This window comes from Amblyomma mixtum, chromosome 1 (genome assembly GCF_055824585.1).
Source record: "Amblyomma mixtum isolate Tamu chromosome 1, ASM5582458v1, whole genome shotgun sequence".
NCBI lineage: Eukaryota > Metazoa > Arthropoda > Arachnida > Ixodida > Ixodidae > Amblyomma > Amblyomma mixtum.
This window is the reverse complement of record NC_143012.1, coordinates 178,631,835-178,703,923: the sequence shown is the minus strand read 5'-3', so window position 1 is coordinate 178,703,923 and position 72,089 is coordinate 178,631,835. Positions and strand designations below refer to the sequence as shown.

The 72,089-nt window shown below is 48.3% G+C and overlaps 1 protein-coding gene across 2 annotated transcripts; it reads left to right on the top strand.

Annotated features, from left to right (window-relative positions):
• Positions 1-42,153: 42,153 nt before the first annotated feature.
• On the top strand, positions 42,154-71,032 carry LOC149370083 (monocarboxylate transporter 12-like). 2 transcript variants are annotated; one of them, XM_089559839.1, is made up of 5 exons: positions 42,154-47,179; positions 49,276-49,419; positions 57,988-58,309; positions 68,625-69,163; positions 69,680-71,032. In XM_089559839.1, exons 2-5 carry the CDS (start codon positions 49,278-49,280, stop codon positions 69,844-69,846), a joined length of 1,170 nt encoding a protein of 389 aa, XP_089415965.1. In that variant the 5' UTR covers positions 42,154-47,179; positions 49,276-49,277; the 3' UTR covers positions 69,847-71,032. The 2 variants fall into 2 exon arrangements, with proteins under 2 accessions (XP_089415965.1, XP_089415973.1); XM_089559847.1 differs by lacking the exon at positions 42,154-47,179 and having other exon boundaries at positions 49,099-49,419.
• The last annotated feature ends 1,057 nt before the right edge of the window (positions 71,033-72,089 follow it).

The window sequence follows — 72,089 nt, the reverse complement described above, 5'->3', positions numbered from 1 at the left end:
TAGCAATTCTTGCTCTGTCGTCGTCCCTTAGCACAGTTTCGACATGCCAACTTGCCACCGGTGCATCCCACAGTACGCTATGATCAAGTTCTGTGAAATTTACAGAAAGCAACAACGGGAGAGGAAGTAGGTTGTATAGGCATATCTAGTGCATGCTGTACAGATAGCTTCCTGCCTTATTATAGCCTGGCCCCTCTGTTTATAATCCTTCATCACCCAGCACCTATGGCCCTATTTGTGTTATTGGCATGTGCTGCAAATCACCAAACACATTTCATACTCTTGACCCTGCTTGATTGTTTTGGCCCATTAAGTTGTTTGATTCAAATCGGCCAGCTTTTAGAAGACATTTCTGCAATAGCCAACTTTTTCTTGTTCTTCACGACATGCACCGTGACTGCAACATCCCCCTATGATGCTTTTGTTCTTTGCTTTGAAAAAGCATGCATTTCCCCTATTTATGTGAGGCTGGTTTTCTCGTGCTTTAACTTGCATCCAATAGCTCTAAACTGGATCCAAGCTTAAACAGCCAGCCTTCGGCAAATTTCCCTTGCCAATTCTTATGTATCTTGCCTTTTCCTGCAATCTCGGACGTCCGCCAAGGCACTCCTTTGGGCCTCAGCTTTTCATTACTTGCATTATTACCGTCCCTTCAGTGTTTTGTCATATGCCTTCACTGACAGCCATATGGTGTGTGCCATATTGCAATCAATACCAGCATTTCAGTTGTTCAAAACAACAATTAGCATGCCCTGGATTGTCCTGTTTGCTAATGTTACTAAGAATGCAGTAATATTGTTTTTTATTGTCAGCATTACATTTTGCCAACTTATAAGGCCTTCCGATAAAGGTATATTCACTGTATACTGGTTAAAATACCTAATAATCCTCATACACCCACCCACAACCTAGGATATTTACACCATGACGTGTTGTTAGTATCACCGTCTTCCAAGTTACTTGCATTCAATTCCCCTGTGTGTCATCAACTTGGGTATTCTAATGGCACATGGCACAAATCTAACTTAACTAGAATCCTTGAATTAGTTCAGTCCTGAGCCGCTTGTTTTATTTTCTCAGGCCATTTTTGAAGGTCCAGTGTGACAGCACCAAAAGTGCATATTTGAATGTCTTCATCTTATGCAGGTTTTTTTTGCTCCTTACCAACACGTCCCCAACTAATCAGTCCCAACTTGTAGTCTCTCGTGCACTAGGTGCACTAACACTCTTGTGCCTCGTTTAGCTCATATGCCACTGAATTTCAAGATTCGTTTTTGTTCGTGCCACAGAAGGCTGTAACGGTCTTGCATCCCACAAGGCTGTGTATCTTACTGTCCTGCGAAGTGGTTACTACAGAAATCATGCTATAAATTACGAACTCACTGAGCTCCTACCTGGCACACCATTTTAAAGCTCGCTACTAAAGTAACGTCATTTAGGACCATTGAGGTGTGATAAATATGAAAACAAATAGATCTGATATAGTGCTCAGTCACTCGGTCACCTCGGCAAACCAGTACAATGCTCTCTTATGCATAACGTGTTCATTGAGAACTATCGGGGCAGATTTACACAATAGTAGCATTTGGGCTAACTTTGCGCAAGCTAGCTCTAGCTACCTACATTCGCTCACTGCAAAGCTAAACATGCATTAGTGCACCCACCTGTTGTTGACCGGGCTTCTCTTTGTGCTTGTCTGTTCTGCTCAGCTGAGCAACACACTGACTTCATGATGTGGCTCAGTGAGAATTCTACATCTGTATGCTTATGCATGTAACTTGTATATAGTCACATGTACTAAGGATAGTATTAACTGGGCAATTGGTTCAGCTTAAAAGCTCTCATCATCAGATTGCAGCAAAGAGATAGCAATAAAAGACAAAAGTCATCACTGCCTTTCTGTTTTTCTTCGTCATCCTTCGGCCTGACTTCAACTTGGTTTTTTTCCAACTTCCTTATGACTACTGATGGCTCAGTTAATTCGTTTCCTTGCAACCCAGACTGGCAGTGGAATAAGGATATTTTGCTAAGAAATTGGTAATTAGTAACTAGTACGACATCATTCTATATATAACAAGTGGTGCGGATATCGATTAACAAATACAGATTCTCTCTTTTGCTTGCTGCTTTGGGAATCATAGTTGCCCTTAAAATTTCTCATATTATTTTTTACTGATCAGAAAGGACGTACCTTCAAGATTGCTGTAGAGCTTTACTGGAGAACTTAAGCATCTATGGCCCACACATACTTCAATGGCTTATTTTTCAATTCATTCTGTCCTGAGACATCATAGCTCTTATTTCTGAAAATTAACTTTTTCGCATTCTGCTTGATATGATTGTGTTTGTTTGAGGTAACTGCAAAATATGAAGCAGTTCCCGTTCCCTTGACTATACAACGCATTCTATCCTAGTCTCCGCCAATATTTGCTATGTAAACTTTCCAAATCGGTTCTTGCATTTCCTTAACCTCTAGGCCAGTGTACTTACTCCCTTATCTAATTATGTATGGATTAATGAGGATGGCACATGTATACTTTTCTGAAATATGAAGCAACCACTTTGTTTTAAATTCATGGGACAGTTATGAATGCTTTGTGGTCGTACGCACAATACGCCACCTTGTTTCTGTGCATGTCAACATTGATTGGCTCTCAACAGAACTTTCCACACTTGTTTACTATGCTGCATACTGGTTTGCACAATGTTCACTGCAATGTCACCTCAGGAAGCACTGGTAAAAGGAAGCGGCCTGCCCACTGTCACTGCAGAACAAAAGCGTGCACTTTAGTACAGTGATGCGCACCATATCCGCTTTGAAGCCACTGAGCGGTATTTCTATTTCGATTTTCGTAATGGTGTGAAAAACATGACGAAAAAAAATCAGAAAAGAAATCAGTATTATTGCGTCGTCATTTTTCTGTGATATTGTAAACACCTGCAGTTAACACTGATCTTCCATATTAGTAAAGGTTGGGAACATTGTAATTTCCTCATGTATAGATGCATTCATATCTGATGGTAACATGCTAAAATATGCTGATTTTTTCATGCATGCATAATACACACATACACATACACCTTTTCTTTAATGAGAGACAGTGGCGTGTTTGATGTCATTTGACCACACATACTATGATGTGGATAGAGTTGAAGTGCGGCGGGAGTGAACAGGGACACAAGAAGAATGATATACAGGTGATGCTGGATTTCCCACAGCTGAAGAACCAAGCTGGGCAGAAATGATCTGGTTTGGTTTGGTTTATGGGGTTTAACGTCCCAAAGCGACTAAGGCTATGAGAGACGCCGTAGTGGAGGGCTCCGGAAATTTCGACCACCTGGGGTTCTTTAACGTGCTATGACAGAGCATTGTTAAAGGCTGTGAACAAGCAGTCCACATCAGCAGCAGCAGATGCCCTCTCTACAGATGCAACAACCAATCTTGTCAAGGTCACCTTGACGTCAGAAGCAGTAGCATGGACTAAGCCTCGGTACTATTCCCTTTTATCTAAGAGCACACAGAGGCATCTGCTCTACGTCACCTCTTGTGTAGGACAGTCCAGCATACACTGTTCGTGATATCGCTTTGGACAGTTGGCAGTATCAGTGAGGTGTTTGTTGCGGGTTGTCTCTTTTTGTTTCATGTTAACTATGCGTATCTATTCCTAGAACAAATATTTTTGTTTGCATTGAATTGGCATCTAAGCTCAGTCAACAACCAATGTTCAGTTTTGGTTTTTGGCTGTCAGAACATGTTATCACCGAACACAATAGTCAGATTCAATTTAAGTCTGCAGTGAAGCTCTGCCATCTGGACCGCCGCACAGAATTCTTCTGCGCCAAAAAAAGTAGTCCGCTGTCAAAACTTTTATTGTATACTACCATAAGAAGCTTATTACAAGAAAAAATGATAACTTCTAGAATTCTGATACCTGGATAGATTAATAAAGTCAAGCATCGAACAACTAATTTTGTTTACTGTTATTGGTTAGTGGAGTAATACAGGATGCCTCGGGCCATGACCGAGTGCTAACAACTGCTGTTTCTTTTAAGTTTTATCCTACTATACATGAGGTACGCGGTATGTGAACCAGAATCATAAAATTTCAGTCACAGCAATTTCATCTTGCTCAGATGTTTGATGTGTGTTCCACAAGGTCACCATCCTCAAATCCAGCAAACCATTGTCATGAAATGCACCATTATTTTTTTACTTGCAGTTATGTTGTAGGTAGGTAGCCAACGTCTGTGTTAAGGTACTCCACTCAGGATGTCGGTTTGCTTCTACAAACAATGGAAACTCACTAAAAGCATGTGTTTGATTTCACAGACGGTTACCAGTTGAAAATAATAACAGTCATATTCACCCGACATCACTGCTATCATTCAGCAGCACAGAGAACCCTATGCAACAATTTTGTGGCAACAAACGACAGAGTGCAGGAACCACTGTGTATACGCATGTATGGAGTGCATGCTGCACGTACTGTTTCTTACTTCAGAATGCTGGCCTTTGCCAGTTACCACCCAGCAGCTATTGCCCCATTTCCATCACTATGCAAGATCAATGCTCAAATGCATGTGCGGTAATTAGTATCCAACTGTACAGCACTGCATACAAGAATTCCCAGTAAGTGTCAGCAGTTCACCCATGATGGCTATCATTAATCCTGCTTTTCAATTATAACCTCAGGAATGCCTTCAGGTACTTTCCCTGGGCCTTTTCACACCTCTGTCCCATTATGGGGACAGTGCTTCTAATTAGCCCCCTCAGTTCATCCATCAATAACTGTTCCCTCTTGAGGCTATTCACTGGTACATGTTCCTCCATAATGTCATTTTCCACCTGTCTTAGTTGTTTTTTGGGCTTCTCCCAATAAATGCAGACTTCATAATCTCTTTTGTCAGTTAAATTGTTATCCTTTGTCATTGTATGACCGTCGCAGCATTCCTTTCTGAAAATTTGACATCCTTCATTTTAAATACCCCTAGTATGCGGTCTTGACATTGCGCGCATCCATCCCGGCATCCGTGGGATTGGTACGCGTTACAGATTCCGCAAATATGTGCTTCCGAATTCGCTCACGCGGATATGTACAGGTCACAGCCTGCCTTAATTTCGAGTGCTACCATACTGTACATGCGCCCGTTTCTTCGCCCTCCATCACGTGCCCCAGTAGTACGGAAGCTCTTTCGCAGCGGCTCAATGCGCGGGCACAGCGGGGAATCAAGGCATCAACCCACGAGACGATTCACTTTGAAACCGGTTCGCATCTCCGTGGTTCGCCGCGTGGCGTCACCTTTGCGTGTGCAAAGTTCTTCGTCCTGTTGCCGGCTGAACTTCGGCACGCCATGGCTATGCCGAAGTTCAGCCTAGGTGCCGGTCGCCGAGGAGCAAAAAAAGACCACGTTTTCGCGCCGTCTAGGTTGCCAACAGGAGCATGCTATTGGACAGACGGCAATCCCGGGCGCGCCAATCGGAACGCTTTAAACCATCCGCCTCGTCCGCCAGCTCCAAAATGATCGTACAACACCCATTCCGCCCCACGCCCGAGCGAAGGCCGAAAGCGAGCGGTTCGCTCGCTGGCGGATCCGCCCAAAAACGATCGTACAACGGCCTTTAGCATGCTCGGCTGCGGAACGGAAGGATGGTGGTTCGAATCCCATCGTGCACAAAGATTTCCTTTCTGGTCTCACTAGAAAAAGAGTGACTCCTCTGTTGACAACCTTCTGTCGACAACAATGAGGCATTAAAGGCTTTCGGCTTTAAAAGAAAGACTTCATACGGCGCACTCACAATGGCATCGTGCTGGATATGGAGGTCCTAGGAAAGGTGCGATGTGGCGATCATAGGATGGTAAAATCTTGAATTAGCCTTGACTTGAAGAGGGAACGAAAGAAAAACTAGTAGCGAGCAAGTCCATCAACGGGTTAGCGGTAAGAGGGAAACTAGGAAAATCAGCACCTAGCTGCAGGACAGATATATTCGCCTTTGAAACGGTTTCCAAGGGGCTAATTAGTTGTTAACAAGGTCAAGCATAATTGCGCTTTTGAAATGAGAGGAACAACACAGGAACGACGCAGACACCAGTGCGCAAACCGTCAATTGAAGTTCATTTCGGTGTGCACACATATACACTTTTACAAGTTCATGTCACAAGTTCATGTTCATGTTTACAGTTCACATTCATGTCGGCTCGCCTGTGTCGCTCACATGCGCGGTGCGACCGGCCCCGTATCACTTGGTGGGCTTCATAAACAACACTTGCCAATAAACTTTCTTTTTTCGTGCTCTGGCTATCATTCGGTTGTCACGCCCTTTCATGCTCGGATAATGGTGTAAGAAGTAAGTGGCTACTACGGTATAGCTTTGACCGCGGTGTGCTGCGAAGCATGGAACGGCTGAAGACACCGCAACATTGCGTCTGGCGCAGAACGAGAAAGTAAGAGGAATGAGAACTGTTCGACAAATTTCTGCGTGACTTAAAAAAGCAAGCCTCGCAATGTAACTTTGGCCCGTTGCATGACTTCATGCATGGTAAGGGACCAGATCGTCTTTGGTAGCAGCAGCTCTAGCTACACGACAAACTTCTCGTGAGAAGGGGTTGACGTTCCAAAAACGCAAGAAATAAGCTAAATTACAGTCAGTCGCACAACAGAATAACGTGCGGCAAAAAGCAGATGGCTGCGTGCATGCCGTTTCAAGGCGCACAAATGAGCGCAAGGTCGGCGGGGAACAGTTGCGGTGCAGAAGGTGCAACCACAAGTAGAGGCGGATGCAGCGCTCAGCATTGGGCAAAAAGTACTGTGTGTGCCACGGCTTTAACAACTTTCCTAAATCCTGGAGGTACTCCAAAGAAGTGACCGCAGTCGGCAGACTTCAAGAAAACAACTTTGACTGCCACAATGTCAGCACTAAATGTGGAACCACGAATAAGTGGACTCCAAAAGCTCACCAATGGTCAGGAAATCGCCTCAAAGATAGACATGGGGCTGCAAGCAAGCCTTTCACCGTTTTCTCTCTATCGAAAGCTGCCATCTGCTGACCACACCCGACGCGCACAGTACTCTGGACGCATAATGGTGGTGTCATAGCGTCGTTTGGTACAGTGCCTAAAGTGTGCTTGTTGGAAATACCAAGACTGTGGTGAAACGTTTCACTGTGAATAATGGTCACCAGCCAATACTGAGGCTTCAAGCCAGTGAAGCCTCAAGGCCGCTTAAGCGTACATGGATGTTGTGAACGTGGTTTGAAAATGTCATCCTCTGAAGTATTTCAGGCATACCTTCGAAGGACTTGGTTGCCAGCAGAAACCTGATCATACGGTCCTGGAACCTGGAGCGGTACCGATCATGCAGCGAGCTCGTCGTGTTCCTTTTTCGCAAGGAAACAGCAGTTTAAGGTTGGCAGCGAGGCGCTGGAAGTGGTAAGAGAATGCGTCTACTTAAGGCAGGTACCGACCGCAGATCCGCTTCACGAGAGTGAAATAACTTGAACAAGATTGGAGTGGAGTGCATTTCGCAGGTATTCACAGATTAGGAACGACAGTTTACCAATATCCCACAAAATAGAAATATGTAACAGCTGTATCTTACCGGTACTCACCTATTAGGTAGAAACATGGATGCTAATGGGCACGGTCAACTTCAATTTATGACAATGGAGCGAGCTATGGAAAGAAAAATTATAAGTGTAACGTTGAGAGACAGTCAGACAGCACAGTGGGTCATGGAACAAACGCGGGTTGTTGACATCCTAGCCGAAATCAAGTGGGCTTGGGCACGCTATGCAATGCGATGGCAAGATAACCAAGGATAACCTTCGAGAAAAAAGTTACAATTTAATCCAAAACATAGATTTCTCGTTTGCCTTTCAAACCTTAAGCAAGTGAAACGTTCTGTTTAAAAAATTATAAAATATAAAAATTTCTTAATAAAAATTTTTCAGAAATGTGCGCATTGTACCAAGAGTCATAAGTCTGCAGCGGGAGGTGCGATTCAAAACCAACTTGGCAGGTACGTGTAGACGACAATAATCTGTGCAACCAACCACCATAATTGCAATATCTCTGAGCTAAAGTGCTGATGAAGTTAACATCTGGCGGGATTTTTTCAGACAGCCACCCTTAACATAAAAAGTTAAAGGTAATTCTCAGTCATTCTGCTCCATTGCACACATTACGTTATAAAGAACAGCCAGCAGTTTCATGCCAAAATATTCATTTTAAGAGAGGTTATCACTGCTCGCGTAACTGAGATTCAAAAAAAATTTCTTACGAAAAATAGTTTTTAGGATTGGAACATTTAAATATGCAGGTAATAAAAGCTTCCAATACGTCTAAAAACTATCAGACTCACAGCTTTGGCCCTCCTTATATGCAGCAGTCTCTTTATCTCACCTGTTTCGAGTGCCCAGCTTACTGACGTGCAGCCTTACGCACGCGGTCGCAGTCACTGTTGAGGCACGCCTGCGTCCTGTGGCAGCCAAGTCCGATGCCTGCCTGCTTCAATACGTCCAAAATGCCTCTGTTTCCATCGTTGAACTGACAGACGGCATCATACAATCCTAATAAAATAATGGGCAGTGTCCTATGTACATCTTTCGGTACCCTTTGAAAGATGATTCCATTGAAGCTGTAGTAACGGAGGGATGCGATAGACGTTATCAACTACTCACCACACTCATTCTTTTTTCTGCAACACAACATCCGACATTTATTAGATGGAGGAGAAAGGCGGCACTCTCCATTACCGACAACGGCAAATAAAGTAATACCATACAAGGACTATGGTAACACTTACCCCGTCTTCCAGCCAACTGCACGACTTAGCCGGGACTTCCCCCTCTCCTTTCTCAGCGAACGACGAAGACTCTACTTTCCGTAGAAAGAATCCAATCCCCTCAAAGGTAGTGTTGCCAGAAAGTCCGGCGCATCCAGCGCCCACTTGTCTCAAGGTAAAGGGGCAATGCCCGTTGTGGTTACAAACCCCCGTTTCAATAGAAGCACTCAATAGCATTTTAGTGTTTCCGTGTAGGCAATTCTTGAGAAGTTCATCTGAACAGAGGTAACTGTACACGGTTTGCACCTTGCTCAGAATTTCGCTGGGAACTACTTCCTTGTGCTTTTTAGCTGCCTTTCTTCAGTGTTTTTGCTCGGTTGAAGCCATGTGAACTGCCAGCTTCTTGAGGAAAGAGACCCCGTGGAGCTACAATGAAATAAACTTACGAGTGTGGCTTGATTCATTGCTTTCAGGTTGCCAACATTGGCCTTAATGGAACTTCCACAGTAAATTTGTAGCCGATCAATCAGGGCATCTGCAAATTTTCCTTTGCATCCAAAACTGCGCTCTGTTTTCTTCAACTTCCTTAGGCGGCAACCGACACGCTTCTGCACATGCCCTATGCATTCAAGCACGTTGTCTTTACCATATACTTCCTTCACAACAGCGCGACCTTTGGAGTCACTGTGGCCATAAAACTCCACGTACTTGAGATGCCGCGCCGTTCCCAACCTCTCAAACATGCGTAAAACCGACCGCTTCCATAGCACCGGTAGCACTAGCATGGTTGGTGTGACACTTCGTGAGGTTTGCCTTCCATTCAAGGTATTCCACAGTTGAAGAATTCAGCTTACGTCTCATTTCGCAAGCTCATCTGCTGAAGAATCCTTTTACGTCGATTACTTCGCTGGTACCGACAGATATCAATGAGACACTCCCATTCAGTGACGAATGCCCGATCATCTACGATGTGCAGGCCTTCGACACTCGTTGCCCTCAATACCATTACAAACTTCATTAGCAGCGTTAGCATTAACCATAGATCTTCTCATATTTATGGCAATAATTTGCGTCGCTCGAGACAACTTTAACGACGTTTTCTGGTACGCAGAGTACCAAGAAGAAGTTGGCATGTTCATCACCTTTCAGAATCTGGCAGCACCTTTGTATCCTTTACGAAATTTTTGAAAAGCGCAATCAAGATGGACATTGTTTTCTGTTACGCGGCCGCTCTTTTTTGACGATTGGAATTTAGATTCAAACCCACACACACCTCAGGTAATGCCATACGTAAAGTAGACACCACGGCGAGTGCGCTCCTCGAGTTTCAGTGAAGTGCTCTTGCACTCTGTACAGGCCAAAGATGAAAACGTGGATGTGGCTTAACTCAGATGAGCCAGGATACACAGAGTGAAAGCTCTGTTAAGCATGGTTAGACACAGTTTAGCTTTGGTTCATCTTTTTATGTTCAAGACTTCAGCGAGAGCAAATCGGTTCAGCGAGAGGAAATCATGTGATCCACCACGTGTCACAAGTACAAAAGCGAGAGTCAAGAGCGGCGGTCGGCACAGTAGTGGACGCGACTGCCAAGTGCAAGAGCGAATCACGATACACATCATATGTCACAACTGGCGAGGAAGAGTTGGCGAGCAGCAGCCATCACAGCGGCGGACGTGACTGTCAAGCGCGCAGCTATGGCGTCGATGAAGAAGATCGAGCCACCTGGCGCGCGCGATTATGCCCATGCGTCGCGCCTCCCGTTAGAGGTAAAATCTAAGAGCCAGATGACCTTCAGGCTTAACATGGGAGGATTACAGCTTTCGCTCTAAAAATGGAGGAAAGTGCCTCAATGTCAATGATGCTGTTACCTTGAAAGGATGCCTCTTGAAGTCAATACCCAAAGTAATTGTGACATTTTCGAGGAAATTTAGAACCATCGTCTTATTATGTGTGTGTGTAGGGTACCGATCACTGTGCCGAGTGCTAAGAAGTGCTCAAAAGTTATTTACGGCACTTTCAAATGCACGTGAATCCAGTTAGGTTTTTCTCTACCACGGCAAAAGAGGTTGCGTTGACTTCCGCCTTTCTGAAAGCACCTCAAGACGCGTTAATCTATGCGACTTCAGTGTCGCGCCTATTTTAAATGTACCTGAAGGCTTTCTACTTGACCATCTCCTTTTATATTATTTGAATGGCATTCCTCTTGATTATGTCACATAATATAAGTACCTGGGTGTGCATATCAGACAAAACTTAACATAGCGTACCCAAACTTAATGCGTGATTAATAACGTTAATTGCAAGTTAGGATAATACGTCGTAAACTTGAATACGCAGCATCCATACGGGACCTAGGCATGAAAACCTTATAATCTTTCTCAAAATGATCCAAAATAATTCTGTTCGCTTCATTCTTTCCAGATACAACCGTGTCGCAAGTATCACAACCATGAAAGGGCACCTTTCCCGCCCATCCTAACAATCTCGCTAGAGAATCGGTCGCCAAACTTTATTCCGTAAGATATATCAACGCTGTATGATGATTTCATTTCGTCACCCGAATACATTACCCGTTGCGTTGATCATCGTCACAAGGTCACGATCGCAAAATGCCATATCAAGGCCTGTTTTCAGACACACCTTCCCCGCACTTGAGTCGAGTGGAACCGCCTTCCCCCCAATATTGTTGCCTTTGAAGATAACCTACGTTTTCGCGATGCACTAGCTAACATTGTACATGCTGGAGAAAGTTGAATTTGTGTTCTAATAACATTTATTATATTGTGTCTATTGCTTTCTTCCTAAAACATCTCTAATCTACTAGCCTCTGTAGTAGCTTGGCCCTTAGGGTACAATATATAAATTAAATAAATAATTGCTTGTATGGCTGTCGGACCAGGATTCCTTTACCTTTCACCTTTGTCCAATTTCTCACTGCAGGGTCTCCGGATGTTATACAATTATCTAACCTACATAACGAGGCGCTGGTTTCCTTTCCCAGCTTATCGAAATCAAGGGGAATAAATTGGCTTGGGAAGGGCATCTAATACGAAGGCAGGATAACCGGTGGTCGTTAAGGTAACAGACTGGATTATAAGAGAGGGCAAGCGTAGCGGGGGGCGGCAGAGAGATAGGTGGACGGATGAGATTAAGAAGGCTGCGAGGATAGGTTGGCCGCAGCTGGCACAGGACAGGGTTAAAAGACGGGAGAGGCCTTTGTACCGCAGTGGGCGTATTCGGGCTGATGATGGTGACGATTCATATCTCATTGACTGTAGAACGTTTTTGGAGAGCTCTATCACTCGCTCCCTATACCTCGCAAACAAGAATTGAACGCCATTAATTTTTTTGCGCCACTGACATGTTACGTGGCACTGGAAACTGCTACTGAAAATATTTTTGTAGTCAGTAAGATTTGCACGCATTTTTCTGTTTACATCCCGCTCTTTTACACTGTCTTATTTGTGCAAATCACCGAAGTGTGAGTTGTATGCCACGTGTCATGCACGTGTATGTATCCCACGTGTCAGAATCTCAATGCTCAGACGCTTTGTCTGTTTGTGCGTAAGCCAGATAATTTAATGAGGTCTGTTGTGTTACTGAAACCTTCATTTGTAATCTTTTGAAGCAAGTGTTTGCTTGAACGTTTTCTATGAGTACAAGCTCACTATTTGTATTCGCTCATTCTCCCGTGCCTTCCCTTCCTTCCTAATTGTGTGAGCGTCTGATTGTATGTTTTTTTTTATCTGCGCAGCTTATGCTTGCATTAATGGAAATTTCTGTCCTCCGTATGTGCTGAAACACAAGCCAAATTCACTCTGAAGTGTAGCATTATTTGCAGCACTCTTATGCCGTTTATGCACAGTAGGCAACTGGCTTATCACGCTCTTTACACGTACATTTTTAAACATGTGTTGTGCCTAATTCAGCAGCCTCTTGTTGCGCCACTATTCTGAGTCTCAGTTGTGTGTTGTGGTTATCAAATAATAAATGTTAATTTCTTTCAAAATTTGAACTTTTCCTTCCTTTTATGAGAGCAAACTCGGTGAACACAATAGACCGATTTCACAAGCAGTTGCGCTACGCCACCGCCGCCGCGATGCACTCTGGGAGTTGTGGTACTCCGGCCGGCGGCCGCATCGATGTGGTGCGTGGCGCACGCGCAAGAAGCAGTCCTGTTTGAGTCGCCACACGATGTCTCTCTGCATGAATGCTGGATTTCTGGGACAAGTGTGCTCACCCGAGGTGTGCCATGAGCTCCGACAACTGAGCGAAGCAGAGGGTCGCGGATGTTCCGTTTTCCAGACGAGAAAAAGGCATCTAGACATTGCGTAGAAGCTGTTCACGAGAGACAGCCGAAGAAGTTATGTTCAGTACATTTAGCAGTGATATTCCTGTTGACCAGTGGACATTGACAAATGGCAAATTTTCAAGTTCTGAAGCTGTATGAAATGACTTTTACGCGCCGCTCAGCTTTGAGGCAGTCCCTTAAATTGTTAAAAAGAAGGCCATCGGATTTACCTTCGTGCTGCGTCGTCAAGCCGTCCTTGCTGTGATTTCTGTCCGGTGTAAGGTTGTACGGGAACAAGTGTGCTCAGTTTTATTATTGTATTCAGGAATCCACGATGTAAGTTTGATGCGCGCATTCACTGCTGATATCTCGAGCTGTCTTACTAGCGATAGTGATTTCTCTATTTCACGGAATGAGAAAGCGAGGCTATAAAACCGAGGAAATGTGGAATAATTCCTAATGTTTTGTTGCACACTGGTCGCTGAGCATTCGTGGTATTCCAGTTTCAGCCACATGCCATTTATGCCGGGATACACCCACATTTTGCTCTTTGTTTTCGGGAAAAAAAAAAAAACGATGTAGTGTTTACCCATCAGTCAACGTCTTCAGACTTGTACTGTGAAAATAGCGAGAGTGAGTCGTACGGGAGACGCCCTGGCAGATTATTTTAACCTAAATCAAAAAGTAATTAGTGTAGCATAATCAAAAAACTATTGGCCACGAAGTTAAAAAAACCCAAACCCTAATTTGGCGTACTCAAAATCTCCCCGATTGCCTTCTCCTTTTCTCTTTTTGCACTGAACACAAGCATATTTCACAACTCCATTTAGAAAAACGGAATAGCTCGCTCGAACCGCTCACTTTTCCTGCTGGTGACCCGCCGAGCACGTCATGAATACATTTATGTGTTTACGTGAATTAAATAGAAACTATCGCATGGCCAGTTTTCAACAAGGGCTATGATGAAAAAATAAAGACAACAAACGCTGTGCGACACGTCTACAGCGAATGCCTAGATGAATACAGCGAATACTGAAACAGCAAAATGAGGTGGCAAGAAATGTCAACACTGTCTTGAGACGCTAAAAACCGCGTGCATCGCTATGCGTTGAAATATTCTGCTGTCAAAATTAACCGAAGTGGCGGTCAAGCGCGTTTTCATCGTCACCTGCAGCATTTTTAAAAACAAGGTTGGTTCGAGTAACAAGCGCAGCGTCGCCACCACGGTCACTCCACTTCACGCGGCAACTGACCACCCTCTCTGCGCTGCTGCTACCGCGATTACTATTGTACACCTCGAACTCCGTCGTAGTGCCTCTGTTTCCTTTATAGAGCTCAACACAATAAACGAAACGGCGGAAAGCTACTGTGGCCGTGTATAATGCCAATCAAGGCGCAAAGTATGTGGGCTGTCGTGCAGACGACGCCGCGAAGGACTACAATCAAGATGGCGGCTGGCTACTTCCGGTAAACGCGCGAATGCGCAGTAGGCTTTGTGAAATCGGTCTATTCTGTCGCAGCCCAGTGCTCTCTGCTCGAAAGCAGCTCCCAAACAGGGAGTCAGTCTACTAGAACTGTGCTTCTCGGGGATTGAGATGAATAGCTGGGCCTCTTGATATATCAACCCCTTAAAATTCAAAGCGATACACTAGGCAAGGTCGCTGTGCTTCGCGCATGATAGCCTTAGCCGCTTATGCGCCATTAAACACAAAACAACATAAACAACTAGGCAAAGTGGAAGGTCAAAGGAACAACCATCGCTGACGACATAAAACATGAAATGTTTACGGGCCTAATGTCATCTCGGTGGACACCCGAACCGCACCGTACAGGAAGGGAGGAACGCCACCACCCGTTCAGCGCGATGCCTTGCCATTTGAACGCAAGGTTTTTTGAGGAAAGGAAATGGCGCAGTAATTCTCTGCCATCTCGGTGGACACCCGAACCGCACCGTAATGGAAGGGAGGAACGCCACCACCCGTTCGGCGCGATGCCTTGCCCTTTGAACGCAGCGCTTCTCCCCCGGGTCCCTGTGCGCCTGCGCGGCTTTGCTTCGATGCGCGAAGCCCCTAAGAGATCACGTGTGACAACGAAGTGTATCGTGGCATTTATGTGCTTTTTGCACGCGTTATTAGAAATCGGAAATTATAATTCTGTGCATTATCAAACGCACAGCGACTGATATCTTAATAAACATTGAGAAGGCACTGGCAGCAGTTATTTTTAGTGACTCCTTTGGAGACCAACCGGCGCTTGCATGCCGGTCGCGTAGGAGGGCTTACAGAGTCTCGTTAAATCTCGTTAAGTCTCGTACGGTGCCCGGATGTTCACGTTTCAGAGCCCGGATGACTGGAATTCAGTGCCCGGATGAGTGGATTTCAGTGCCCGGATGATGGCTCTCGGTCTCGGCGTGACGTCACCACACTGCCGACAACGGGGGCTAAAAGCATTTCATGCTTAAAAATTGCGTTGGCAATCAGAACTCGTGTGTTCTTTCTTACCCTTGTCTCGAGTGTCGCGCTCAACGTCGAAGCATCCGAGTATTTCTTTTTCGCGCCAGACATCACGTAATGTTATTTTTTTCTTGCTTTATACTAGATTGTAACTGTTCAGTCGTCCACTCTGCGCTGGCTTTGCAGTAGAACAGGCCGAGTTTCTCACTCATGGAATTTTATTGCAGCTACGCTACCGCACTACCTCTACCTTGACACATATATCAGCAGCAAGTTTTTACGCTCAGTATCGGGTTTCGACCTCCGCCCCGTTTTCATAGCATTGAAAACCTCGCGTTGGAACGGCTCTTACTTGATTAAAATAAAAAAAAGCATCATGTTTACCTGACTCCATTCAGGAGGAAAAAAAAGAAAAATCACGCACAGCAAAAAAAAAATTAACCTGATAGAAGAGTAAAATGGGCCACCACATGTAGGCCTTGTAATGCCACGCTGTAAATTCCAAAAACATGGGAAGTTCTGCACATAAGTTTACTCCAAGCAAGCGCTTCCGCCTAGTGCATTTGTTTTCTGAATTGGAAAAGTGTCATAAAGCTGTCATAACGCGGCGCAGCGGCCACGCACGCAGCAGGGTTTGCTTCTCTGCGACACACGGTGCGTAATTTTGGTTTGCTGCCTCAATATTACGAGCTTACAGGGTGTTCCACCTATGACTTTACACAACTTTACATATAGGATTTTTGAGTTAGACGAGCGCTTTCTTCGGCACAGCATTGCCAGCGGTGTAGTACATCAGAGTACGGCTAATACTTACTAACTAGAAGGCAAGGTAATTATTATTGAATAGTGAAGTTAGCTGTTGTTAGGCTCCTTAATTATTAAGAGGCATGTAGCCCACCGTAACTAATATTCACATCAGTTTCTAGAATTTCTGAAACATGGTTTCCCTTGGCACTGTGGCCCAACTAATTTTCCCTACATCGAATCGAAATACATGCACCTTGGAGACGTTTGCAGGCAAAGCAACCTCTCCAGTGCACGTAACAGCACCGAGGGTAACCGCTTTTTCGAAATTCTAGAAACTCATAAGGATATCTCTTACGATCGGCTACATGTATTTCAGCAATTAGGGACCCTAACAGTAATAAGTAGAAAGTTAACTATGGAGTATTAGTTAATTCTAATGTACTACACCACTAGCAGTGCTATGCTGAAAAAAGCGCTCTTCTTATCCAAAAGCCCATTTTTTGACAATTGTGTAAAGCCTTAGGTGAAACACCCTGTACATTGCATGCATATCCCTATGAAAGTGTCTGAGTGAGACTGCTTGTTAAAAACTGCGTGATAGAAAGGACGGCGGTCGAAAAGCCGACGGGGACAGTTCTTAACTCAGCGTTGAAAGGCAGGAAGTGAAGTGCTGCTAAGTCGCACACCATGCCGATGATTTCTGAGCGGAATGGTTGGTGCAACTATTTCTCTTATCGTTCAGAAAAAACTAAGACGAAACTTTGATTCTTTGCGACAAGCACACAAACACATCGCCCTTGTTTTCACGAACAACGCAACTAAGTAAGGTTGAAATTTGGGCGAGTTGAATCTTATTCATGAAGTAGTTAGCGCCGAAATCGAGGGCCAAGGTGGAAGAAAGACACAACACTAGCGCTGTTCCGCAACTAAAACTTCAATGGAAAAACACATGATATATATCCATCTCGCGTGTTTCTTTTGATTTACTTTCACGAGATGGGCATATATCATGTGTTTTTCTATTAAAGTTTTAGTTGCGAAAAAGCGCTCGTGTTTTGTCTTCCTTCCACTTTGGTCCTCGTTTTTGGCGCTAACTTTATCGTGGACAACTATTTTCGTAGGGGTTATGCTGGTCCAGTCTCGAATAGGAGCAGATAACATGAGCGGCGTGCCTGTATTCGCTCATTATATTCTTCTCTCTGATACATTATCAAGCGGCTTAAAAGAACGGCATACGCATATCACAAATAATTCAGCTTTTTTTTTCATTGCTAACGTACTTGCATAGAGGACGGGTGAGTAGCACTCACCGTTTTCAGTACAACTGACAAGAGTGGTATTTCCTGCAGTTACGCTTGTTCTCACTGGGCCTTTACTTAAACACATGTGCTTCACCGGCCTCAACAAAAAATTCGCTCGAATGCCAATGAGCATTTATTCCTTGTGCAGTTTCTTTTCAGTACTTTGATGAATACCGGGACACCACTGGTCATATTTTTTGAGCGAACGCACAACCCCTTTTCTTGAAGTATAGCGCGTCTTGTTTTAGAAGGTCTGAAACTAAAAAAAAAAACGTAACTTCCTTTAGATTTATTTTTGCCCTGCAGCTTATTGCGGCTACGGTGGCCACTAGGTAAGAGGCAGAATGCTTTAGTTCGCTAATGAATAAATACGTCCGTTAACTTTTCAGATATTTATTTACAACATATTATATTATATTGCCACCTGGTGTTCTCAGGTGGCGCATGAAAGAGGAGAAGTTGAAGTGTCTCGCGCTGGCTGGCTGCCGTATTCTGCTGGTTAGCGACTTGTCGCCCTATCTTCCGTGACATATTTTGGTGGAGGTGCGGGGTATTGATCCCCGATCCCTCCGAGATGCCCTCCGATCGGCCGACTTAACGCTCAAGCCGGAGAAGTGCCACTTTGGGTACAAAAAGTTGATGTTTCTCGGTCACCTTGCGAGCACCGATGGCGTTAAGCCCGACCCTTAGAAAACTGCTTTTGTCGCCGACTTCCCTGTTCCTGCAACAAAGAAAAGTAAGCAACGCTTATTGGGTCTGTGCGCATATTACCGCCGCTTCATAGCCGACTTTTCAAAGATTGCCGCACCTCTGTACCACCTCACGCGCGATGATACACAGTTCGTGTGGGCCGCCGAGCAACAGGAGGCTTTTGCCGAGCTGCGTAGACGACTGCTAACAACACCTGTTCTTGCGCACTTTGATGAAGAGGCTGAAACCGAAGTCCACACCGACGCCAGCAACGTCGGTCTCGGCGCCCTACTCGTCCAACACCAAGGTGGCGTGGAAAGAGTCATCGCGTATGCAAGCCGCACGCTTTCTCGCGCTGAAACAAATTATTCGACCACAGAAAAGGAATGCCTTGCGGTTGTGTGGGCAACCATGAAATTTCGTCCTTACCTCTACGGCCGCCCGTTCAAAGTAGTAACCGACCACCATTCTTTGTGCTGGCTGACCAACCTTCTCGACCCATTGGGGTGCCTAGCCCGATGGAGCCTCCACCTCCAAGAATTCGACTACACTATTGTGCACAAATCTGGCCAGACGCACGAAGGCGCTGCCGCACTTTCTCGCGCACCCGTCGGGTTAGCCGATGATAGCACAGAGGACGAGAGTGGTTTTATTGGAGTTGTCAGCGACTTAGACTTAATGACCCGACAGCGAGCTGACCCAGACCTGCGACCTATCATTGATTATCTGGAGGGCCGAGCCTCTGACGTACCTCGACAATTTTCAACGAACCTGCCGGCCTTCTGCCTCCGGAACGGCATTTTGTTTAAGAAGAACTCCAGCACTGTTGACCGAGCCCACCTCCTTGTCGTTCCGGCAGACCTCCGCGCCCATATCCTTCTTGCTTGTCACAATGAGCCAACCTCTGGCCACTTGGGCTTTGCCGGCACACTTGCACGCGTACGCCAGGCGTATTATAGGCCCAACTTTCTCACGCCGTCCAACGTTACGTCAGAGGCTGCCGCGAGTGGAAACGTCGTAAGGCGCCTCCTCTCAAGCCAGTGGGTTCGCTCCAACCTATTGAACCGCCTCGGTCACCGTTTGATCAAGTCGCCATCGATCTTCTGGGCCCATTCCCTGTGCCATCGGCCGGTCATAAATGAATCATAGTCGCGAGCGACTATTTAACAAGGTATGCAGAAACTAAGGCGGTGCAGCGCGGCACGTCATCTGAGATCGCCCAGTTTTTTATGCAACAAATCGTGCTGCGTCATGGTGCACCATCCCACATAATCACTGATCGAGGCACGGCGTTTACGGCACAGCTCATGCGCGACGTGTTCGAGCTCAGTCACACGAGCCATCGCAAAACCACTGTCTATCACCCACAGACGAACGGGCTCACAGAGAGACTCAACAGAACGATCGCCGACATGATCGCAATGTACAGTGGTGAGCAGCCTTGTCTAGAGCGCTCGGGCGGTGCACTTCCTTGCAAACAAATCCAGATTGTGTGGCAGCCTCTAGGGTCCAGCTGCAACGCTTGCACGGAAGTAGCGCCAGATAGCCTCGTAAACAAAGCAGGCACGAAAACTTTGCCCTGTAATAAGGGGCTGCTCTCTAATTTCGGTTTTTGTTACCAAGTGCGCACTGCTAGAGCGCTCTAGACACGGCTGCTCACCACTGTACATAGACTAACAGCACAAAACCTGGGACGAGATTCTCCCGTACGTCACATACACCTACAACACAGCTAACGCAGGAGACGACCCGCTTTACACCATTTCGTCTGGTCTACGGACGTGACGTTCAGACGATGCTGGATGCAATGCTTCCATGCTGCACTGATGATCACCCACTCACGCCGGACGCCGAGCAGTTCGCTCAGCGCGCCGAGGAGGCACGTCAACTTGCCCGTATTCACATTCAGCGGCAGCAGAGCACGGATGCGCGCCGCTACAACCTTCGTCATCGGCACGTCGAATACCATCCCGGTGACCAAGTTTGGGTGTGGACCTCGGAACGCCGCCCAGGCTTGTCTAAAAACTGATGTGCCGCTACTTTGGACCTTACAGAGTTTTGCGCCGCGTCACAGAAGTGACCTACGAAGTTCTTCCTGACGGGACTGTGCAGCCTCAGCGTCGCCCAACCCGCTCTGAGGTTGTGCACGTAGTCCACATGAAACCATACTTCACGCGGTAATCAACAGTACGCTCAGTGTTCCGCTAGTTGTCGCGTGTGGGACACCTTCGCCCACCTCCGTTGTACATTTTTCTCTGCTTGTGCTGTTGTTTTTTCCCTTTCATTGCTCGTGCTCTAGCCCCGCTCTTATATTCCTTTTTTGGGGGGAGGGGAATAATGCCACCTGGTGTTCTCAGGTGGCGCATGAAAGAGGAGACGTTGAAGTGTCTCGCGCTGGCTGGCTGCCGTATTCTGCTGGTTAGCGACTTGTCGCCCTGTCTTCCGTGGCAATATGAAATTGCCCATCTTTCTCGCGAGAGAGACGCCAAATTCAACACATACCACATGACGACATGACCACCCTAGTAGCGAAGATATCATCAAGCACCGCAGAACAACTTGTCATTGTGGCATACGATAGAGAGAGTGGACTGCTTCGAGTAGTGCAAGAGAGGTCGACGGACGTAGGACTCGCAGCTCAGAAGGCTACGAAGACCACCAACTAGAAGTTGCTTCTGCACCTACACCTTAATACAACCTCCTAATTCCCCAACAGCGGGCAAGTGCCACCCTGAATTTCACTTGCAATAAAGGCTTCATTCATTCATTCATTCATTCATTCATTCATTCATTCATTCATTCATTCATTCATTCATTCATTTTAGAGGCTATGTTGTATTGCCAGAAGTGGACATCCTCCTCCAAACAGTCTAGGCTGGAGAAAAATTTCGTGAATAGATTTTTAGCGCGCCGCCGTGGTGGCTCAGGGGCTATGGTGCTCGGCTGCTGACCCGAAAGACGCGGGTTCGATCCCGGCTGCGGCGGTTGAATTTCTTTGGAGGAGAAATTCGAGGCCCGTGTACTGTGAGATGTCAGTGCACGTTAAAGAACCCCAGGTGGTCGAAATTTCTGGAGCCCTTCACTACGGCGTCTCTCATAGCCTCAGTCGCTTTGGGACGTTAAACCCCATAAACCAACCAACCAACCAACCAACCAGATTTTTAGCGCGCGTTACAAGGCGAGAAAAAGTTACCCCGGAGGGCGGATTCACACTGTAACTTAGCAGCAATGAGCGCCTCTGTGACGTCCAACGCTCCGCCTTGCACTTTGCATCACACTGCTGTCGTCGCCTGCGGCCCAGACAGGCGGGCCGGCGGTATCGTTGACAGTTTCGGTTCGCTCCGGGGCTTCGTGGATTTCCGCCGCGTCGGAGCCCAATGTGAGCTGTCATTGCGTTTGCAATACGACCTCAGAGCGACTGCGTGGCCATTGTCGTTTGTAGAAGGGAGAAAAAGAAAGACTCAAGCCATTCCCGCGAGTGGCGTGCCACAGCATCGGCCTCGGGCGTCGTGGAGTGAAGGAAAGTTCTCCCCAATAAAAAAAATGGACATAGTTGGCAGGTGACCCGGGCAAGAGTGACGGCGAAAGCTAAGGGGCTCCTGGAGTGAGGGCTCACACAAACAATATTGATTTATTCTGTGCGTGAAATGTTTTGCTCACTCATTGATGGTTGTCGCACACGTAACCATGGAGAGGAAAAAGCGTCTGGCGGCACACGTCTTAGCTTCCATGTACCCGAGACACCAGCTACTTTTGGAGACATGGTTTGTATTTACAGCAGATTTGCTTCTACAGCTTCGGTAGCGTAAGTACTGGACGAAGAGTTTTAAATCATCATGCTTGCGTTCGTAAGAACGAAACCAGAAGCCAGCATTCGACAAATAACCCACGGTGCCGGAGCAGGCGTGACGTCGGTGGGGACATTCCGTGTCAGGCACTACATGCATCATTTTCTTGTGAGTCTCTACCAGCAGCTTAGTGTCATAGTCTTTGAACGAATGCAGAATTTCTGTAACTGGGCCTCGATTCAGTTAGGCAGAGATCCTAGCTTTGTACTGAAGGAGATCTGGACGGATGAAGCACAGATCTGTCGCAATTCTTCTGTAAGTCTGCACAATGCCTAATACTGCGATGATGTTCACGCTCGCTGGCTTGGAGCGCACAAAAACCAACAAAAGTGGGTAGTGAACTCTTGGTGTGTAAAGAAGAACACGCGTGACAAAGGCGAAGATGAACAATCGCTTCAGCAGCATCGCTATTGCCGTGTGTTTTGGTGGTCGACCTGGATGATCTCGGACTGTTTCCGCGGCTGCTCCCGTCGTCGCAGTTACTTTAAATAAACCTAAGCCTTACATTTCGTGGCGGTGCGCGGTGCAGCCCTATAACTCTGCAGCCGTACCCTCCCTAACCCTGCGATGCTGGATTGCATTCAATATCAGGCCTTGCAAGTGGGCCGAGCTGTTATCTGTGCCGGCTCCCTTTGCTAACGGGACTCGGCCATCTACAGCTGTACCGATGAGCAGGATGTCGAAGACTGGCTCACGTCTCGCGAATGGGTGAGCTTCTGTAATAAATGGGACTTTGCGACAAAAGTAAACAATGCCGTATTTTATCTCACCGGTGTTTCTAACCTGTTGTATCGCAACCATGAGGTGGACATCCGAACTTGGTATGCCTTCTAGACGAAATTCTCCAAAGTGCTTGATCGTCAGGAAACTCCTCGCCAAAGCCCGCTTGCGCGAACGGCCTCGGCAGGTCAGCGAAAGTTTCACAAGCTACATAAAGTGTCCTTGACTTATGCAAGCGTGGAAACCTCCACATGTCGGAAGCTGACAAGATGAAGCACATCTTGAAGGGTATCGACAACGACGCCTTTCAGATGCTGATAGCACGCGACATGCGCACCGTTGCTAAAGTCTTCACCCTCTGCCAAATCTTCGAAGAGCTGAGCAAGTAGAAGATCACTCGTCAGCACCCCAGACAGGTTGAGTAGCTTGCTGGGCTGACGCCTGCAGCTTACACCTCTGCTGCAACAAATCAAGCAATTTGTGAAGTGGCCTGCCAGCTCTTTCCTCTGCCGAGTCATCCAGAGTTACTACCACATTTGGCTCCGGCTCTCCGAAATGCCATCCAAGAGCAGGTTGCTGAGGCTGTTCCGTCTGCACATCCACCACACCTGCCCCCAGAGAAATCGAAGCGCCTCATCTTCCGCCCCACCAACCGTAACTTTCCCACCACGCCCATAACCGTTGCTCTGGACGATCGCCCCATCCCGGAGGTTGACTATCTTCGTGTCCTGGGCTCTCATACCCAAAAACAACGGTAGAAACAGCCTTACCATAAAGAAATTTAAGCAGGTGACCAGTGCTATCTCACACCTCATCCGCAAAGTTTTGGACCACCATAAGGGTATGAAGGAGCATGACCTACGTCGTCTCAATAACGCCTTTAACCTAAGCCGGTTCCTATACACGCGCCGGTACCTCAGACTTAGGGGTGAGAAGATCGCCTCCTTGTACGCGATGCTTTGCAGAGTGTTCAAGACGGCAATCAACCTACCCCTCAACTCTTCCACAGAAAAGCTAAGACAGCTGGGTCTTCACAATGCTGTTGAGGAGTTCGTGAAGGTCCATAGACAGACCCAGTATGTCAGATTAACACAGCTAGGCTACCACCGGACGCCACATCCTCAAGACTCTCGGCATTCACATCCCGGATAACAACTCCACACTGCCCTCCATGCTACGCCCTATCCACTCCAATCTCCTCGTCAAACCACTTCTGGGAAACACGCATCCGCCACACCACGGGCCACGCCGCCGAGCCAGAGGACAGGATCTCCACAAATATTAGGTTCCGAGGAGTATGCCAGGTGGGTGGACGCCGCATGCTCGGGCGAGGAAGCGGCGGCAGCCGTGGTGGGCCATACCTTTCAATCTCCTGCTATCTCCCGCTGCCCTCGGTGTTCTCCTCAAAAATGGCAGAAGAGGCAGCCATCGCCCTTGCGATTGGCCACACTGAAGTCCTCTATATTCTCACTGGTTCGAAAGCTGTAGTGCTAAATTTCACGCACGGGCGAGTTCATGTCCCTGCTGTATGCATAATGACCTCGCCCGGTGCCAACCCGCCCCGCCGCGTGGAGCTGCTCTGGGCGCCTGCGCACTCGGGAAGTCCCAACAACGATGCCGAGGATAGCTTAACCCGAGGTTTGATACGCCGGGCACAGGAGGCCCCCCGCGTCGGAGTTCTACCGGGAGCGCATGCGCACATTCACTGAGCTGACTCAGGCTCACCGAGCCGAGAGAGCGCTCTACTCCCAACCACACCACTCACTTCATAATTACAACGAAACCCTACGGCGCCACCTCCAGAAGCGAACCCTCCCATCCCCTTATACTAGGTCCCGCTACCACCAAACGCTGAACAACCCCTCTTGCATCCTCTGGAACCACCCCACCACCATCCTCCTCAAAATTCTATTCCAATACCCGGCAGATCCTCTTCCGCGGGGCCTGGAGCACCTCACCAGCTGGGAGGGCTTCGAGATCCTGCTACGCTCTGAGGTCCCGGTCCGACAGAACACAGCCACGGATCGGGCCGCCGAGGTCATGGATCGTAGGAGCATGAACGTTTGAGTGTAGTTGGGTCGTGCGGAGGCCCAGGCACCTCTGTGCCCCAAATACCTCTGTTAAATGTTTTTACCACCACCACCACTTGTCGCCGCTCCCCTTATATACGCCGACGTCGTACTTCCAGCGCCTCTGCGAGCGCCAGCACCTTACTTTCGACCGGCTCCACGAGTCAGAAATCCCTGGCTGACTGCCGACAACCGTCCTTCTTGCTATACACGCGGTTTGCCAGGCCATGTAGCACGGCTCTGCCGTCGTCATCTCCAAGCCACAACACCATCTCCTCAAGCTCCTGGGTACTGGCCTTGTTCTAATCAGTACTCGGGCTGCGGAGCCGCCATCAACTTGTCCTCTTTCCCCTGTTCGTTCCACCCTCTGTAGCTACCGTTCACCTTCGCCACGACGCCACTCCACCTCTCCTATGCAACGTCGCCCCAACATTACTCAAAAAGAAAACTAGGTGCCGCAGTTCCTGAGGCGAGAACTGCGCCCCCGTCGAAGTTTCAAAGGCCTCCTATATCACCTGCTAATCTTATTGAACTTTTTCTCTTGGCCGTTTGTGTCATGGCGCTTGTGGCAACGGTACGGCGATTTCAGTAATGGACAAAAGGCTTTGTAGCTCGTTAGGAAGGGTAAAAGCGCCAACTGCTTGACTATCGCTGCGCACAACTAGCGCTCATCACATCAAGCCATCCAAAGCGAGTACCCCCAGAGTTGTGATACAGGACTTGCTCTATACGATCGAGTTCGTCGTGCTGCCTTATTGTTCTCATGCTATTATTCTGAGCTGGGATTCTCTGCCACGCCATCCGGCTATCATCGACTGTGCTGGAGCTGAAGTCGGCTTCTATGCTCTGCCCAATCCTTTGCTGAAAGCTATTCCTTCTGTTTCCTGTGTTAAAGCTCTCTCGCCCAAGACATCATCCATCCTTCATGCTCTTTCGGCCTTGTGCCCCTCTGTGACCCGCAAGTCTCTTCCGCTACCATAAGCCGTACTGACTGCCTCTGCTGGGCTATCGTTCATTTTGGTCTCTAACCAATTTTCCTCCCCTACCGCTTTGCACCTTAGTGAATGTATAAGCAGTGTACAGCCCATCACGTCTCTGTTCATCCGCGAGGAGACTGACGATGCCCCACCTCGCCATGAAACCGCTTAGCCCGCATTCTTCTGCACCCTATCCCTCTTCTACTGTAGTGTTCTTTCTATCCATTGACGCTGATCTTCCTTTGCCGCAACGGACACAGCTTCGCAGCCTCCTTCACTAGTTCCGCTCTTCCTTCAACTCTCTCCAACGTTCCTTGGCCAGAACTTCCACTGTCACCCATCGCATCGAAATTAGTGCCCACACCCCGCTGCGGCAGCGCCCCTATCGCGTCTCTGCAACCGAGCGCCAGGTTTTTGAACTACAAATCGACTAGATGTTTCGAAACGGGGTCATTCAGCCCTCAAGCATGACCTGTCATCCTTGTAAAAAAAGAAAGATGGCGCCATCCGCTTCTGTGTGGATTACCACCGCCTAAATAAGATCGGGCGGAAGGACGTTCATCCCCCCCTGCGCATCGACGACGCTCTGGACTCTTTGCAACGGGTACAACTTTTATAGATGCCCTTAAAGATTCAAAACTCTTTACTGTGTATGTTCAGATCATGGTGACTTCGGGTGCTCAGGTGTACAATAACTAGAGGTGTATACTTTTGTGTTTGTGCATTATGGCGCTTAATCTTAAGGTGTTCTTCCTGATATTAAGTCTCCCTTTTTTTTTCGAACACAGAATACCACTGGTCGAAGGAGCATCATGGGAGGCGGCGATGCGGAGAAAAAAATTGTGCAGGACCGCTGCTGGCTCGTGCCTGTGACGATGGGGTGTGCGCTATTTCTGGTCGCTGTGCCCTACTCGAGCTTCGGCCTATTCTACGTGTTCTTCATGGACAAGTTCGGCGTGTCGCGGGAAGACGCATCATGGCCGCGGAGCGCTTCTTCCATTGCCAGTCACCTATCAGGCAAGAAAAAATATCGACCTGGTGGTCATCATTTGAGGTTACATGGTCGTATGCGTCTTTTGCAATCAGATAAAAAGTTACTCGCACCTAATGATCTCGCGGTGATCGGTGCCACCTTTCCAAACCAGAATAATACTCCACTAACAAGAAATCCCAATAAACGATCCAGTATTTCCTTGAATAGAGGGTCTAAAGGTACCAGAACAAATTTTCAGCGCGGTAATGAAAAAGGCCGTTAAGATAAATAGCAACAAGAGTTAAAGATGAACCAAGACGGTTTTACCTCTGCTTTATAACCACGTGAATCTCTCAGAGAACCAAACTGATATGATTTAGAATGTCTGCCAGGTATACCAATAGAGGCAGCAGGCTGTGAACCGAGCAGGCGTTCACTTGTATTTATTGCTACCTTCCAGCTGTGGCTGAATGTGGCTACTTCAGCGCGGCCCTGGGGACATAACTGCTTTTTAAGCGCCAGGGCTATCTGGTGCTGAGCGCAGAAATTGAGAATTGGGTAAGATCGCCATTAGGTTTCGTTGCGCGCCATATGTCTGGGACGGTTCACTGTGCATAAAGAGAGATCTTACAGGGCTTCCACCCTTTGTGTGTGCAAATGCTTTATACGACTTGGCGATTGCCATTTTGTTCTTTATGACCAAATCGGCAAAACCACAAATCATGTGAGACGAAAAACCACTTCCAACGCTTCGCTACCTTTCGTAAGTTGATTTCCCCTTCCAAATTCTTGAACATACTTCAGTTGTCTGGATGTGTAACATCGGTTTATTTGGTGATGCCGAGATCAACGGAAGCAGCAGCGGTCCGCTGTCAGTCAACCTAAGCAGGGTCTCGGTCGGAGTGATGACAATGCGGCTGGGATAATGCCCACCTTCCCCACATTGGCCCCGGAGAAAAATGGGGCCCTCCTGGCGACTCATGGTGCCGATAACACAACCTGGTAGTAGTATGGCTTGAGGCGTTGAACATACACAGTCTCGCGGCCACGGCAGCGGATATCGGCAGACGGCGTGAGTAGCGTAAGGGGCTCAATGATGTAGTTAACTGGGGATGTGCGCTCCAGGACGCGATAGGGGCCTTTATATTTCGAAATAACTTTCTTGGAGAGGCCGGAGTACTGTGGGGTATCCACAGCCACACGAATAAACCGGGTGGGAAGGCCGGTTCAGACTGATCTTCGGGATGACAGAGTTTGTGGCGCCCCTGAGTGTCTGCCATGAGCGGCCATGCGATCTGGTGCCAGTGTTCCGCATGCGGGGCAGCTTCAGAGACAGTTGCACATTCAGATGCGGAAGGTCGGTACGGGAGTACTGTGTCGATGGGAGCGGATGGATGGCGGCCGTAAAGCAGAAAAAATGGAGAGGAGCCGGAGGTGGATTGTGCAGTAGTGTTATAGCCTTACGCTATATTGAGTAGAACGAGGTCCCACTTCGCGTGGTTGGCTGTGACGTACATGACCACCATGTCACGAAGGGTGCGATTAAAACGTTCGGTTAGACCATTAAATTGTGGGTGGTAGGCGGTAGAAGTCTGATGAATTATACCGCACTCGGCGAGCACAGCTTTAACGACGTTAGTCAAGAAGACGCGTCCTCCTGTCACTGAGGAGTTCATGAGGAGCAGCGTGGCGAAGAATGAAACGTTGTAAGATGAACGACGCCACATCACGAGCTGTAGCTGCCGGCAGCGTAGCGGTTTCACCATACCTGGTCAGATGATCAAGGGCAACATTGACCCAGCGGCTGCCAGCAGCGGTGTCGGCAGAGGGCCATATAAATCGATTCCAACGTGAAGAGGCGAGGCGGGCAGGGTAGTGGCAGCAACTCGCCAGCCGATGAGGCTGTTGCTTAGGCGTTGATATGCTGCGCACGAGTGGACATACTTGAGGATGAAGTTTTTTATTCTGCATCAGTAGTACCTGGGATGGATGCGACTGTACGTCTTGAACACGCCGGCATGACCACATTGCAGGTCAGCGTGGTGCAGATTTGGGTGCGTAAATGTTGTGGAATGACGAGAAGCCATTGGCGTCCATCAGGGTTGTAGTTACGCCTATAAAGGAGGACAAAATGTGAAGCTTGGTGACGACGGGCGCCGGATAGACTTGAATCGCAGATTGATTAGATAGAAAGTGGAGAATAGAGGCAACCCATTGGCCTTTGCGCTGCTCTGAAGGCATGTGGCAGATGAAGAGCAAAGGCGCAAAGGCTTGGAGGGCGGAGAGGCTGACAATCTCGGCCTTTAGCGTGAAGCTGGACAAGGAATCAACATCCTGATGTTTGCAGACCGACCGGAAGACGACGCGTGCGGTGTAGGCGGGGAACGTATCAAGGCAGCCGGCAGGAGTGATGTTTTAACGAAGAAAGCCAACAAACAGCATTGTGGTCCGTGATCACTCCAAATAATGCAAAGGGCGAAACTTGCCGACTGCCCAGGCGATGACCGAGCACTCTTTTTCCGTGATGGAGTAGTTGGACTCGGCTTTAGTCAGTGTGCTGCTGGCGTAGGCAACTACATATTCTCCGAATCCAGATTTCCGCTGAGCGAGTACAGCACCGAGCACAATACCACTGGGCTTTGCGTGTTCTTCAGCTGGTGCTTCGGGGTCAAAGTGGCGCAGGATGGGGGTTGCCGTGAAGATATTGGCCAAGGTGATGAAGGCGTCGCCTCATGCGAGCGACCAAGTCGAGAAATCCACGTTGCTGCCTAGGAGCTGAGTTAAAAGAACAACATTAGCAGCAAAGTTGCGGGTAAAATGCCGAAAACAGGCACATAGACATAGGAAGCAGTGTAGTTCTTTAATGGAAGTAGATTTTGGAAAACCAGACACAGCACGAAGTTTGACGGAATCGTGACTGACACTCTTCTTTGAAACAACGTAGCCTAAAAGTGTAAATTCGCGAGGAGCAAAGCGACACTTTCTAAGTTGAGCGGCAGGCTGGCGTCGGTAAGACAGGTGAAGACGTGCTTCAGCCGGGACAAATGAGCATCCAATTAAGGCGAAAAGACCACGACGTCGGCCTGATAACAGAAGCACGACTTCCACTTCAGGCTGAGCAATATAGTGTCCATCATACGCTCGAAAGTAGGTGGAGCATATAGAGGGCGAAAGGCATAACGTTAAATTTATACGGGCCGTCAGGGGTCACAGATGTGGTTTCAGGGCGATATTCGGCAACCAAGTGGACCTGCCAGTAGCCAAAACGTAAATGGAGAGAAGAGAAGAGTTCCGCTCCTTGTAGGCAGCCCATAGCGTTATCAATACTTCAGAGAGAGTAAGCGTCTTTCCTTTCAGGCGGCTATTATCAATGCAGAATTGAATAGGGTCATCTTTCGTCTTCACGAGTGCCACGGGGTAGGCCCATGAACTGTGAGAGGCCTGAATCACGCCGCTCTGAAGCATGATGTCAACCTGTTTTTGAATAACATGGCGCTCAGTTGCGGAGACATGATATGGGCGCTGACGCAGACCACATCGCCACCGCATCGCCACCGGTGTCGATGTGGTGCGCGACAGTATACGTGCGGCTCAAATCGGGTTAATGTGAATCGAAGGAAGAACCGAATTGATGAAGCAGTGCAAGAGGTTGAGTGCGTTGAGGTGCAGGAGGGGTTCCGCGGATGGAGCGAACGAAAACGTCTGCAGTCGAAGTGTCGAGCGCAGGATCCAGCGGATTAAGCGCAGGATTAAGCGTATACGCCGAAGGACGGCGAATTGTTATTCTCATAGATAGGTTAGTGCACTGTGGTTCGTACCTCGGGATGGTCTCCGAAGTTGTTCCTTTCTCCAGCAACGTGCGGAATAAGATGCAGCCGGTTACTGCCAGACAAGATAGACGATTTTATTTACATAGCAGGTTATCAGGAGTCTCTCCCTAGAAGCACACTGAAGCCACGTTTTATACATTTTCAATTCCCCAGGTACCTATCTGGGGAAACTTGGTTGTTCGAACATCGCCAATCACATTACTTGACGAAACCCGCCCACAAAAGGGCGGAACATCACCCTCTCGCCGATCCTCCCACCGTGACAAAAAGGCGGGACATTCACACTCTCGCCGGTCCTCCCACGCACAGATGGTCGATTTGTGTATTTTGTTCACCCATCGTTCCGTGGAATTAGGAGTCCTTTGGCGGCAACTAAGATGATATACACATTCTTGCTGTCAAGTCGGAGCCGTTCCGCCCCGTGATGGACTCCCTTTCGCTGTCAGTCCGCTGTCAGTTTTGAACGAACTTGAGAATCCAAACAGACGCGTTTCCGCCGAGAGCCGATTTAGGGGCCTCCGTCCCCTGGTTGCGCCGCCCTGCTTCCCCCGCAGCAGCCGCCGATAACAGCTGCCGCAAAGGTTAGCCAGCAGTGTCTCTCGGCCGTGAACGAGGGGGCGACGGCCGTTTCTCGACCTCGAAGGAGAGGGTAAGGAGCCACCGGCGGGCGCACGTGTGCGCGACCAAAACAATTCCCAGAACGGGACACCGCAAGCAAACGCGTACACAAATACACATACACACTCAGCGTGCTGAAACCGGCCGTTATTCACGTAGCCCAGTCCCGCTGGAGCCAACTGTCGTCGCTGCAGACGGCGCGTCGAGCCCAACACCTCCCCACAAAACTGTGCGGCACAGTCTTCGAACTTGCTGCACACAACAATCACAGGAGCTCGACGCATTGCTCCCACTTCATCTGTCAACAAGTACCCCTCGGTCCCCCGCCAACGCAGCACCCAACAATGCCATACCTCTCGCAAACCGAGGCCGCGAAAACGGACGACGGTATCTTACTCGCTTTCGTCATTGGCGACCATACGTGACATAGCGTCGGCATTTGCGTTTAGAGACCCCTTTTTGTACTCCACTACAATGTTATACTTCTGGAGAGCCAGCGCCCACCTTGTCAGCTTCGCGCTTAGTGGCATGGTCAGAGTAAGAAATTTCAAGGGATTGTGGTCAGTAATTACCCTGATTCGTGCACCGAACAGCCACGTGTCAAGCTTTCCCAGCGCCCAAATGATGGCGTAGGCTTCTTTCTCGATTGTAGCCCATCGTGACTGGGCCGGGCTGCGTGTTCGCCAAATGCAGCCGGTACAGCCAGCGATGACAGCGCCGCCCACCGGCAGGTAGCAGCCACATTAAGGCTGGTTATAAATATTCATTCAGAACGACGGCTTGACATCGCCGCTATGGCGCAGTGGATTACAGCCACGTGTTGCGTATGGAAGGTCGGCCGTTCGACTCCGCTCTCTGTACTGTAATTTTATTGTTTTTTTATTTTCATTTTTTTTTTCATTTTTTCCCTTTTAGGTCGCAAATCGTGATGCTTAGTGCCATATAACGCCGTTTAATAGGATTTATTATCCCTTTTAGGTAAGCCGTAGTGACAATCTTCAGTCACCGTGATCAATTCACCGTGGTTTCAAGCCTTGTGGCTGTACAGGCTGCAGTTGGCGAATACGCGGCCGGGCTTAATTTCTTGCTCAGGAATGAAATGGGTTGCTCTTTTCCTTCGTCATCCAACTGTGCTAGACATGCTCCGACGGCATAATCTGAAGCATCAGTGGCCAGAATGAACTCTTTGTTCAGATCGGGTGCGCTCAACACTGCGGCCTTTGTCAAACACTCCTTTACCTTTATAAAAGCACCCTCGGCATCCTCCTTCCACGGTATCTTCTGAGGCACGCGCTTTCCGGTCAGGTTCGTCAGTGGTAGCACCACCTTTGAATACTCCGGAACGTAATCCCGGTAATAATTTGCTAGCCCCAAAAACCTACGCAGCTGCCTTTTTGTTTGTGGTACAGGAATTTCTTGAATGGCTCTAAGCTTTTCTGGATCTGCGCCGTGTTTTCCTGACCCCACGATATGACCCAGAAACCGCACTTACTTTTGCGCGAAATGGCACTTAGTGACATTAACTGTGAGCCCTGCGGCCGCTAGCGAAGCCGGTACCCTTTCGAGGTGTTCGAGGTGCTCTTCCCATGTCTGCGAGAAGACGCACATGTCGTCTATCTATGCGCACGCATATTCACGATGTGGTTACAAGGATCTGATTGATTATTCTTTGGTAGGTGCTTGCCGAATTTCTCAGTCCAAACGGCATAACCTTCCAAGCGTACTGTCCAGATGAGGTGACAAATGCTGTGTACTCCTGGGCTTTTTCGTCCAACGCAATCTGCCAATATCCTCTTAGCATATCGAGCAGGGTTATGTACTTTGCCTGCGCTACCTCGTAAATCAGGTCACCTGGCAGGTTCATAGGAAACGCATCAGGCTCCGTTGGTTCATTCAGCTTGCGATAGTCACAGCATAACCTGACACTGCCGTCTTTCTTAGCAACGCACACCACGGGATGTGCATGGGAGCTTTCTATCGGATATATCAAACCCCACGACCTTAGCTCTGCCACCTGTCGGTCAACTTCCTTTCTTAGTGCCATGGGCACCTTGTAAGGGTACGCACGCTTCAGCTGCGCCCCATCTTTTAGCTTGATTTTGTGCACTCCCCAGTTGCAGCGGCCAGGTTTATCACTGAACACCTCACAGTGCTTCCCGATTAGTTCCTTTACCTGCCTCTGCTGCAGAAGATCTAAATGGCTGAGAGTTACCCGTTCCAGCTGCTCAACTGCTGTCGTTGTATCTGACCATGCGGGAAGTTCTCCAAAATCCGTGTCGCCTTCAAATACTATGCCTACTGTGTTGACCCTCGCGCTGTACGGCCTAAGCTTATTTGCATGCACTGATCGGCGCGTGCCGTCACTTAGCTCAATCGTATAGCTACATGGCCGCACCTTTGCCACAACTGTTACTGGACCTTTCCAGTGTGCCATTAACTTCCCATCGCCTTCTTTCTCCAGCCAAAGAACCTGCTCACCTGGAGAAAATTGTTTGTCGGTGGTCCTCAAGTTGTACCTCCCCACATAAGCCTGCTGCGTGAGCTCGCTACTTTTTGCCGCTTCCCTACTGGCTTTCTCGAGATCATTTCTTAATTTCTCGAGATAGTCTGCTGCTGGCACTGCCAATGAGTCGGGAACAACCCAGTCTCCTGACCACGTCTTTTGCAGTATAGCCAGAGGTCCGACAGGCATCCTACCATACATAAGCTCGAACGGTGATTTACCCGTGATGGCATGTGGCACCTCTCTATAAGCCCAAAGCAGGAACGGCACCATACGATCCCACTCACGTCCATGCTCGCTTACAATGTGAAACAGCATCCTTTTAAAAGTGCCGTTCCACCGCTCTACCAGTCCATTACTTTGTGGATGATCGGGAGTAGAAAATCTGGGAGTCGCTCCAATTTTCTGCAGCATGATTTGCGTTAACTTTGATGTAAAATTTGTGCCCTGATCTGAACATATGGTCTCTGGCACTCCCATTCTGGAAAATATCTGGGTGAGCGCGTCACAGATAGCCTTAGCTTTTAAGGACCTCAAACAAACAACCTCAGGCCATCTAGTATGCAAATCAACTACACACAGTGCGTAGCGATGTCCCCTTGCTGATGGTGGATCCAGTGGACCGATACAATCCATGTATACCACCTGGAATGGTGCACTAGGCCTGGCCAATGCCGCTATGGGTACACGGTCCTGTGTTTTCATGGGGGCCCTGATTTGGCACTGGTGGCAGGACTGACAATGCTCCTTGACCTCCCGGCCCATGGTCGGCCAATAAAATGACATTTTTATGCGCTGCAATGTCTTTCGCTCTCCCAAATGGCCTGCCCAAGGCGAATCGTGTGCCCTCACTAGTGCTTCCTGTCGTTTATGCGATGGCAGCACCAACTGTGTGCACATGCGTCCCACCACGTGCTCCTGGTGAGAGAGTAACTCATCCTGGATTATCATTCCATGTGTGCCAGCTCTAGCCTGCTTCCATGTCTCCTGCAGCGACGAGTCATTTTCCTGAGCCTCACGGAAAACTTGCCGCGCGCTCTGCTTTTTCTCGACTTCTTCGTCTGTTCCCGTAACCGCCAAGGACGCACCCGTCTGCTGATTTTTATGCTCTGTCGTCTCCTTTTCACCGCCTTCGGTCTCTGCCTCTGAAACAACTTCATTTACCACTGCCCTTTCTTCAAGGAGTTGTCTGTAGTCTGCGGGAGTTATGAGCGCGTCTATTCCGGCCAACAGTTTGTCTGTCAGCGCACATAGCAAAGCTGGTTGTGCCTTGTCGAACGAGACAAACGGTGCACCTTCTGTTGCTCTGAGAGGCACATATGCAAGCTCAGCTCTTACTTCATCGCCGAAAGCTCCCCTCAGCTTTATTGTGGAAGCAGCTGCCTCATACTTCGGCACTAGAGCTCGCCTGATAACAGTCATTTCAGTCCCGGAATCAATCACAGCATTAATGCTTTGTTCCGAACTTTTCAATGTTACCGTTTCGAGGCAATTCCTACCTACCCTCTCTGTTTCCTGCATGCCAACCTCATTCGCGGGAGCTATTTCTTCCAAATGAGCATTCACTTTAGCCACCACGGCGCGGTCTCCTGGTTTTTCTTGGCCTCGTCTGCCTGCCTTATTCCCTGTCCTTTTGAGAGGGCAATCTCTAGCGAAGTGATTTGGTGACTTGCACTCAAAGCACCTTTCTTTCATTCCTCTTAAAGTAAAATTCTCCCCTTGATGAGGTGTTGCACCGGCCCGCTCCTTCTGGTCCCCACTCGGCCTCTTTCGATAGCCTCCCAAATAAGCTGCTGACCCTGGTTTGCTTCTCACGCTTTCGTCGAAACTCTCCGCCAGCTTGGCCACTTCGCCCGGAGAAAGGAAACCTCTCATTCTCATTGACCACAATGTGACCCCGTGCCTCAGCTGCTAAGCACTCCTTCAGCCTGTCTGTGACCATTAACTGCTTTAATTCTGCAAAAGTGGTAGCCTTCGAGGTTTTTGTATAGTATTCAAAATAGTTTCCCAGCCGGATTGCGAATTGGCCCCATGTCTCATCTGCTGCTTTTGCTGACCCCTCAAACATCCTTCTATATTCTGCTGCTGACAACCTCAATCCATCTAGAGTACTTTGCTTCATTTTTTTATAGTCCTTTCTTTCTTCGGCTGTCAACGTAGAAAGCAAGCCGCGTGCTCTTTCACTCAACTGTGGCAAGACAAGCCCGGCCCGCCACTCAGACGGGACGTCATATGAATCAAGAGTCGCCTCCACATCCTCAAACCACCCAGGCACTAGGAATTCCCGACTCGGCATCGGTACTAGTACTCCTTTCAATAAGGATGCATATTTTAGGCGCCTATCCTCCTCTGACCTATCCACAGCTAGCGCTCCGCTGTTACCTTCTTCGTGGGACTCAGCCCGCTCTTGGGCTCGCAACTTCTGGCTCTCCGGAATTAAGCGTTGATTTTCTTTTTCTGCTTCAGCAATTTTAAATCGAAGCTCCAGCATTCTCATCTGCTGCCCCGACGCTGTTTCTGCCATGGCGCTACTCAGACCCCCCCCCCCCCCCCCCCGCGTCACTGGTCACCGCCAACTCCTGCAAGCTTTCAACCCCGTCCGACTCCGCACCTGTGGTGTTAACCTCCCTGTCTCGCAAGTTATATGGCATTGTCATCAACTGCGCCCGACAGGAAACCAAGAGGCACTCGCCTGACTTCTGAAGAGTCGCTCCGCGGTGCTCTCTTCTTCCACAGGTCTGGAGGGACTCGCTTTGGCAGGCCGCTGGCTCTTCAGTGACGTTCTCGGGTCCGCCGTCCACGCCACCAGTCTCGTCCGCCGTCCACCGCTGCTGCTCTCATTCGCCCATCGTTGGAGATCCTGTCGACTGCGCCAGATAGATTAGTGCACTGTGGTTCGTACCTCGGGATGGTCTCCGAAGTTGTTCCTTTCTCCAGCAACGTGCGGAATAAGATGCAGCCGGTTACTGCCAGACAAGATAGACGATTTTATTTACATAGCAGGTTATCAGGAGTCTCTCCCTAGAAGCACACTGAAGCCACGTTTTATACATTTTCAATTCCCCAGGTACCTATCTGGGGAAACTTGGTTGTTCGAACATCGCCAATCACATTCCTTGACGAAACCCGCCCACAAAAGGGCGGAACATCACCCTCTCGCCGATCCTCCCACCGTGACAAAAAGGCGGGACATTCACACTCTCGCCGGTCCTCCCACGCACAGATGGTCGATTTGTGTATTTTGTTCACCCATCGTTCCGTGGAATTAGGAGTCCTTTGGCGGCAACTAAGGTGATATACACATTCTTGCTGTCAAGTCGGAGCCGTTCCGCCCCGTGACGGACTCCCTTTCGCTGTCGGTCCGCTGTCGGTTTTGAGCGAACTTGAGAATCCAAACAGACGCGTTTCCGCCGACAGCCGATTTAGGGGCCTCCGTCCCCTGGTTGCGCCGCCCTGCTTCCCCCCGCAGCAGCCGCCGATAACAGCTGCCGCAAAGGTTAGCCAGCAGTGTCTCTCGGCCGTGAACGAGGGGGCGACGGCCGTTTCTCGACCTCGAAGGAGAGGGTAAGGAGCCACCGGCGGGCGCACGTGTGCGCGACCAAAACAATTCCCAGAACGGGACACCGCAAGCAAACGCGTACACAAATACACACACACACTCAGCGTGCTGAAACCGGCCGTTATTCACGTAGCCCAGTCCCGCTGGCGCCAACTGTCGTCGCTGCAGACGGCGCGTCGAGCCCAACACTCATCACAATGGAGATTCAACTAAATGAGCTGGATGGTGCCGAGGCACTCACCGCGACGCGCAGCGGAAGGATATGCGAACGTATTGGTCACGAACATTGCGGTAAGGCCAGCTGACAGGGTGAGTGTGGCGTAAGGTAGGGGCAATGACTTGCGGCGGAGAAATATGGGCGATGGTGTAAGTAGTACGTTGCCGTGACGAAAAATGTCACCAATGATGGGCCCAACACTGGAAGATCATGCATACAGGTCAACGTCTTCGGCCACAGTGACTTCGGGAAAAGTAGCAAAAGTGGCTGACGGAGAATCTTTCAGCGCAAAAAACTCCAGTTCAGCACGACCACAATCCATGGCGGCGCTATGTCACGACAGGAAGTCCGAACCCAAAATTATTTCATGAGAGTAGGTTGGCAAAATGACGAATTCCATCGCTTACAGAACTTCCAGAATAACTACTCGAGCAGTGCAGGTCACTAACGGCAAGATAGGCTGCGCGCTTGTTGTGCGCAGCGAGAATCCAGAAAGTGGGGTCGTCACTTTTCGCAAGGAACGGCAAAAGGTAGCGGCCATGGCAGAAACTCTAGTACCGGTGTCGACAAGCGGCAGAATAGAAACACTTTATACAAAGGCTTCGATAAGATAGTCGGGAGGGGAATGAGGCCTTTGACATCCAGCTGGCGGCGCAGTTGACCTTCCTTCTTCAAAAGGCTGAGTAAAATTGGAAGCAACATATTCCGTAACGCAACACACTGAGGCCAAGGAGTACATAATTTTCTTCCGATTATAGACAGGACAAAGGGTTTTATAGCATACTACAAACAAGCGATTAAGTCTGAGTTGTTGCGAGAGCGCCGAGTGGTCAAGTGCAGCTGACAGGCATGCAAGCAAGGCGAGAGGCGCAGCGTCTGAGGATTGAGAAGCCTCTGCTAGCGCAGCTCGTCGTAGCTGTGGCAAAGACTGACAACTTCTGAAACGGTGCGGAGATCTCGGGACAGCAGCATCTGAAATACGGTGTCCTCGATGCCTTTCAAAATATGCTTTTTTTTGTCAGCCTCGGAAATCTGGACGTTGACACGTGAGCAAGGCTGTCCAATGTAGCTCGTGAAGGTGTCGTCCGAGTGCTGCGAACGTTCTAGCAAGCGTTGCTCGGCAAGCAGCTTTTGGACAGTTAGACAACCGAACAGTTCGGAGAGGTTCTTCTTCAAGGTGGACCACGTGGAAAGTTCTGCTTCGTGGTTGCGATGCCAAGGGTTCGCAACGCCTGTCAAATAGAAGATGGCGTTGTTCAATTTCGTAGCGTCGTCCCACTTGTTACAGGTGCTCACCTGCTCGTAGCGTGTCAGCCAGTCTTCAGGATCGTAATTTTCAGTTCCGCTGAAGAGGGCGGGGTCCTCGTTTCCAGAACATTCGAGTGCCAGGCCCATTTGCGCGGCTTGATGGCTGGCGTCTGCGTGCATACCGGGAGTGGGCTGCGTGCGGTTTCGTACTTCTATTGCAGATGAGGACAACAAACCGAACCTCCACCAAACGTTACTGTAGTTTATTTGGTGACGCTGAAGTCAACGGCAGCAGAGGAAGTCGCCATCGATCAGGCTAAGCACGGCCTCGCTCGGAGATATGGCAGTGCGGCTGGGCTAATGCCCATCGTCTTCACACATGTTAATTTTGGACCCACCTTTCGGTTTTGCCTATCCAGGTAATTAATCATGCTTGATCAATCCCTTGAGTTGCTTACCAAGGCAGTGCCATGAGCTAATATTTGCCCTCTGCATATCTTGTAACGCTTTCTTTACTTCCTTTTTCATTAGCGGCGCGATGCCCAATTCCTCTGCCCCAGTGCGTCTGTCATTATCTTCCTCAATAATTCTGCTCATATACAGATATGCGTTGATTTCATCGGCTACTATGGTTATTGTATTCATACGAACATTGGCATAGCTCTCTTTTCTCCTATCGCGCGTATACTTTATTTTTGCCTCTGCCTAGATTTCATTCCAACGCGTTGAGGCTGCCTCCGTTCTTTGAGTATGCGCTATGAACTGCATATTCTCCTTCCGTATGTCCATTGCTTTACACTAACTTACAAATGTTGAAGCTATATGTCAGTTCAATGTTATCTGTGGGTTTAGAGGGTTCCTTGCTTTGGAGTTTTCTAACCAAATCTTGCATTTCTTGACAGAGCTGCCGGGTATCGTGCCTAACTCCCATACTCCCTACTTCTCTTGCGCACACCGTAATTGTATCTCTTAGATCATATATTGCTTGAACATTCAAGGCATCGTCCTTGCCTAGAGCGAAATATCTGCCGTGCAACGAGGTTCTGAATTCTTCTACTTCCCCTCTGACCTTTAACTTCGTGGTCACCATCGGAAGAAAGGAGTATTGTATGGAGAGGGTAGGACTACATAACCGGAGGGTGGTGTCCCTGGGAGGAAGAGGGTGTGGTGACTGTGAAGAATGCGCTAACAGAGGGTTGTTGCCAAGGGAACCAACTTCCTGGTGGCAACCGTTGCAGGAGGAGCATATGGTGACGGTGTAAGAATGAACAACCAGACAGAAGTGACACGGTAACCACCCGACGGGTGGTTATATATATCGGAGGAAGGAGGGTTACCGTGGAAGGAGAGTGTGGTGAGAGCGGAGCGCATAGTCGCTGTGTACGGCGGGCGCATCCGAAGGGTGGTTTCCGTGGAAGAAGCAGGGTATGGAAAGAGTGGCGGAATACGCAACTAGAGGCTTGTTGCCAGCAATCGGGAAGAATTTGGAGAGTGGTGTTGTGAACGTGAATTTCTAACACCGGAACGCTCCCAGTGTTGCGCGTTCGGCCGGTGAGCTGCAGAGACGCTCCCCAAGGACGGCGTCCAAGCCGGCGTCTCTTCGAGCCTGCGCGTCGTCATCGTGGAGCGCGTTGTGCGTTCGGGCCGGACAGCTACGGGAACGCTACCCGGGTTGGCGTTCAAGCCTTGCCGGCCAATCAGCCAACAGGAAGCTCCTGATTGGACGAAAAGGGGCGGGAGTCTGTGCCGACTCTATTTAAGGGCTCCCGTCTCCTGTGTCTGTGTCTTTTTTCCTGTTCAGATACATCGTGCCATGTATCGTGCTTCTCGCTACTTGTAAATATGTAAATACATACTTTTTTTTTTCACGCTGCTCCTTAACCCCCCGTCTCTTCATTGCTCCGGCTGGTCGGCGACAGCGGACCCGCGTCCCGACGGCAACTGAGAGCCCGCGTCTCAACAACTGGATGGCAGCGCTGGGATCGAAGTCAGCTCTTCGCATCGCCTAGCAGCGTTCGCAGTTGCAAGAGCTCCCACGTTGGTGGACCCCATGATCGCGGCTCTGTGAGTGTCCGACCTTTCTTCCCTGAGGTATTAAGCATGAAATGCTTTTAGCCCCCGTTGTCGGCAGTGTGGTGACGTCACGCCGAGACCGAGAGCCATCATCCGGGCACTGAAATCCAGTCATCCGGGCACTGAAATCCAGATATCCGGGCACTGAAATCCAGTCATCCGGGCACTGAATTCCAGTCATCCGGGCTCTGAAACGAGAACATCCGGGCACCGTACGAGACTTAGCGAGATTTAACGAGACTCCGTAAGCCCTCCTACGCGACCGGCATGCAAGCGCTGGTTGGTATCCAAACGAGACAAAAAATAACTGCTGCCAGTGCCTTCTCAATGTTTATTAAGATATCAGTGGAGCTGTGGGTTTGATAACGCACGGAATTATAATTTCCGATTTCTAATAACGCGTGCAAAAACCACATAAATTGCATGTTGCACTTCGTTGCCGTACGTGATCCGGGGGAGAAGCGCTGCGTTCAAAGGGCAAGGCATCGTGCCGAACGGGTGGTGGCGTTCCTCCCTTCCTTTACGGTGCGGTTCGGGTGTCCACCGAGATGGCAGAGAATTACTGCGCCATTTCCTTTCCTCAAAAAACCTTGCGTTCAAATGAAAAGGCATCGCGCTGAACGGGTGGTGGCGTTCCTCCCTTCCTGTACGGTGCGGTTCGGGTGTCCACCGAGAGGACATTAGGCCCGTAAACATTTCATGCTTACTCTACTCTCGGTTACGGGAGAGGCAGAGATTTTTTTGCCAGGCTTTTGAATTTAGCGTCAATGCTGGCAGGCTTTCTTTGGCAGTGTTGTGAGTACTGATTGTTGTACGCATTGCTAAGAAGAGATAGGGGATCGGTCGAGTGTCTGAGCGCATCATGGACCTGAAATCTTTGCAAAAGCCGGGTCTAATTTTGATCAGCAAAGAATTAGGGGTTGAGCTTGGGAAGGCCATGCGGAAACCGCAAATCATAGAGGTAATAATTTCTTGCGGAGCGGACGATGAAGAGCTTATCGAGACATGGGAATTGATTAAGGAAAGGAAAGCAGCTGAAGAGAAAAGGGAAGAAGCTGAGAAGGAACAGCGCGAGCTGGAACAGAAGCAACGCTATCGCGAGCTTCAGCTTCCAGAGAAGGACGAGTTAGCACGCCGACAGCAGGAAATTGACCAAAGGAAACTGGACGCGGAGTCGAAAAGAGCCGAAGCCGGCGTCGCTAAGCCACCATCTGGGGGATGGTGGCTTAGCGACGCCCAGGAGGGAGGGAAACAATCAAAATCAAAGATTTCATGCAACCCTTCCAGCTAGGCGAGGACATTGGTATTTTTTTGGCGAACTTTGAAAGGACATGCCAAAAAAACAATCTTGGGAAAGATGGGTGGCCACAGCAACTATTGACACTGTTGCCGTGTAAAGTAGCGGACGCGATCGGGAGACTGAGTGCGGAAGAATCGGAGGACTATGAGACCGTGAAGGCAAGCCTCCTAAAGAAGTACCGCCTGTCTGCCGAGGCTTTTCGCCGGCGTTTCAGAAAAGCCACTAAGTGTAAAGAAGAGTCTTACCTCGAGTTTGGTTATAACTTGAAAACAAACTTAGTGGAATGGTTAAAAAGCGAAGGCGTTCACGGGGACGCAGGAAAGATCGTGGAGTGCGTGTGTCTAGAGCAGTTTTATAACACAATTCCTGATCAAATGCGTTTGTGGATTCTCGACAGGGCCGAGGTAAACACTGTTCAGAAGGCTGCTGAACTCGCGGACGAGTATGAGTCACGCCGCGTGTTGCTTGAAAGACAGGGTACAAGCAACACGTACAAGGAACGGTACCCCGCTAGGCATAGAGCAGACAAAAAAGGTGCGAAGCCGGTTTTTAAGAATGCCGGAGCAGAAAAAGGGGACGACCGTCCAAAAGGCGAAGCGAGACCGCCGGAAAATTCCCGCAACGATGCAAAGGAAAGGGAAAGAAAGAAAAGATATGAAGCACCAAGGCAGAGTGTATGTTTCAAGTGTCAACAAACGGGGCACTTTGCTTCAAGTTGCCCAAATCAGCGTGTAGTATTTGGCTATGTAAGCGACGCTGATGAGAACTTGGCTTTACTTAAGCCATTCATGAGAGAATTCGCAGTGAATGGAAAGAAATGCCGAGTACTAAGAGACTCAGCGGCTACCATGGATGTAGTTCACCCCTCGTATGTGTCTGCAACAGATTTCACTGGGGAATGCGCCTGGATTAGCAAGTTGTACAGGAAGATACGGCCTGTCTTCCTTTAGCCCGTGTATGTATTGAGGGCCCGTTCGGTATCCTTGCTACGGAAGCGGCGGTTTCCGAGAATCTGCCCAAGGAGTTTCCTTATTTGTTCTCTAACAAGTCTGAGATGTTGCTAAGGGAGAGGGGAACTACATTTGAGCAAGGAGACGTTTGCGCGCTAACCCGCTCTAGAGCGAGAGAGTTAGCAAGCCAGCTGAAGTACGACATGCCCCTTAGAACAGATGCAGATCAAACATCGGGGCATGTTGGGGAAAAGCAATTGGAGAGGGGCTCTGACGGCGTAGACGATGACGATGACACCACGGTTGAGTCAGAGAGAGTGTTGAAAACAGGGAGAGCGGTGGCGGAACCTAGTTCGTTGTTACCACCGTCGTCCATCCATTTCGAGCGCTTGCTCTCAGTAAGCAAAGAGCAGTTTACTGAGGACCAGGAGGCAGACAAAACATTAGAAAAACTCCACAGTTCAGCCAGAGCAGGAGTTGCTAGAAAGAATGTCACGCTGCTGAAAAGAAATGGGCTGTTGATTCGTCGTTATCAGGACAAGAGAGGGGCAATTTTCGATCAGTTGGTCGTGCCAACAAAGTACAGACAGCACTTGCTAAATCTCTGCCATGGCAGCGGCTGGTCGGGTCACCTAGGGGTAAAGAAAAGCAAAGCACGCCTCTTGCAGGAGTTCTACTGGCCTAACTGTTTCCGTGATGTAGAGCAGTTCGTGCGTTCATGCGACAGTTGCCAACGAGTAGGAAAGCCGCATGACAAGGTCAAAGCTCCAATGCAGCTAGTTCCTGTGATAACGGAGCCATTCAAACGTCTTGTGATCGACGTTGTCGGGCCTCTACCGCTAACTAATCAGGGAAATAAGTATTTGCTGACAATGGTATGCCCAGCTACTAAGTTCCCAGAGGCAGTGCCGCTGAAAGAGCTAATCTCCACAGCTGTGGTCGATGGTTTACTGTCTGTTTTCGCACGTGTAGGCTTCCCATCAGAGGTGCAGAGCGATCAGGGTTCCGTGTTTACTAGCGCATTGACAACCACATTCTTCGAACGGTGCGGCATCCAGGTGATTCATAGCTCGGTGTACCACCCTCAATCCAATAGTGTCGAGCGGGGTCACTCCACTATAAAGCGAGTCCTTCGGGCCCTTTGCTATGAACATAAGAAAGAATGGGACGCCTGCATTCCAGCTACACTTTTTGCACTTCGGACAGTGCCGCATGAATCGACGGGGTTCGCTCCGGCCGAGCTTGTTTATGGAAGAAACCTAAGGTCACCTATGCTTATGCTCTGAGAAATATGGGAAGGACGAAGCGAGGATTCAACAGTGGTTGAGTACGTTCTGACTCTTCTAGAGAGAATGGACAACGCTAGGAAGCTTGCGGAAAAAGAAATGGAGGCTAGCAGAGCCAGCGCAAAAGTATATTATGACCGAAATGCAAGAGAGCGCACATTCAGTCCGGGCGACAAGGTTATGTACCTCAGGCCTTCGAAGGCAAACAAATTAGAAATCCAATGGGAAGGTCCAGCACTTATTTTAGAAAAACTGTCCCCCACTAATTACCTTGTCAGAATGCCAGGCAAGCGAAAGATCTGCAAGATCTATCACGCAAACCTTTTGAAAGCTTACAGGGAACGCGAGGCAATCGTGAATATGACTGTGAACCTGCCGGAGGAGGTTACACAGGACATTCCCGAACTGGAGAGCGTCACTCAAAATTTCTCAGTCGAGGATATTGAGAAGGTGACCGTAAATCCGCATCTCCTTGATTCGCGTCAGCTTCAAGGCCTCCGAGAGGTCATCGCAGAATTCAAAGATATATTCTCAAAACGACCAGGGCGTACCAACCTTGTGACGCACGATATTGAGCTAAAAGAGGATGCCTGCCCCGTGAGTTCAAAGCCCTACCGGATGTCGCCTAAACAGCGGGCCATTCTCGAGAGTGAGGTGCGCAAGATGCTGGAGCTAGGGGTGATAAAAGAGGTAGAGAGTGACTATAGCTCACCCATGATTATCGTTGAGGCCCCGGGAAAAGATCCGCGACCATGCATCGACTACAGAAAACTTAACGCACTCACAAAAGACCAAATCTTTCCTATTCCCAACATTGAAGAAAGGATTGAACAGGTTAGTGCCGCAAAATTTATATCAACTTTGGACCTCGTACGAGGATATTGGCAAGTTCCCCTTTCAGAGAGGGCTCAGAGGTACGCAACCTTCGTCACACCATTCGGAATGTTCTCACCGACGGTGCTCAGTTTCGGCCTTAAGAACGCGCCGTTCTGTTTTTCGAGTCTAATGAGCAAGGTGTTGCGGGGTATGGAGGCCTATGCTGTGCCGTATCTAGATGATGTGGCCATCTTTTCTGATGACTGGGATGAGCACTTGGTTCACCTGAGAAATGTGCTATCTTAACTACAAAGCGCCGGTCTCACGGTAAAACCAGAAAAATGTCAACTTGGTCGAACGCAGGTCAGCTACCAGGGACATATAGTCGGAATCGGGATTCGTAAGCCCTCCGAGGTAAAGCTGCTCGCCATTTCAACGTACCCCCCGCCGAAAACAAAGAAAGATGTGAGAGCCTTTCTCGGTCTTGTAGGGTACTACCGGCAATACATACCGCGGTACTCGGACACCGCTAGCGCCCTCACTGATGCTTTGCGCGAAAGTGAACCAGAGCGCGTCGCCTGGAACCCCGCGAAAGAAAAGTCCTTTCTAACTCTAAAGGAATCCCTGATGAAGGATCCCGTGTTAAAGTCCCCGGATTATACAAAACAGTTCATAATCCAGTGTGACGCGAGCAACAGGGGAATGGGTGCTGTGCTTTGCCAGACCGATGATCAAGGGAACGAACACCCGATCCTTTATGTAAGCAGGAAACTCACTGCCAGGGAAGAAGCATACAGCGCTTCTGAAAAGGAATGCGCGTGCCTGGTGTGGGCGATACAAAAACTTGCCTGCTACGTGTCTGGTACGAAGTTCATCGTACAAACGGACCACTGTCCTCTGACCTGGCTAGAACGCATGTCGGGCAAAAATGGTCGCCTCCTGCGCTGGAGCCTTGCTCTGCAGCAATTCAGCTTCGAGGTTCAGTACAAAAAAGGAAAGGCAAACGCCAACGCAGATGGCTTAAGCCGATGCTTCTGAAAAGGGAAAGGAATAGAAGGGATTTGGATGGGCTGTTTCTTTTTTTTTGCTGTTTTGTAGTCTTCTTTTTTTCTACTCGCGAAGTAGTCTGTGATGCGACGGTGCACTCGCGATTGAACCTGTCGCCTGTCAGCGAAAGTATTGGTAGTATAGAAGCCTGGCAGATCTCTGGGGAGATGGAAGGGCATTTGCTGGCTGTTGTTGTGTTCGGTCCAGACCACCTCCCTTCCAGACCTGAAGAGACCGGTTGGCGAGCCGATGACGGCCGGCGGACAAAGACTAAGCCCCAACCTCGGCACTTCGCGAAGTGGCTGCGGACCTCTTCCCTTCGTGCACGATTTTCCGGGCGGGGGCGAGCTGTTGTGAATGTGAATTTCTAACACCGGAACGCTCCCAGTGTTGCGCGTTCGGCCGGTGAGCTACAGAGACGCTCCCCAAGGACGGCGTCCAAGCCGGCGTCTCTTCGAGCCTGCGCGTCGTCATCGTGGAGCGCGTTGTGCGTTCGGGCCGGACAGCTACGGGAACGCTACCCGGGTTGGCGTTCAAGCCTTGCCGGCCAATCAGCCAACAGGAAGCTCCTGATTGGACGAAAAGGGGCGGGAGTCTGTGCCGACTCTATTTAAGGGCTCCCGTCTCCTGTGTCTGTGCCTTTTTTCCTGTTCAGATACATCGTGCCATGTATCGTGCTTCTCGCTACTTGTAAATATGTAAATACATACTTTTTTTTTCACGCTGCTCCTTAACCCCCCGTCTCTTCATTGCTCCGGCTGGTCGGCGACAGCGGACCCGCGTCCCGACGGCAACTGAGAGCCCGCGTCTCAACAGTGGTTACCCTGGAAAGAGGAGGGCGAGTTGTCGCTCAATCTCACGTTGCACAGTGCTTACCACCCTGTGAGTTTCTTATCGTGATCTTCGGCCGTTTATCTATCGTTTCATAAAACATTTCGCTGAGATATAATTACAAATTCATAAAACCACTTTTTTATGTGCGGCCATATAAAATTATCAGCCGCATCGGGCCGCCGCCGAGTGCGGACATCTTCGCGTCCTATCTGGTTTATGCTTCTTTAAATGAATTTTTCTTTCTCCTCAAGGTAGAAAGTGCTGTGGTAAAGAACTGGCTTTGCAGAACAAGTTACTTTTACATAAGGATCAAAGTTTCTATGCCAATTAACCGAAAATAACTCGCAGCGTGTCAAAAAGGCCTACAAGATGCCTCACGGCTAAGCAAAGAAAGCCGGGGCAGCATCAGAGCTTTAAGAAAGCATGGCCCTGTACGCCACAAACTACTGCCCAGAATGGTTTTGAGTGCTTTAGGTAGTCTTTGCAGCAAATTAAGGACAAGAAATTAAATTTAGAGTTCGTTTTCACAATTTTCAGTTTTCGTGCTGCTAACGTAACTCATCCCTTCGCTTTTTAGTAACGAATGAGATAGAACCTGTTTGATGCACATGCGGGCTGATGTGCAATAGACCTATACTTTTGTTTTTTCAAATACGCATGTCGCAGCTTTTTTAATGTATTTTCGCAGAGCAGTGTTCAGGTGACTATGCCAGGTAAAGCTCAACTTTTACTTTTTTCATGATGGCATCTAAAAAATAAATTAATGGCATTATTGAACAGAACGGGGCATTTTGAGCATGCTCATAATAATGGCTGAATTCTAAATTTTCTCCTTAATTAAATAATAAAACGCGATGCCCGATGCCTTAACGGGGGCTTTAACAATTATTATTTAACAGCCTTAACCGCTAGATTAAATATAACTGCAGTTGAGAACTCACCATAACAAATTACGTACATGCACCACATTTGCTTTGAAATGTTGGCCCAGCGCTACTAGACGAGGGCACTAAGAAAACACATAGCATAAAGCGATGAATCAATAGCCGAGACCAGAATCTTCATTTACCGCATTTAGTTTGTATTCACAGACAAATTTGGCGAACAGTTTTAATTTATTACGTCGCGTTTTAAAAAGATAATTGCGGTTGGATTTTATACGGTTCTCGCGAACGTTTGTCTTGTGAATGAAACAGTGCTACAGGAATATTAGCGCGATAATGAAAATTAGTATGGCAATTTGTAAGCACCAAAAACTTTGTACACAAATCTGGGAATGAACGTCAATTTTATATTGCTCGATGTATAAGTGATTGATATTGAAATGATGACAGCGTAATCATACGCCTAACCCTTTGAATGATGTCTCAAGAACGGGCAAATGGCTGCGTGGTCTGTGAGCAGTTATTTTTTTTTCCTGAATTGAGTTATGCGGGCCACAATATTGGCAGCCAAAACTGCAACTGCCATCCACGCCTGATGAGGCAAAGAACGCGTGCTATGAGAAAATCGCAGCGCATTGCATCACGCAAGACTAGTGCTTTGACTTGGCTGAATTCACAGCAGTGATTTGTTTCTGCCTTTACTGGGATAAGTCTACTTTCCTTCTTCGAGAAACAAATAGCGCTAAACAGACACGAATTGAAAGGAGAGAGGGTTACTCGGAACTGACGTTTCTCATTCAGGAGGTTTTTTCCCCCTCTTACATGTGCATATATTGAAGCCTTCTGAAAAGCTTCAAACGCAAGCAGCGCCTTGTCCTATCGCCGGCCTTGAGTTCGTGCCTGTGAAGCGCTATTGTTTCTCAGAGATCTATCTGCAGAGATGTATGCGTGTATGTACGAGCTCAACTTTCTGCCTTGTTGTATTTGCCTTCTTGTCTGCTGACGTCTTTGTCTCACTCTGCAGTTGTTCCACTAACACCTTAAATTCCCCTCGAGTTTCCAGGCAAAGCTTTATAATACGTTCTGCACAACATCATGTAATCCACTGCCTTGTCAAAACTTCCGTGTGTAACATGGAATCCTGTGCGTGAAAGAATATTTAAATAGGAAATTAGGGAACGCTTGTTCCATACCTATGAATGATCGACTTCAAGCACGCCCGATGTTAAGTGTCAAAGGGGGGGGGGGTGCATCTTTCAGGAATGATTGTTTTTGTTCTACAACGTTACATGAAGACTTACCACATCGTTCACCTGGGATGCATCATCTCGGCTTTGGCACTTATCACCTCTGCCTTCGCCTCGACTATCTTCTTGATGACCGTGACCTTCGGAATTATTTCTGGTAAGGAAAAGTGCGAGCTACATGCGATTACTTGGTGCTGGAGAAGATCCTGCAGATAATCACGCTGCTTTGTTGGCCGTTACGTTGCAGACCTAACAGCGGCTTTCCCATATCTGAAAACCTATTTGCCGTTAATTGGACTGAAAGATTACAGCTTGCATTGAAAACGTATACATGGGAAAAGTAACACGCCACTTATTAAATAACATAATTCTTTAGCCCACCTTGTACTTGTCTCTCAGTGGCGTCGTAGTTAGGGCGTTAGTAGCGCAGCGAAATAACGCAACGATAATATTCGACCTCTATTCTGCCTTCTCCCTGATTTTCGCCACTGCAGGGTCATTGGACAGATATACGGGTGTCCTAACTAACTTGAGCCAATGCCTAAAAAATGAAATATTAGGAGATGAGAGGGAAACCAGTTGCATATTACATCTTACAGATCTGCACAAGCATTGTGCATACCTTGTGCTTTACGTAACCCCACAAAAAGCAGTCCAGGGGTGTCATGCCAAGTGACCTTCCCGGCATATTCACGGGCCCTAGCAGTCCTATCCCCTTGTGCGGAAACGCGGCGTCGAACCAGGTCTTGGAGCTGCTGTTTGCGGGGGCGCCATCCCGCTGAAGCCATACATCAGTAACCCCGGCGAGTGGTAGATCCGAAAGGTAGTCGTCAACGGATCCGTTGAGGATGCCAATGACGTTGCGCTTTGCTGTCAGCGTCTGGTCGAAAAGCACAGGCCCGAGCAAACCACCGTCGAAAATCCCACACTAAACACTGAACAAACATTGGTGCTGGTGCTGTATATGCGAAACCCACTCAGGATTTGACTCGCTCCAAAAGTGAGCATTGTGTATGTTTACCAGTACATTTCGCGAAAGACTCGCCTCGTCATTCGACGCCACTTTGGTCAGAAAATTCAGGTCGTCTTCCATCTCTATGAAAATCTTGTTGCCAAAGCCAGTCCTGATTTGAAAGTCTCGTGGCACCAGATTTTTTTGCAGTTGTAGATATGGTACGGGTGCAGGTGGTTCTTCCGCAGTCCGCCACACTGATGACTTAGAAACTTCGGTATCCCGACTCACAAGGACGCTTGCTTGGGAATCCAAAGAAAACAGCGACAAAATGTTCATCTAAACGTCCTAACCAAGAACAGGTGCACTGTGTCGTGTCCGCCTAAAACTGCCCGTCCATCACAGGCTTTCCTAGGTACAGAGCACGGTCGCGTGACTTCACCGGCTACCTGGGTGCTATTGTAGTGCATCTAGAGCGCACCTTCTGTTCCTATGAGTTGCTCCGATAGCCACAATCATGACTGCTTTCCTTTCATTCGTAAACGGCATGTCTGCGATGCGAGAAACTATCCTCCAAAGCTTCATCTTACATGTGAGGCGTCACAAAAAGCAGGTGACAAACTTTGCCTGGCCACTGCTTCCAGCGTTGCAAATTCTCCCCAGGAAGCTATAACATCGCCGCCAACAAAAATCATACATTCCATTTCTCTTTTGCTTCTTAGTGACGGAGTAACCTCGCCATGTCAGTATATTGCCAGGTTGTTACTGTATTCTCATCGCAAAAGCGCGGCACGCTCGTTGCAGCTTGCGCCAACTGGCTGACGTGGGTGAAGAAACATCGCCAACATATTGGCCTACCGCTACATCGGGACCGTCGAGTCTCGGCCGCAGGCGATTTCGTTCGCTCAGACCAGGGTTCAGAGCAGCACGATCGTGGCGCACGAACGTGCTAGTCACGAGGTATTTTTTTTTGCATTTCGGGGGCTTTCTCTGCAGCTGGGGAAAAAGATGCGCGTGAGGCTTTCCTTATCCCAAATAACTGAATGGGGGTTTCTGACAGTGCTCTCCAACTTTGCCAATATATTTTATTGTGTCGATTCAATATTTAATTATTTAGGTAGATAGCCTTAATTACTAATTAGTTAATCGAAAAAAAAATATCAATGCGGTCCGCAAGGTGGTTGCCAGCAATATACAACTAATTTCCCTCGCCTGGTTCTAACATTTTATTTTTTAGCTCTTGGCTCAAGTTACCTAGTACATCCGTACCCTGGCCGTTGACCTTCTTCTGAAATTGTATACAGGGACGGAATCAGCCAGTGGGAGCAGAGCTAGCATCGATTAGCAAGGCTGCTAATGATCCATTAAAAAATCTTTGTACACGAAGGAATGTTGCTCTGTTAGGCGCGTCGTAAAGTTACAGCAAGTTTAATAAAGCTAAGCGTCGTTGTGCGGAATACAAGAAAACAGCCCAGTTATTCACCTGTTTTGAAAAAGGCCGAAGTTTTACGTGTTCATGATACTTGTGTGTGTGCTCTACAGGCCAAGATGACTCAGTCATCAGGGAGGCTAGGCGTATATTAAGTAGTGTCGATCTCTTACATTGATCTGGGTGATAAAACTATTTGATTATGCATATTGAAACGAACACACTATCATATTAAGCTTGGTACCGACCGTATCGGATATACGCAGCGTGGTCACCCCTGGCGGCGTAAAAAGCTCTTCAACAGCGTTACACACACGTGTCAGCAACAGAAGGAAAGTATCCAGAGACAGAGGTCATTGGAGGTTATTGGATGCAGCAAACCTATACTCCTCTCTGATTGTTGACAGTGGCGCAGCTTTATACACCTTACGACAGGCTTGTAAGAAGAATATATGAGCAAAATGAATTTAAGGTATGCGGTAAATACATTATACCTGCTCAAATGTATGCCTTGCATAAGGTGGGACTTATTTGGAGCAGCGTTATCACGGGAACAGGGTCAACAACAGCCCGAGATCAGTTAGTCCAGCCAAGAGCGTGCACCAGGCGATGGCCATGCGGCTCGCGAGTATGCCCGTCGTCTTCTTTACACTGATAGAACTCGGAAGTTCAAATCATGGGTTGGTTCCCGTTTTACTTTTGAGCACCCTGGCTAATCGTGTTACAGCGATAAAGTGGGTGATTGCCTTGAAATAAGCAGTATAATACACCTTGAGCTGCTATGCTCCGCATTGGCAGTTAAAACATGCGGTAACGTTTTCACTACAGCTGGACGCTGGCGTCGTATCATGAGAGGTGGGATGGCAAAGGAGAAGACATAGTGTACTCCATCTAGCTCCTTATCGCAGTGAAGTGAAAGCTGTGTAAGTGACGTGAAGGCTTGAGAAAGTAGGAATTTTTCGAAAATCGCAAAAACTCCTTGCTCCTTCCTCTTTGAACCCTTCCAATACATGGGGATAAACATACCCAGCTTTCCTGGACGTTAGCCATCAGCGCCGTATATTGTGCGCTGGTAGTAAACACCGCTAAATTCATAACTGAGTGGATTTATTTTAAGTTCGTAATTTTTAGAAAGGTCGAGAATATGGCGATATTCTGCACGAGAAAGGTGAATATGACGGCCCAATCTTCATCCTCGCTACTAACTGTCAGCTATAAAATGCTTCGTGAGCTCACGCCAAGTTCTGACGGCCATAAAAAATCATTTAGATGCACCGAAGAATCGAAAATCTGCTTGCCGATAGATCTGACTGCCATTTATGGATGTAGTTTCAAATGAGCTAATAATCCTTGGCTGACTGGCGCTTACGAGTATGAAGCAGGACAGAATGTGTGTTTCGGGTTCAGCACAACAAAGGTATCTTTTGGGCTAATTCATAGCAATCCCGACATTGAAAGTTGAGATGAAGACCAGAGACAACACAACTGCACAAGATGAGGACTACTCGCTTCTAAGTTTATTTATTCAAAACCTTTTTCGGCCAACAACCCGCCTTCGCAGTCACAGCTGAGTGTTTCTTCGGCCTTCACTTTGCGTGTATTTCACGTTGTTCTGGAAGTACGTCGTCCGCAAGCCATTGCTACCCTATAGGACATGAGGGGGCACTCTTGCCCTCCACTTCGAAATGTAGCCAGCAGCTGGGCCCTGATCGTGCCCTGGAGCCCACCATGATAACAGCGCAGCTGAAAAAAGCTGGAGACAGTGATCTGCGCGGCGAGGAGCCTGCCAAGCGGTCAACATAACGGACGAGCAACAGGACAGTGACACGTCATGCCTCGAGTTCGTCGAGCACCGGCACGCTCACCGACCCGCCTTTACGAAGGCTCATCAGTTTGAAGCCTTCGTCTTCCACTTCGGCCATGTCGGCGATGCCTTCAGCGCCGACATGGCCGAAGTGGAAGACCAAGGCTCCAAACTGATGAGTCACCATAAAGGCGGGTCGGTGAGCGTGCCGGTGCTCGACGAGCTGGGACCTCCCTCGCTCGCTGAAGAGAATTAAGAACTCAGAGAACAACTCTGACAGCAGAGTTTATAAATTGCAGAGTTATGCCAACGATTACAACAGTACTTCACAGGAGAGAACCGCCTACAAAGGCTTCGGTCCCCCCTGCTCCAAACACCCAAGCAGCTAGCACATACCCATGCAATCTATTCCTTCCACTCTGTCACCTCCTCTCACGCGCTGCGTCACCTGCTCGCAACCTCCCAATTAAGCGCAAGGACCATGCTGGAAATGACTCCCACAACTCGGTAGACACAGTTGCGCTCACCCACCTAACCTCGAGAATTCAAACCCTCGAACAAAGCATGAAGGCCCTGCGCACTGATACTACAGAATTCATGGCAAGCATTGCAGGCCGGCTGATTGCTCTCGAGCCACGTCAAGGCGCACATGAAGCCGCTCTGGCTCAAATCCAGCCCCACATCCCAGGAGCATTCATCACCCAGCCAAACGGCCCAAATCTCATAGACCCTTCAGTCTGCCCCCAGCATAGCTGCACAATGTAGCTGTATTCTAGTGTGCCAGTGGAACTACAGGAGCTTCCGAGCGAAGCGCAACAACCTGCAACTTAAACTCGAAAACCTCTCAGCAGATGATATCCCTATCGTTATAGCGTTTATGGGGTCTAATAGGGGGGAGATAAATACGTTCTGCCCGCTTAAGCGCGGCTGACCAAGTTCAAAGCCGCGCGGACCCCACCCCGTGGTCGCGAGCGCTACCGAGCGCACGGCTACCACGGCGGGCCTTGCTCTGCGGGAACAAAGGAATGACACACTGGCTGACACAAATAAGGCATTTATTGCTATAACAACAATAACGCCAGCTAGCAACAAAATACACTGAGGAATCGAGGATGCCCGACTCACCAGCACGGTTACGAGCGAACGTTCACCCACGCTAGGGCAAAGGGAAACTCCGAGGCCAGACGGGACGGGGTGGCGGGAGCGTGTTCCGACACCGTGGTTCCGACCACGACGCGCCCGCGGCGAAGAGCTGAGCGGCTCGCGAAACTTCCGCGAGCTTCCTGGTCCCAAAGAGAAGAGAGCCCGTCGCTCCCCGTGAGCGCGCATCAAAAGGCCATCCGTGGCGCTGGTGTCGCTGCGACGCAAGCGCCCTCCCCTGTTAGTTAAAGTAACCAAACTTAGAAGAGTGCGTTTCGGGGGAGCTAACTAAAGTTGGAGTGCATAGCGGGAAAGCGAACCACAGGGGATGAACGAGTGCGTCCCCACACATTACAATAAACTCTCTATAATGTCAAGCTGCGAAACTACAAGCTCTTCAGTGAACCAGCGTGCTGCCACGAAAGCGAGTAGCGACGTTGTTTCACCGTAACTTTACAGCAGTTGAGCACGCTTTACAGCTTGATGACCTAGACGGCCCTCCTAGTAGAAGTCTTACCATGAGCACGAAATGGCAGCAGCCTCTTCATACTAAACGTACAGAGCCTGCCAAAAGGCCCTCCGGCACCTCTCATTGCAGCAGTGCGTAAAATCTGCTCACTGCATAAACATCTATGTTACCCAATCGCTACAAGGTGCCCATCGAGAACACTCTTTAACAACAAACCGCAAGCTACCCGGCCACTCCTCTTGCGATTTGAGGAGGTGTGCGAAAATTTGGGCGTACTAGACAGACTGCCAAGCATTGCTAGAAGACGAGATCCACTGCCGCTATGGTACAATTTCCCTGCAATCTGTGGTTGCCCTGTTGCAGAGTTCCGTAAAAAAACAAATTCCACAAGAGTGGATAACACAAGATTTTCTTACTCAGGAGGAAAAGTACAGTACTTTCACAACTTTTTATACAGATGGTTCAAAAACTAATGGCTACTTTAGAAGCGCAGTGGTATAAGAGAATTGGAATAAAATATTAAGGCTTCCACAGTGCAGCCATCTTCACTGCCCAATGTTAGGCCATCTGTGTAGCCGCAGAAAAAATAGTAAACAAGAACCTCGCGAACAGTATTATTTACACAGACTCGCTAAGTGTCCTTACAGCCCTTAACTATAGAAATGCAATCACTTCGCTGCTTGGCGGCATCATACACGACATAACAGCAGCCATGGCTCACTGACAAAACATAAGGCTCTGCTGGGTACCAGTTCATGTCGGCATAAAATGCAACGAAAGAGCAGATTTTTTTCGCTGCCCAAGCTCGTGGCAAGGAAATTAAATTGTAAATATGACGTATAAAGTCTGCATAAACTTAGTTCATCTTAAAGCAAGATAAAAATAGCAATCCGCTTGGAACAACGAAATGAATAATAAGCTACACTTGTTAAAGCCAGTTTTACGATAAAGGAAGTCATGTGTCCACCAGGAACGTTTCAAGGAGTTCATTATCTGCCGTCTCCGTTAGGTCACACATGCCTTACACACAGCTTTCTGCTGATGAAACAAGACAAACCAGTTTGTACATGTGGAGATGAGCTTACAGTTAATAACATTTTATTTTCATGCTTGAGACTCGAAAAACTAAGGAGAAAGTGCTTGTCTCTCTTTTATAATCAATCCATTCCTGTTCACCCAGCGCGGCCTATAGTTGATAATCCAATTGTGGACACATCTTGAGTTTTTCGATTTTTAACAGAAGCAGGATCTCTCATCGAGATATAAATCATGACCCAGTGCTTCACCTGATATCCCTCAGCCACTTTCTCATTCGTGAGAAAAAAAGCTAAGGTTTTTATTTGATTGGTTAGGAGCCTCTACATCCTTGCCCAGCCAAGGACAGCCGCTGAGGCTTCCTGAACTTTTTAAAGGTTTTACTATTAGCCATTCTTATATCTCTTTTTCTCTGTCATTACTAAGTAGTTAAACTTTTTAGGCCCACTACACCACCAGTCAATTTCCCTATTGTTACTAAATCCCGCCGAAAACATTTGCTATACCTTGTGTTTGGCGCATGATGGCCTTAGCTGCCTATGTGCATTAAACCAACACAACACACGCGCATTTTCTGTCTTGTCTTTGGCGATTACGTTGTGAAAGTTGATGCTGAATGCGACTGTGCAGGCAGACTCTTTACCAAAAAAGGCTCTGTATAACCGTATTTGTGAGTAGGGCTTGTTCCGTCCAATTCTGCCGGCTCTTTTCTTTACCTGCCCTTTTGAAATTTGTGGCGCCTTCGAACCTACACTCAACCCTCTAAAATATGGGGACAGTGAAGAAAAAGAGCATAATCGTCATCGCCGTCAGGACTTTCCGTTCATTTTGGAGCGAAAGCTCCATTGCTAGGGTACAAACCTTGAAGGTCGTGTTACGGCGCAGATATGACCTTGGAGCGGCCCCCATTAGTAACAAAGACAGAGGAAAATTTTGGCGTAGGTGGGAATCGAAAGCGGTCCTCCGCCATGCGAGACGGGCATGAAGACGGGGACGTTTCTAGTGCGTCACGACTTTTTTTACTGGTTCCCCGCCAGGAGTATTCGTCTCTTAGAAGTGAATGAGGACGCGTCCAAGGAAAGTATCTTCCAAATATGTACTGAGGCGTGCATTAATAATTGAATTATGAGTATGTAAATTACAGATCTCCCAATTAAGCTAGTAGCGAAGTACGTTTCTGGCAAATTTCCTTCGTGCATGGCGTGCAGTCGTAGCGCCATCATGCGGCAGCCTCTAAAACCTCAGCACGCAGTGTACGGCGATGGTCCAGCAGATGGCGCGCATCTAATGAATGCACTGATGTCTGAGAGTTATGTACTGAGGGGTTCATGAATAATTTAATTATAAGCGTGTAAATTACAGATATTCAAACCCGACCTTTCGCTACAATTAACCAGGTTCAGCCGAGTTTAACCACAGCCGAATTTTTTCTCGCCATGCGCTCTGATCTATGACGGAAACAGTCGCAAATAGCAGACTATATAATACAATAGCTGCAATAATTTTAACTTACGTGAACCTCAGTGACTCTGAAGATTTATTCCGATGACTGCATATAATCTACTCTATTGTTCGGCACACGTTTTAGCGGCGCTGCGGCTCTCCATACTCGTTAAATGGCTGCAGTGTCGGAGTGCTGAGTGCGATTTTGATCCTATCAGTTTAAGCCGCGACGGCTCAATTGCGATGCGGCTGCCGAGCTTTCAGTATATAGAATAAAGAAAAACATCGACAACACTTCTCTGTGTTCTCCTGTATCTACGTCTCGCCTAAGGCGCCGTATGTTAAGCATGGGTGTCAAAGTACTACTCTGAGAGAATGGGCAGATGCCTGGAGGCAAGCAAAGCGTTGCTGAGAATTTGGGAATAATGTGCACATGATTTCATTTCTTTGCAGGTCTCGGGAACGGCCTACTTCTAACATCAGCCGTCATATACCTTTTGCTTTTCTTCGAGAAATACCGTTCCATAGCATGCTCGCTAACGTTCACCGCTATGGGACTCAGTTATATAGTTGGCCCGTTTGCGGTTACCAGCCTTATCAACACTTACGGACTCGATGGAGCAATGCTTGTCTCCGGTGGTATACTCATGAACTCGATCCCGATCATCTTACTGGCCAAATATCCTTCCGCCTTCCTGCAGATCAAATCTGATCACAACGAACACGTCGCATCAAACTCCGAAGGTGCTACAAGCTACGGTGCCATCAAACAAAGGTAAATCAGAGCGATACTGTCATGGTCATTATCAATTTTGTTATCTAAGTCCGCTGTAGCCCAGGCCCACTCAGAAAAATCTCCAGTTAACAGGACCTACCACTGTCTTAAAAGGCTTCCGAATGTGATAACAGCACTTGTAAGAAAAGAACAGTAGCACAACCAAGACGAACACAAGAGAGGACCACACAGGACTAGCGCTAATCCTGTGTTAGCGCTAGTCCTGTGTGGTCCTCTCTTGTGTTCGTCTTGGTTGCGCTACTGTTCTTTTCTTACAACATTCACCATCTAGCCCAACAAAAAGTTCTTCTAAAATAACAGCACTTACACCTGTGAAGCACTCGACTATAGTTCACCTTACGGGGAACAGTGCAACAAAGGCGGGACACACACACAGAAGACAAGCGCTGACTAGCAACTGATTTTATTGAAAGACAGAACGTGGAATATATGCAGGAAAAAATAACAAAAAACGTTTACGTCGGACAAACAGGGTGTTGCCTGAACAAGCGGCTCGTGGAGCATGAGCATGCAAGAAAAAACGACCCCCGCTGCCATGTTGCAGTCCACTGTGCCAAATGCAAGTGCAACCATGAAAGGGAACACGAAAGACGGTTTGAAGAAAGGCTGGTTCCTGACACAAAATTTTGTTGCAAAAAATGCAAGTGCGCCCCTGTCTACCAAAAGACAGCAGTGCTTTTTCGCCACAAGGACAAGGTGCCACGCAAAGTCATGGAAGCGTATTTTATCCACAATCAGGGAGCAAAGTGCGTCAGCCACCCTTCCGTGACATTGATTGACAAAGAAATCGACTATCTTGCCTCCCACATAGCATAGTTTCATTTGACTAGGTTTTTTGTTATTTTTTGCTGCATATATTCGACGTTCTGTCTTTCAATAAAATTGGTTGCTAGTCAACGCTTGGCTTCTGTGTGTGTGTGTCCCACTTTTCTTGCGCTGTTCCCCATAAGATGAATACTTACCAACTCGCCCAAATTTCAGCTTTACTCGACTATAGTTTATAATTTATTAGCAGTCAGCTCTGTCACTCTAAGAGGCAACTGCTTATCTTTACTGTTCATTTCACGCACAAGTCCAAGACCGTGAACTCCAGGAGATAAAATTGCAACACGCTTATTATAACACAAATCCGCATGCCAATAAACGGTTTCCAACTTGTGCAAGTGTACATCAAAGTTGAATAACGCTGACCGCAGACCTCAAAGCGACTGTTTTCCTTCTTGTTTTCCCCTTTGCTCTTAGGACATCCTTCAGTGCTCTTTCTCCTTATTCCTCACGCCCATGTGGTGCTCCAGTTATGGGGTGTACTTTGGCTGTTGGGCTACCGCACCTTGTTTGGTGTTTCTGCGTCTTCATTGCTGCTTCTCTGGCCTGCACTAGAGCTGATCTTTGTTTAATCACTCACGTGAAAGCTGCATTACATCGGTACTCAAAAAGTGGCTGCACACCAGCAAATGCCCTCATTCTTACAATCGCACAGTGGAATTTGTCTTGCTAGTCTCATTAACGGCCGCTACCGCATCGCTGTCGTCCTGTAATAGCAACGCTGCTGTATCTACATTTTCTAATACATATTTGTTAGTATACTGCATGCCCCAGTCCAAACAGCTGTCTCCAAAATGAAAATTAGGTAACACTGCTTTTACATGACCAGCAGCAGGCGCTAACCTACTTGCCCTTATACCAGTAGCTTTTCGAGTAATCGTTCCACTTGAGTTTGCACAATGTTCTTACCGAGGTTAAAAAGAGGGAAGGAAAAAGAAAAGCAGCGCTCACGTTGCACTTCTTGCACGTTTCTTTCTTGTCCTGGTCTGTCCAAGCGCTATTGTATAAGTGATGGAAAAACATTACGCCTAAAAAATACCGGTAATATTTATCCGGCAGTTGTCTGACAAATATCGGATACGAGAGACATAAAGCGAAGAGCCATTTAAGCGGAGTCCAAAAGGCTAATTTCCGTCAAAACCAGCCGACAGTATATCAGATAACTATCGGGTGGCAAAAATGTAATGTACCTTTGCAGATTGCTAGCAAAGCACGCCCCAAATTTCGGCCGCGAGCCCGTGTGACGGACTGACGGCAAATGGAACCAGCGACTCAGTCTGTCTTGAAGTTACATCTTAATCAGTGGTTTAGGTGGAACATTACATAGTACGCTCGTTGTTTCCTTATCCTTATTCACTCACTGGCCATTGGTGCTTCAGAGAATTTGTCGTACAACTTGAAGATACAGCAAAGCTTTGCTGTAGGGTAGGAAGTAGACGCCTAGGCGTCTACTTCCTACCCTCACCATCATGCGTTTTAGGGTTGTTGGAATTAGTTGCGATGAAAGCTTGGCTACAGTTTTTTATGCTGCGCTGTGTCTTTGAATTTTGTTTTATCGTGACAAATAAGTGCATTCTAAAAAAATGTGCAATCACGAACAAAAGCGAAAAGAAAAACTTGCACTACGGTTATAGTGTGCAACGCGAATTGAGCGCTAACTGTAGCGTCAGGGGAAAAACATTTTCATTAACACGCCGTGCCACTGCTAGATCCCTAGAGTTTTGGCACGCTGCCAGTAGCGCACCAGATAATGGGAAACCACCTCTCACTAATTAGTGTGGCTCTGCGGCGTCACGCAGCGTTGACAAAATCCTGTTTTACTGACGCAAATCTTTACGGCAGGCGCATGCTTTATAAAAACACACCGTAGTTTATAATTGGAAACATCTCATATGTAGATTAGCCTTACTTTGGTGCCCGCTAATCATGTCTCTGCCATTCCAGATGTGCGCGCAGCGCCCCGAACTCTCTCCACGCGTTTTTCTTCTCTCCGAAACGATAACGTTCCGGCGCACAGGTGACCGGGCTTGTGTTCACTTGTCAGGGTGGACCACATGTGCGGCAATCACTGCCTTCGGTTCTTTGTGAAAAAAATAGAAGAAAGCCACTACAAGGTCACGTTACCGTGGTGTAAAAAGGAACGTTTACAGTGTTTACGTTGAGCTGTGCATGGCGCTGAATTCAGCGATAGCTATTAGACATGCGTCACGCATGGGGGTGCTTGTTTTGGTTCGCGATGCTTGATAATTTACGATGTGCGACACGCGGCTAAGTGATGCCTCTAAGTTTAGCGAATTACGCAGCGCTGCCAATACGTTAATTCTTTGCAGGATGCTGGGCAGTTACATGCTAAAGAAGTATGTAACTATCTCACCTGTCATTAAACGCGAAATCGTTCGGCAGCTGTGTGTCAAGTAACTGCAGATGCACTCTAGGATGGTGGGGACAGCGTTCTAGGAAAAATTGTCGCATTGTTCGCAGTGTGTCATGATATTTAGCGCACGGAAATCATGGAAGAACGCTAACAATATCTTAATCTATAAGAATGGGATGCTAAGAGCTCGGAAAATTGTACACCGATTACTTAACTGTCAATGTGCTCATGAACGTAATTGCTAATATGATTGAGGAACCTTACACTTCAGCCAACCAAAAGACTAAGCTGGCTTATCGAAAGGCTACACGATAATAAGCCATATTCACAGCATTAGTCACGTGGCAGAAAATGCTCAGAATATAATAACCCTCATATTTATCAACGTAATATATGATGAGAAGGCATTTGGTTGAATCGAAATCTCAGCAGCATGCAGGCTTTGCCTAACCAGGGTATGAAAGATGCGTACTGCAAATATAAAGAAAATAATAGAGGCTCCACAGCGGCCATAGTACTCTATGGGGTCAGTGATAAAATAGCAATCAGGAAAGATGTTAGGCAGGGAGTCGTGATCCATGATCCTTGCTCTTCAATTCGCCGCATGTTGACAAGAAGTATTCAAAGAACATGACTGGCAAAGATAGGGATGAAAGTTAATGGACCACACCTTAGCAATGTCCTATTTGCATATGTTGTTTCTTTGATAAGTAGCTCAGGGTTCAAACTGCAGAAGATGACTGAGGACCTAGACAGGCAAATCAAATCAGAACGGTGGTTGAAAAAATTTGCCTGAAAAAAATTAATTTCCAGTAGTGTCGAATGAGAATAACAGATTACAAAAGGCAGCAAAGCAGTCAAAATGGTAAGTGAATCTCACATTTACTTAGGACGGATTGTGACCGCAGACACTGATCAGCAACTTGGGGGCTGACGAAAAGACGAGCTTAAATTGAGGACTCCGAAACGTGCCATGAAAGCATACTGATCGGTGTACTATTATGAGACAAAAATAGAGCAGAGCTGGTCAGAGTTAATGATATCCTGCTTGAAACGAAAACAAAGAAATGGGCTTGGGCATTTGTTCAACATCACCGTCAAGCAGTGCTGCTCACCAAAGTTGAATTGTAACTGCACGTTCGTGCTGATGGAGATGAAGGAGGAAATAACTTTATTTGCTCCAAGAACTGGGTCAGGTGGGGGGGGGGGGGGCGTCGGGTTGAGGAAGAGGAAGACTGTGGGCCCTCAGGCAGCTTTAGGCGACCGAAAGTCTGTGGGCTTCGGCTACACCTATGGCACAGCGCACGATCCGAATTTGGTCTTCCGGCCATGAGCTGCGCAGAGCAGCCTACAATCGCTCCTGTCCCTCAGCCCCCTCAAAGGGGGGGAGTAGGGTTGTTGGGGAAGTTGCAATATACATTAATCAAGTGTGCTCGAGGGCACGAGCAGAGACGACAATGGGGTGAAACGTCACCTGGATGAATTAGGGAATTGTGATAATGGGTCTGCGTAGCGCTTGATTGTAATCGACGCCAAACAACTTGCTCGGCCTGGGACAGGGATTTGTGAGGGGGAGGGTAGCTGAGGCGGGAATTGCGGTGGTGTAAAGTAATTTCGTTGCTGGTGAGCACGCATTCACACGCGCTGCGAAAGGAAGGTAGACCATCCGCTGCCCGGTTAACGAGTGCTCGGACGCATTCATGGGCGGCTGTATTATCGAGGTGTCCACAGTGCGCTGAAACTCATATGATGCTGTTTATGCGTAGGGGAGGTGTGATGAATAGAGGATACGGTAAGCGGGTCCGTGGATTCGGCCCATAGCGAAGCTACTAATCGCTGTTTTTGAGTCTGAGAAAATATATTCAGCCTGAGTGTGTGCAGTTGCCAGAGCAATGGCGGCTTCTTCCGCCTCGATTGGTTGAGCTACCGTTGCGAGGATCGCGCAACAAAGGAGGTTGGGGCATTATCCGAGACTCCCACTGCGAAGGCAGGGCGGTGAGAATATTCTGCCGCATATACATAAGCGGCACGGGTGGAAGGCGGGTAGAGGTTATGAAGCGCCTTTAGTTAGGTCAGTTATGTCAAGTGTCAGCATTGCTTTGGTGATGTGGGAATTCGCGATTTAGAACCTCCTCTTTGAGTTGAAGCATTGCATTCTGGGTGGGCATACCTGACCTGAATGCAAGCATGGTGGGAGGGAAGAGGTAGTTTTGCTCCATGAATCTATTTAGACTATTGAGGATGACATGCTCCGTGAGCTTGCCTGCACATGAAATTAAGGAGATGGGGCTCAGACTGGCTAGGTCGAGTGGTTTGCCTGGCTTTGGAATGAAAGCGACCTTAGCGTATTTCCATTGTGGAGCAAGGTCCCTTGTTCCCGGTGCTGGTTAAGATATTCGGTAAGGATCCTAACTCGAGCCTGCATCCAGGTTGCGTAGAGATCTGTTGGGGACACGATCGGGGCCGGATGCTGAGGTGGTGCTCAGCGGATGGAATACTGCACACACCTCTGCATTCGTTATGGGGCCGTTTAGTTTTGGGTTAGGGACGCCTCCGTGGTCTGATATGGTCTCGGTCGCGTACTGCGGAATGTAGGTTTGAATGTAGGTTCCGCTAGGCGGAGCCGCCATTTTATCATCTTGCTAGTTTCCGCTTTTCTTTTCATCGACCTTTTCTGACCATCTTAAACAGCTGGATGAAGTTTTAACCGTGCACGCGGGGGCTGGCCTTAAACTCAAAAATAAAACCATCTTTGCCTCCAAACTACTTTTCCTCCAAAGTGCTTGGCCACGTCGTCAGCAAGGGTGGTATACGGCCCGACACCGATAAAATTGCGGCTGGTCTTTATTTCCCACGTCCGTCCAGTGCCAATGAGCTTCGCAGTTGCCTTGAGCTGGCACCCTACCTCCATCGCTTCATCCGCAACTTCGCGTCTATCGCATCAAATCTACACAAACTTCTGACTGCCGGATCTAATTTCATCTGATCTGCCGATTAAGAGCAGTATTTGGAGAAGTTAAACAGGTTCTGACGTCCGATACAACGCTCTGCGGTTTTTATGAGTCTGCTTCAACACTTCTGCACACCGATCCAGCTGGCACGGTATTGCAGCTGTGCTTTTGGAGCGGAAAGTTTCGTCAGTCGAAAAGGTTGTTGTCTACGCGAGTCGTAAACTGACTCCAGCCGAGTATAACTATACCATCACCGAACAAGAGTGCCTCGCCGTGGTCTCGGCGGTTCAAAAGTTTCACCTCTATCTGTACGGCCGACACTTCATGATCCTAAGGGACCATCATAATCTGTGCTGGTAGTCCACCTCAAAAAATCTATCCAGGCCGCTCACGCACTGGATTCTGCGCCTCCAAGAATTGAATTTCAATATCACTTAGAAATCTGGCAAACAACATAACGACGCCGACGCTCTTTCCGTTGTCCAACGACTTCGCCGCCACCCCCACTCAAGTCGCCTCCTTCGTCCGCAGGCCGTCCTGAGGATACCCCGTCTCATGTCATGATGGCCACCCCGATTGATTTCGTCTCCCCATCCATGCCCAGAGGTCTCGCCTCCGAACATCAGATCGATACTTACTGCCGAAAGCTCATCGATCACCTCACCTGTGCTATGCAGCCTCAGAACGCGTGACTGCGCCGCCAACTCACCAATTCCACGATACAGTATGGCACGCTGCTCCGGCGCAACTACAACCTTCTCGGCCACTCCTCGGTGCCTGTTCTTTCCCATTCCTTACGCCGTGAGCTGTTGCAAGCGCTCCACAGCGACATTACCACTGGTCGCCTGGGCTTCTAGATTACCTATGATTGCCTTAAAGGCCGTTACTTCTGGCGGGACCCTTCAGCCAGCGTTGCAAAATGCGTCGCCTCCTGTGATCCCTGCCAACGCTGTAAACGGTCAAAATCTTCTTCTCCGGACCTCCTACAAGCTCTTCCTTGCCCATTCACTCCGTTCGAAGTAGTCGGCACCGACCCATACGGACATCTGCCGTTGACACTTGCGGGATATCGCTGGGTAGTCACCGCCGTGGATCACCTCACCAGGTATGCAGAAACTGCTACTCTTACTTCCGCCTCCGCTGCCGAAATCGCCCATTCTTTTCTGTATCCTTTTCTTATGCGTCACGGAGCCCCTCGCGTTCTTCGCAGCTACCGTGCCAAGACTTTTCTCTCCGCCGTCTTGGAGCAAGTTCTTCATGCCTCGATTACCACCCTCAAAATAGCATCTGCTTATCAGCCCCAAGCCATGGGAATCACAAAACGCTTCCGTCGGACCTTTTCCGGCATGCTTTCTATCAATATTTAACCTTACCATACCTCCTGGGACTCCCTGCTCCAATTTGTTACCTTTGCCTACTATACTGCGCTGCAACCAACAACCCGTTACTCTCTCTTTTTCCTTGTTTACGGCCGATCCCCTACCATCGTCATGGAAGCATATTTTATGTTCTGTCCCCGTCGTCTCTTCAGCACGCTCCCACGAATACTATACTTCCAGCATCGCACACTGCCACGAACTTGCGTGACTGAACACGGAAGCTTGCCAGGCCACCCGGAAACGAAGTTATGGCCTTACCCAAAGTGCAGTTTCTTATTCCCCTGGTGGTGAGGACTGGACAGCTCTGCACAGCATAAGTGCAAAACTTATGAGCAGCTATATTCGCTTCTACACAGCGCTTAAACAAATGTCCCCTGTTAATTATCATGTCGCATCCCCTTCACCTTTTACTGATGGTCGCTGCCGTGGCATCGAGATCGTGCACGTGTCCCGCCTCATGCCTCTTGCCCGTCGCCCGTTATCACTCTAACTCGCAACCGCGATGGTCGCTTTCGTCCGAAAGGGGAGGGGGGGAGGGCAATTAGAGTAAGGATTGTGCGTCAGCCTTATCTTTATTTCTCTGTTTCATCATCATCGCCCATCTTCGACTTCATCACAAGACCATTCTTGCGGGTGGCAGTAAAGCCTGCTCCGGGCGTTTTCAGTCTCACAATAGACCTATTTACTTATTAAGGCAGAAGACTTACTTTCACCATTAAGCAAAAATCCGTGTGTGTGTGACACTGAGAGCGTGTGCGTATGTAGGTATGCGTGCCTGTGTGTGCGTGCGTTTGTGTGTGTGTATGTGTATGTGCGCGCGTGTGTGTGCGTGTGTGCGCGTGTGCGCGTGCGCGTGTCTGTGCGTGTGTGTGTGTAGCGACGCTCGATGGTATCCAAAAAATATGGCGTCAACATTCGACATGGCGGATGGCGATTAAATTAATGACTGTCCGTGTGAGGTTGCTCTGGAAGAGCAACCTGTATCAAACAGATTCCACAGGCGGCAGCACCTGCCATCCCAGGGGAGTGGCGCTTCGCTTAACCGCTGGATCACTACGACAGGAGTGGCATGAGGACTCCCAGGGATCAATGAATGTTAATTAGGGAAAGACAAATTCTGCATATATGGTCATTCAGCCATTAGCTGCCGCGTCATACCCTTAATGCAGAGTGCGAGTCGCGGTTGGGCGACGACTGCCTTCACGAAGCAGATCAAAATGGGTGCGGGGGCGTCGCTGCAGCTGATACGTAGAGCCATGCAGACGTGAAATCGCCAACTGCATGGCATCGGGTTACATCATGCCGCAGCGCGCTGCGTCTGCGTTTACAGAGTGAGTGGGCGGGCTTACGCCTTCTCACACGTAAGCACTCTTGAGTGTCTACGCCGACATTTTCTTAAACGCTTTAAATTCGAGCATCTTAGTTGCATCACGAGAGTGTGCGAATTTTCGACATCGTTTTCCAGGTTATGAGCTTAACAGATCCCTGGTAATGCATTGGTTGCGCGACTTTTTATATGGACGGTATGTTCGCTTTAGAAAAGATACACGTTTTGTCCTTTCAAAATATTTCAAAATGATAATTTTATTCGTTAGTTTCCTCAAGGAAAGATATGATGCTCCAATGTTCAAACTGTTTCATGTAAAAGTTTCTACCTCGCCATTAGATATATGGCGGTACATGAGTTCGGCCTGAGTGGGTGTTGGATATGAGCGATGCTGCTTAGATATTAAAAAAGAAAAGTATTCAATGATGTCTCAGCTGAGGATATGAAGTATACTTTTGTTTGATGCACTTGTAAGAAACCTGTTGATCAAAAAACCCCGTAGAATGTTAGGGCGAGTAAGACATTGTAATATTGCGATAGTTATTGCGTTTTAAAATCGTTAATCGCTCTCTAGCAACAGTTCAGTGTCTTAAGCCGTGATTATTTAGACCGCCGTCGGTTTAAGAACATATCTATAAAATTTAAAAGAGGCGACAAATCATCCAAGAAATTCTCTAAAAGTAACACTTCCAAGCAGAGGTCTGTACACGACAGGGAGTATATCCTTTTGCTTCGGTATGCACAGCGCTTCGTATCCGACGCCCACGGGATAAGGATCAGAGGCAATATAGAAGCCGGGATGTTATAAGTATATGGCAACACTGGCGCCTCTATTCCCTTACGATAAATGTTCTGTATCCTTTGCGTCCCAGGCTTTCGTTAACATAAGCATGCCAGTAACAGTACCACGCGACTCCAAGAGAAGCAGCATTTAACGAGCTTTTTACTCATGGATTATTACCTATCTACTCATGATTTATACTGAGCACCATGCGTAATCTTGCAGTCACACGGGCGATTTTGAGTCGTAGATACAACTTTAAACAGAGCTGTACAGTTCTTCAACGATCACTCCTTAACATCCGCTACACTGTCTCCTTTAGGAAGGATTCATTTGCCGAACCTTTAAAATATCACGCCAGCCATTGCCTTAAATGCAATTTCTTTTATCGGGACAAAAAAAAGGAAACAAGTGATAGACGGACAAACAGGCTATCATGACAATTCAAAGAAAGCTGTGTCTGTCCCGTCATGCTCGCCCACTGAAACGCAGAAGTGTCATCACTTCTAAGAAGGGGGGGGGGGGGGGGGGGGGGTAGAGTAGAAAGTTCACGGGGTAATGCGCGCATTCGGACGCCCAGAATCTTCTCTTCGCTCTCAGTGGACTGGGCGCGACAGTGTCTCCTAGGTTACAGGAAACGTATCTTCTCCTTCGCAGTAGGAAGCCAGAGCAACGCTCAGTTCTACTGGAAGCAGACAAGTCGGAAACTCGAGAGGGTGCTTCCTTCAGACAAGCCTTGGAGTTATTCACCATGCCGGCTTTCTACGTTCTCTTAATCACCATCCTGGCTGGGGACTACATATGCGTAGAGTTTACGACGACAATCGTGGACTACGCCATCGACAAAGGAATCGAGCTGAGCGCAGCTAAGCAGCTGATATCCCTCTTCGCTGTGGGCGAGCTAATGGGTCGCATCGCGTTGCCGGCGCTGTCCGACCTGCTGCCCTCTTTCCGTGGCCCTGTTTACGCGTTCAACTTTCTAGTGCTGTGTACAGCCATGACGGCTGTGCCCCACGTCTTCGGCTACCCATTCCTGGCTGCATTGTCAATCGTGCTGGGGGTGTCACAGGGGTACATCCTCTGCATGAAGTACGTGCTGATTGCGTCATATCTGGGCATCGAACGGACGGCAGCCTGCTGCGGTCTGGTTGGCCTCGCCATGGTACTACCGGCTTCACTGAGCCCATGGATAGTAGGTGAGTGCACAAGCACACTGGATACCATCCTTCCCTACCGGTATCATCACAAAGAGCGAATGTTTAATACGATTATGCAGGGAATCCCAGCTAAGCTGAGCTAAGGGCTTAGAGGAGCTAGTACGGGTACGGGAATGAAACTGACTGCACTAGTGACAGTTGCCCAAACACAGTCAAAAGTAGATTGAAAAGCTTACTTGGCGAAAATTTTGGATGGCATACAAAGAGCAGCTCAGTATAGTATGCGCTGTAGTGTATGCACACAGCAAGCGCTAGCCTAGGTGAACGAAAGTTTTCGCATGGAGTGCGTCTTATCCCACACGCCTCGAATTAAAATTACTATCAAGACTTTCTTCTAGAGTTTTCTCCTGACCTAATCTGCTGAACAGTGGGTAGTGAGATGCGGGCTTGCAGTACAAACAAAAGGGAATTATAAAGTAATAAACGGTACGGTTCCAGAGTTTTATTGCTACTGACCTTCACTGTTTCCCTCCCTTCTGCTTCCACATATTTCAGGGCTGTTTAGGGACGCAGCAGGGTCATACGACAACTTCTACCGCATGCTTGGAGTCACCAGCTTAGCTTCTTCTCTTCTTTTCTTCGTCTTTCATATTTTTACAGCACTGCAAAGAAAGGCCGCCCACACCAAAAATCGCTCAAAGCAAAAGACTGGAGAGTCCTGATGCTTGCATTTCTATCAAGTCTACGGCTGCAAGGGCCACGGGACGACAGTGTGTTATGTAGGGAGTATGTTTCATATGGTGCGAGAGTCATATCGTCCTCAGTTTATGTACATATATAGGTGTTCAATAAATCTGCGCGTCTCAACTCTCTCTCTATCAGCCAGCAAGCTGCGGCCTGTGGAGGGCAGAAACACACCATTTGGGAATGAAAGAGCTGTTACACGGGGATGCATGCTGCTGCGTGTCGAGAGTCATAAAAAAAAAGTTAGCTTACAAATGTTAAGCACCGAGTGAAATATCGCATAAACACGCCGTGCAGCTTCTTTTTTCATTGTTAAGACAGAAAAGGCCCCACTAAACCCAACTTCTCTGGTTTCGAATGACGCTTGGACGTGTTTAAACGCAAAGAATCTCTCACAGTAAGATAAGCAACAAAGAATTGGGTCGCCAAACTAAGGTTTTAATGCTGTCTAGAACCAATTGCCACCTAAATCAACCTAGAGCAAATGGAGCTCAAATAAAAGTAGGAAGCAAAAGCGATATCTTTAAATTAATAAATGCATAGGCGCGTGTATTTTTTCAGCAATTAAAAGATTTAATTTTAAGACAACCTTAATGTTAACAAAAGCAATGAATTTTCGCAAAAACAAAATTTTATTTCGCTAACTGTATTGCAACTTGCTTTATCCAGTCACGACGGCCTCCACAGCTACCATGAGTTTGAAAGCCTTGTCTCCTGGCTTGGTTGCAGGCTTCAATACCTCAAGCAACGTTTGTTTTTTGTTCTTTCGTTACCCGCAGGTTTCAGTGAGCAGTTCGTGCCCTGCTGCAGTGAGCTTCAGTTATGGAAGGACCATTCGCTTCGTTTTAAAACTGGTCTCGCCTGTGTCTTTCTTACACGTTCGCTATAAGCTGGCTAGAAGAATGAGAATGGGTGGGACGAATATGGCAGGTTCCTCTAGATAATGAATGGAAGTTTTCCAGTATCTCACAACAAGGAGACACACGAATCATATGTTCACAGAACATTTGATTCGGTTTACGGGGTTTGGCGTCCCAAAGCGACTCAGGCTATGAGCAGGAAAGTGCGCCTCTTTCCTGTTCTGTGTTTCCTTTCTGTTTCGTCCTTTTTTGGCGTACGACATTCTTTCAAGACGATGCACCAACTAACCCGTCAAAAAGTTCTCCTACAGGCTATGAGGTACGCCATCGTGAAGGGCTCCTGAAATTTCGGCCACCTGGGGTTCTTTAATGTGCACTGACATCGCACAGAACACGGGCCTGTAGAGTTTTGTCTCAATCGAAATGCTATCGCCGCGGCCTGGATCGAACTCGCGTCTTTCGGGTCAGTAGTCGGGCGCCATAACCACTGAGCCACCTCCGCTGCTACCGACACTCAGAACACATACGTCCCAATGTTCAAGCTGGCCCCACGAATAGAATCACACCCACTAGCCCGGAAGAATGCCTTTCTGCATTTCGTTACTCAACTGTATGTTTGTTCCACTGCGAGAATTTTGAATCAAATGAGAAGCCTCGTGCGCCAATCATTCACTCTGAACTTGCGGCTGTGTGAAGCGGGAGTGACGAATTGGTAGTGAGGCGCACGGCACCGCTTGAGTGGACGGCGCCATGTCGCCCAACCTTACGTCTTCCGCACCACATGACGGCGACCGCTTTGCACAGTGCGGAACCCCCGAGAGGCTTTCACACAAAGTTGGTCTACTTCCAACTTTTGTACGGCTGTGCGGACAAGCATCTCTTGTGGTTTTCAACCATTGGCTGTTCTCTTATATGGCGCACAGGCCCCTTTTTTTCTCTTTTGCCAGAGCAAAGACGTCCGTCTAGGAAGAGGAGTGCAAACCAAGGTCTAGATGGTGGTGATTACCAGTTTTCAGAGCTACAGCGAACTGCGTCGTGTGCATGCAGAAAGCCAGAGTTCTCCCTCATGCTAAGTTCTGCAGTGAGTTGCGCTGTTTTAAGGGAGTGGTCTTGAAACCGATTCAAAACGTCAGTGGTGGCGGTGTCCTGAAGTGTTCATTTGAAACCGTCCGTGATTGTTTTAAGAGTTGCTAATTCTCTCTAGGATCTTCACCGACAACAGCGAGTAGCAGTACCTCGCGGTTTTTGCGATGCTTGTAGCGATCGCGAAGAAGTGAGCGCACGACGTTGTTTCCGTGACGTATTCATCACTGATTTCATATGGTTCATGTGTGTACTGTGTTTGAAAGCTACCTTGCGTG

Excerpts from the sequence above, each read along its gene's own strand:
- LOC149370083 (XM_089559839.1), top strand. The coding sequence starts at position 49,278 with ATGATTGTTTTTGTTCTACAACGTTACATGAAGACTTACCACATCGTT. Across the intron at positions 49,420-57,987 it reads GACCTTCGGAATTATTTCTG|GTCTCGGGAACGGCCTACTT; the intron begins GTAAGGAAAAGT and ends ATTTCTTTGCAG. Across the intron at positions 69,164-69,679 it reads ACTGAGCCCATGGATAGTAG|GGCTGTTTAGGGACGCAGCA; the intron begins GTGAGTGCACAA and ends CACATATTTCAG.